Genomic DNA, 72089 nt, shown 5'->3' on the forward strand with positions numbered 1-72089 from the left:
ATTCGCTTAAAGCTCGTTATATGAGTTAAGGATGCATTGTGTTTCAAGTTATCAAAATAATAATAATAATAGTCCCAACCTAAGAAAGTTAACCTTAAACATTAGAATAAACTTTTGAATTCTTCCAAGAAAAGCCTCATGGCTATGTTTTGATATATTAAGCACAAAATGAAGGTTTATTAATATCTTGTTTAGGAAGTATGAAGCAAATATATAAATTTAATAAGAGTTTGTTTTATTGGATAGATTAATGGAAGTTGAATGATGAATGGCTTGCTTTGAAATGTCACAAATTGTTTTAATACTTTAACAACTAGGGATTAGTAATAAGCTGGTTGGGTGGTGTGATTAGTACTTAAAAGTGCATTCTCATTAAGGCTTTACATCATCATATTACACCTAAAGTATTATTAAATTCCCTAACTTAAGCATGTTTTATAGTAACAAGTCTTATAATATAAGATAACTTTAGTTTATGGTAAATGCTCATTTTAAATGCAGGTTTGTCCCACAACTCAAAGGATTGATTGATGTGATTAACTATTGAAAGTGAAGAGACAAAGAGAGGACTAAGCTTAGAGAAGAGATGCCAGTTCAATTCAAACTGGAATACCATTCGGTTATTGGATCATACCAGAGTTGTAGACCTTGGATTTAGGCTTGGTTTATCTTGATGGAAAGCTAAGACATAGGCCTAAGACATTCATGAAGAGTCCAAGATTCAAATATTTCATTTTTAAGTCCAACTCTTAGCATTAAAAGAGATGTCTGAATCTGTCCTACAGCCTAGATATTATTCAATGTTCAGCTCATACCTCAAGTTTTAGAAGTCCAAATGAGCTCTGGTTTTTTTGGTTGAAAAGCTGAAACAATTGCCCACAACTTTCATGAAGACTATGTGTTCAAATTCTTATGTTAACAATGACGTTTTGGCCAGCCAACAATGTCAATAACCAGCCACCAAGTCAATGGTTGGCCACTAACTAAATAGTTAGTCATCTAATCAATAGTTTCGAATTTTAGTCTATAAAAGGAGGCATTTGCCATGTATTTAGGAATCCTGTTTTTGTGATCAAGATCATTTTCTTGCTTTCTCTCTTTGTAATGTTTAAGTTTTCTTTCATGTTATATTAATATCTTGTTTATACCTTTTTATTTCCTTTCCTATACCTAGTTAACTTATATGATAATAATCTTCTTATCTTGCTTATTCATATTTCTTTTCTTCATAATGTTTAGCTAAGTTTATTATGTAAAGGTGAAAAGATTTCATTAATGGTGTTAGAATAAGTATAATATAAACTCAACATGGACTTCAATGCTTATATCCAAAAAAGTTTGCTATTAACATATCTATCATTTTTATCTTATTCACTCTTAATACCTTGCTTGTTAAATAGTTAATCTAGATTTATGTTGTTAACATAAGTTAGCATCATGAATACCTGACAATATTTACAAGTATGGTGTTACTTAAATAAGATAATAAATATGATCATGTTAATAATTCATAATGAACTATTAATGATAAATCATCCGATTGGAACCTCTTTTGTGTGTGGTTTTCAGTTGAGTAATAAAAAGAGTTTATATTATACTTGTTTGAAATACCATTAGTGGATTCTCTAACCTTGATAACTGTTTTATCATTGTTTAATCCTTGTATCAATATCACATCTCAAAGTTCTCTTCAACTCTTTGTTTTATTATATATATATATATATATATATATATATATATATTATTTGCAATTTCTATAATTAACCTCCCTATGGTTCGACCCTGGTTTTGTCGGGTTATTTATTACTTCGACATTTCTGCAATTGGGATAAGACATCAATTTTTTGATCGTGTCACGGGTGGAGCAAACGCTCGACCATTGTTCCCATCATTCAAGGGGTTCTTAAGCACTGTTCTTGCAGATTCCAGATGGCTTTGGATTTTTAGGGTTTATTTTGTAATTTTTTGAATTGTATTTGATTTATTTTGAATTTTGTTATTTTGGAACATGGTTGAATGTGTAAAATATAGTCAAAGTAAATGTGTGTGTTCGTATTTTTTCTTTGAATGTTTTTTTTCATAATAAAGCCACAAAGACAAAAGAAGAATTTAATATTTTGATTTACTCATGGCTAAGGATTATGAACTTAAATGTAAGTCATATTTTTAATATCTGATGAAAAGACAAAATTTTTAAAACTTTGTTAACACATCAAAACCACGAAGTAGCTTACCTCAGATATGGTGCGCTAGGGGTGCTAATACCTTCCCTAGTCACAACCAGTGTTTTACCTTTGAATCTCTAACAAAGACCAGTACACTCGGGTTTCCTAGTAATCCTAAATCGAATACTAGGTGGCGACTCCTAAAGAACCTTCAAACAACGAACGAAAATCACCTATAGACGTTGCACGGAAACGTGCGACACATTTAATTGAACAAATAAAAAATTAAGGATTGATTTGTAAAAAAGGACTTCTTAGGTGCCATTTTCATTTAAATGAAATGGCATGTGTTGTACAAAATGATGTCGTTTCATGCATTGTTATTCAAAAATAGAAAAAAAGCTAGCTTAAAATGATGTCGTTTTGGATGGCATTATACATCTTCTACTTTCCCTAGACGCGCTGTAGGCAAGGGAAGAAGGTTTCCCCCCCTTTTTTGTAGCGCTTATCTCTCTCTCTCTCTCTCCCTCCCACTTGCCTAAAAACCCTGACACAACCCACACCCTCTCATGGCCTACCGCCATGATGAATGGGGCAGAGGGGACATGCCTTGCGGACGACTTTAAGGTGGCGGTTGCAGAGTGGCCGCCACAACTACCCTACCCCTTCGCCATGACTGGACAGGGGTAAGGCAGCTCGCCCCCCCCCCCCTCGCCCCTTGTAAATACCACCCTTACCAGGAGGTTGGGGGTAAAAAAAGAAAGAAAGAAAACAAAAGGCTAAAGGAAAAAGGAACGAAGCAAAAGAGAAAAGGATAGAAAGAAAAACAAGGGAAAACAAAGGAAAAAAAGGGAAGAAAAAGAAAAACAAAGAAAAAAAAGGAAAGAAAAGGAAGGAACACTCTTTGGCCTTTATCTGGAGAAGAAAAGGAACCTCCTCTCCTCCTCTCTCTTGCTAGTTAGTAGTAGTAGCCACCATTCCTCCTAGTCCCCACCACAACAAAGTCACCTATCACGCTTCCCTCACTTAAAGTAATCTTCTTCCTCTATATGTTCCATCTTCTTACCTGCTTTCCTTCTCCATTTCATTTGCACCACCACAATTCACGTTCCACATAGTAACTAGTTAGTTACTTTGCTAAGCACAATAACCAGTTAATGGTTTTTTGGGCTGAGTCCAGCCTTATAAAAAAAAGTAAAGTAATATGTTGGGTCAACATCGACCAAACTCTTTTGGGCCGACCTTGACCCAATTTCTTTTGGTTTGTATTTTTACACTATAAAGATACAAATTTGTTATTAAAATATCTATTTTTTCTTCAAAATGTTTCAAAAACAATATATAGAAAAACAACAAAAAACATGTCTTGTTTTTAAGCATATGGCCAAGTCTCTAAAAAATATAAGAAATTTCATATCATATTTTCATACAAAATAAAATTAAAAAAAAAAAATATGTTAGCATGCATTTTAGGCTTTAATAACTAGTTTATTAAAGCAATGAGAACTAGGTCTATATTTCAAAAATACCAAATAAAGTTATATTGTTTTCTTTTAATATCTAGAATTACGAACTTATACGTAAGACGTATTCCAGATATTAAATAAAAAGGTAGTTCTTTATATATATATATATATATATATATATATATATGACATTAGAACAATTAGGTTGTTACCTGATAAGTTACACGACCAAAAGATTGATTTCTTCTCCTAAGTGCAGGAGTGTTGAAGTAAAAAATAACCCGACAAGACCGGAAGGTTAATTGCATAACCCAATTACCGAACAATGTTTTAGTTTGGACTGCACCAACAACTCTTTTCTAAGTTTGGCCCTCTCTTTGTCCTTTCAATTTCAATACTTAAACTCATCAATCAATCTTTTCATTTATGTGATAGGCCTGCATTTAAGATGAACATTTACCATAAATTAAAGGTATCTTATATTATTAGGTATGTTATTATAAAACATGTTTTAGTTAAGGAGTTATTGATACTTCAAGTGCAAAATGATGATATAAAACCTTGATAAAAATGCACTTTTAAGTACTAATCAATAAGATAAGGATTTTCTTACTAAGAAAGACTTTTCTTAAACCTTAGACAGACCAACAATTAGAAAATACAACAATACATTAGTTATATCAGACAATTAAATAATGCAGCTTACCTTAGGTAAGGCGTATTAGGAATGCTAATATCATCCATTTAAGCAATCATTTCTTGTGCCCGATCTCTAAGACCAATTAGGATTCCTAGTGACCAAAATACTAGGTGGCAACTCCCATTCTCTCTTTCCACTAATAAAGGACTAGAATTCCCTGTCTTTTTTTTTTTTTTTGGATCAAATGTAAGAAGTATATAGATCAAAAATGTTTTGCAAGACAAACTTGCGGTACAAGCTGAAAACCAGCAGAACAACTGGATATAAATCCAGGCAAATGGAACAGACTCCCTTGAACTGACCATAGCAAGACAAGCTTGCAGTACAGAAAGTAATACAACGCAAAGGAACAGACTCTCTCGTATAACAAACCAAAGGGAACAGACTCCCTTAAATACAGGAAAATATACATAAACATGGACAGCCCCATGTAGGCAAAGTTGAAATATCAAAGCTGCACAGGGCAGCTGCACAAGCGCTGCTGTTGCAGGCCATAACAGCCTGTATAGAGCAGAAGACTAGCAAACGCCAGCAGAAGCCAGCAGCTAAAGAACAGCACCAACCCATCATCCTCAAAGAAAGGAGGGATGATAATATCGAAGCCACTTAGAGCATCCAACAGTTCCATCAACCCTGCTAACCGCAGCAGTGCCAATCCATACCAACACAGCATGCAAGAGGGTCATATCTTTGGGGAGAGAACCTCATCCTAATGAATTCCTACCAAGCATGCACAAGGTAGCAGGGGGCAGCCGCTATAAGCTTTCACCTGTAGGATGATCTCCAGCCAAAGCTATTCCAGTCAAAACCGGGCTCATACATCAGCAAGCAAAGCCACATCCGCAGATAGTAGCTACCAAACGCCAGCTAATGGACGCCCACCAGACTGAAGCTTGCAGAAGCCACCACGTTCCAAGCCAGATCAGTAGGGCTGAGCAGAACCGAAGGTTGATGACAGCAAAGTGGCAGTACTTCACACAAGGAGCAAACGAAACACCATGAGGATGAGCCTCATGAGTAAGCAGAAGGGACAAAGCCCTAGCGAATATCAAAGCTGTACAATGCAGCTGCACAAGTTCTTCTGTTGCAGGTCAGAAGAACATCTTCAAGGCAACTCTACTCCAGCTGTGAAGATAGAGTAGTAATCCAACTGCAGCTGTAAGAAGCTCGACAAACAACCTGTATATAGCAGCAACAAGACTAGCAAACGCCAGCATAAGCCAACAGCTATATAGCAGCACCAAACCATCGACCTCAAATAAATGAGGGATCATAATAGCAAGGCTACAGAGAGCAGCAAACAGTACCATCAACCCTGCTAACCACAGCAATTCCAACCCATTCCGACACAGCATGCAAGAGGGTCATATCTTTGGGGAGAGAACCTCACTCTAATGAGTTCCTACCAAGCATGATGTTTGCCATGATGTCACACACATGCGAGAACCATCAGCAGCTCTCGCGAGACACCAAGAATCTCCATCATGTATAGCAACCAACCACATAACTCAGGAAGCTTTGACTGGTACTAGCAACTTCAAACCAACCACTTGCCCTCTCCCATGGTGACAGTAGCAAAAGTAGAAATTTCAACTCAGCCAATATTTTTTCTCTGTAGTCGTGAGCCTCACCGTTGGGGTCAGCAGTAAGAGGAAGGACTAATCTACCATGTGGAGGTCCTCATACGATCTCAGGTCTCGTTGGCATGACGCGCCAACAATGGCAGTCCTCTTCCAAGGTGTGCAATAGACACAACGCCACTGATCAACCTACTTCCAACAAACATCTCTAGCCATTCCCGAAGGTGAAATACTAATGATAAGAATGGAATTTGTTAATGTTGTTTGGTTGTATGAACATAATTTTGAGGTGATAAGAAAGTTGTTTGATTTGGAGTTTTGTTATAAATATAATATGATATAAGTATCATGTGAAAATAATAAATGAGCATTATTGATTTTGATTGTTTGATTAAAAAATAATTGACAAGTCTGAATTGTGATTTTGAAGATATGATAGACAACGTGTGCATTTTTTTTTTTTTTTTTTTATAAAAAGAAATGTTGATTTGAAATTGTTTGTTAATTGGTTATGTGTATATAAAAAATAAAAACATGCAAAATGTGTGAGATATTTGTTTTAGGAAGTTAGTTGGATGACTATTATAAGATGGTTGAATATGATGGAATGGTCTTATAGTAGGTTCTATATTTCGATATCGGTTATCGAGTAACAAGTTTAATTAATATTTGATCAATGAATTAATTATTTTTATTAATTACTAATTAACCTATGATGATATAATCTGATATTTGGGTTATGTTTTGCAGGTGTCAATAAGTGAATAATAGTACCAATTAATACATGATCTCTAGGATATTAACCAATAAATTTAAGTAGCTCAAGATGGAATGGTCTAGCAGGGTATCTTGTTTTTTTTTTTCAAAAGAAAAAAAAAGAGAGAAAGTGTCGCGATAAATGATAAGAAGATATTGGAACATTAATTTGAAAGAGATGTTAGAAACAAGAGTTTATTTTGGTCATGCTACTAGAAAATAGAAATAAAATGAATAATATGAATTTTTCAACCTGCAATAAGCCTCATGTATAGGTGTGTTCGTCATTTTCAAATAATTGAGGATAGAAAGGTCTAATAATATAATTGTTCTTTAAATGTTGTTTAATAGATAATAAAGTTTGACCAAATGAATTGGGTTACGTGTTGACCTTCTAAGTCACTCGGGTTTCACTGGATCATTGTCTATTTCTATTCAAAAGAAAATCAAAGCAAAACAAGGTTTTGGGTCAACAAATCACGAACGCATCTTGTTGGACTAGACCAAGTTTAATGACTATAACTTACATAACATCTCATAGAAACTTACATGACATCTCATAGAAATTGCACTTGGATCTATGTTTTTTTTTAGGTAAAAAAAATATTATAAAAATAACACAATTAATTAGTTGCATTGTTAGGAACGACTCAACTATATAAATTAAGTTGTTCTCAACAATACAATTCAATATATTACACTGTGAAGAATATCATAAACCTATCGAAGTATATATATTTTATTTTAATTTAGAATTTTAAATAATTTTTTTTCACCACAAATCGAAATAACTAATTTATTGATGTCATTTTATTCTCAATAATTATGATAATTATAAATGAAAATGATTGATTATAATCAAATTATATTTCAATAGAATTCCTTAACTTATTAATTAATAAATATGATAATTAATAATAAAAATGATCAGTTGTATTCAATTTAAATTTCAATAAGATTTCTTAATAGGTTAGTTATAGTCAAATTAAATTTCAATAGAATTCTTTAACTTTGTAGGTTAATTAATAATTATCAAAGAAAATAATTAGTTGCAGTCAATATCAAAGAAAAAACCCAAAGAAATATACAAATGCCCTTGGTTTGAATCACAAGTGACTAACTAGCAGGCTAGTAAACAGCCTATTAGAGGAATTGAATGAAAGCAATTGAATGCAGGAAGAGGGCCACACTAGTAAACAGCCAACAGTGGCAGTTCTCCTTCAGCACGTGTGAAACTGAGGAGCCGTGAGGAATGCACGCTCACCTGCAAATGACTAACTAGATTTCTCAATTAATGGGAAAGCAGAATACTAAACAAGCTTTAACATATGTTCTACAAAATACAATGTCAAACACACTCTAGATATCCCAATTAATGAGAAAGCAGACTAGTAAACAGCCTGTTAGAGGAATTGAATGAAAGCAATTGAATGCAGGAAGAGGGCCACACTAGTAAACAGCCAACAGTGGCAGTTCTCCTTCAGCACGTGTGAAACTGAGGAGCCGTGAGGAATGCGACACTCTTCAAAATTATCCCTGCTTCTAGAACGAATGTTTGATAATGTTGTGTTGATTGTGAGACATTATTTCAAAAACTGAAAAGGATAAAATTATCAAATAATTGTAATTTTATAAATTATTTTAAATAAAATAAAAAATAAAAAAAAAATAGAAATCAAATATGAAGGAATAACAAATAAAAAACGTGCTTTGAAATTTTGAAACGGCAAATATGAAAATCTAGGAGAGAAAAAAAAAAGAAAAAAGAAAAAAGAAAAAAAAAGATGTCGAGCATCCTTGCACGTGCGACCGTGATGAGTGCACAAATCCAATTGTCTAATGAACGTAACTCTGGAATTATTCCAAATCCACAAGTTTCATAATATTGTGTTGATTGTAAGACATTATTTCAAAATCCAAGGGAGATAAAATTGTTAAAATTTTATAAATTATTTTAAATAAAAAAAATAAAAACTAAATTTAAATAAATAACAAATTGAAGACGTATTTTGAAATTTTGAAGGCCATACACAAAAATTTTATTTTTTAAAAAAATCATCGATAACAAACCAAAAAGCTATTTGTCATACGCACCATCTCATCCACAACAATAATTGGTCTATTTGCCATACGCACAATTTCTACATCCGCCACATGAAGTGTGCGGGACCGTCCATGAACTAATTTGGACTCATCAGCTATTTTTTTTAATATTATTTATATTTATTAAATTATAAAATTGAAAATATACCACCCTATATAAAAAAAGACCCAATGAAAACATACAAATGCCCTTGGTTTGAACCACAAGTGACTAACTAGGTATCTCAATTAATGAGAAAGCAGGCTAGTAAACAGCCAATTACAGGAACGCCCTGCTTCTCACGCCAAATGAAAGCAGTTGAATGCAGGAAGAGGGCCGTACTCACAAGAAAATTGATTTACACACGACATAATATTTTGTAAGTGTAAAAGCTGTATTTCTGTGTCTATAAATATCAGGTAGATTTTTGTATAGAAATATCTTTTCAATAAATATCAAAATAATATTTTGACATAACAACGGAGCATATATCTAATTATTTTTAATAATTATTTTATTTGAATAAATTTGTATTTAACCAAATGATAATCTGTGCTAATAAAATAATGTCTACCTAATACAATTTTTTTTTAAATTTTTTATTTCAAAATATTATAAAATGAGCATCACTTGCTTATAATTAATTAAATGAAATGAAATGAAAAAAATCTATAAAAAAAGGAAATTAGAAAAAAGACAAAAAATAAAAATACTTGAGATATCCCGAGTTATTTTAAAAATAAGTGAAAAATCCTATATAAAAAAATATTAAAGGATGAAACTAAAATAAACATGAGCTTTAAAAAAAAAATAAAAAAAAACAAGCAAACTTGGACAAACCTCCTAAACCTCGGTTAATATCTAAAACTTGCAACTCATGAAATCTTAGATTCAAGCTTGATTAAGAAGCACAATTCTCAACTAATTTAATATTGAATAATAAAAATATGAAAAAAATCAATTTAAAAAAATTGTTAAAGTGAAAAATTATAGTAATCAAAAGAATGAGGATTAAATCTGATATGAAAAAAAAAACTTATAAAGGATGATATTGTAAAAAAAATCAAATAAAAAAATTATCTCAAATAAAAAAATAAAAATCAAAAGAATAGAGACAAAATTTGAAAGATAAAAAAAACTGAAAGGAAATGAAATTGTCAAAGAATTCCAATTTAATAAATTATTTGAAACAAAACAAACAATGATAAAAAAAAAAAAAGCATCACCAAATCCAAAGGAATAACAAATTGAAGGCATGCTTTCAAATTTTGAAGGGACACATATGAAAACTAAGGAGAGAGGAAAAAAAAAAAGAAAATATTGTCTACACCAAACAAAACAACCAATTCACTTGGTTTTACCAAACAATCGTTTGGATCAACTTAAAAACTAGATTTTGATAATTTGAATCTATTGAATCTAGAATTAATATTAATTTTATATACATGTAGAGTGAAGTGTTTGAGTTGATTTTAATTGTGCTGTTAAGCTAAGATATAAATATCTACATAATCAATGAAATGAATAATTAATTCTTAATGATTAATGAATGTAACTCCGGTCTCTTGTTTGAACCACAAGTGACTAACTAGATATCTCAAATGAGAAAGCAGACTACTAAACAGTCAACAATGGCAGTTCTCTCCAGCACCAGCAAGAGACAAGCCGTACGCGACGAATGCAACACTCTTTAAAATTATCACAATGCGATACTTTTTAAAATTGAAAGAAAAAAAAAAAAATTCACCGTCTAGTAATTAAAAAATAAAAATCCAAAAATAAACACTGCTTAAAGATTTAAATATTGAGTTAATTAAATCGAAGGGAGATAGATGTCATTCTTATTGCATCCTTTGAATGAAGGTTACCTCCACAATTCATTTTAAAAAACCATGCATGATATTAATTATCTAAATTTATTTCTAATTTTATTTGTGATTTATTTTATTAAAAATAAAAAGAAAAGACAATAAAAAAAAATCATATCATTTATTTTAATCTTTAAAACTAGAGATTTCATTCATCAATTTAGAAAACAAATTTGGCATTAATCTTTAATTTAAAAAATTGGACATTAGTCCCTAAAATAGATAATTTCATCAATTTTTTTAATATGATATTAATCTTAAAAATTTTCATTGATTTAGAAAAAAAACATTGGTGATTTCCTTGAAACTATGATTTCCTTGAAATATATATATAATACAGTAGAACAATGGATACCAATATAGATATACTCGAAATCCAATGAATAAAGTATGAATATCTGGATTTTTTATGAATATTGAGCAGGGTATAGATATAAAAAAAAATTATCCCGTAGATATATATCCATTATGATCCCTATACATAATTTCAATATATAAAATCAATGGATTAATACATTTATTTTTCTTTTACAATGATAAAATGATAATAAATGCAGAAATATAGATATGTTTTTTTCCTTTTACATTATGCTTTTAATGTGTTTTAAGTTTATTTGAGCTCATTGAAAGTAATTTAATGAATTTAGCATGCCTAATAGACTTGGTGAATTAATTGCTAAAAGATACAAAATTCTGCATTTGATGTTTTGAATCTTGGTTTTTGGATAGGTTTTTCATTAAGTTGGAGTTACAAAATGGGAACGTGGCTTAATAAAGGTTGAACTACACATATCCAGCTTTTCAAAAAGGTATTATGGGAAGAAATCCGATCTTATTTGAAACTCTAATAAGACCTGCAAAATCAAGAGGAAAGGAAAGAAGGGTCCCCTCTGCTGCTGATGTTGGCTTGCATTTTCTCCTGGTTGCTAGAGTTGTTGATGATGTTGCTGCTAATCTTGATTGCAACCAACATTGGGGATGGAGCTCACAGTTGGAGGCAACGCTATTGATGGCTAAGGATGGAGTCTTGTTGTTATCAACATGAACTAGCTTTGCTGCTGTATTTCTCATAAAAAGGAGCCAACCATGAGGGACATGGATGATGCTGTTGTTATGGCATAGAGAAGAATTTCCTGCTAGACTTGGGAGAAAGAGGAGACGAAGTCCTCTCTTGCAACACTGGACAAAAATCTATATGGTGGCTTTTGGAGGTTGAAGGGGGGTCCTCTATTCTATTGGGTCTGTGAGAAGAGGGAGATGAAATATAGTCTTTTCTTTTTGTGTTTTGCTCAGTTAGGGTTACAGAGATGAGCTAAGGGGGGCGGCTAGTTTAGGGTTCGTCGTCCCTCCTCTTTTTTTTTTTTTTTATGTTTCTTTCTTTTAGGGTTTCTGAATATGGCCTCCCTCTAGGGTTTCTTGTAATTGTCTCCCCCCTTTTTGCATACACTAAGATATGTATTTATAGTGCAAGAGTCTCATTGCGTGTGAGAAATAAAGTTTCAATCAAATTCATTCTCTTCTTTAAAGTTTAAATTTGATTAAGAATCAAATTTGAAAGCAGATAACTATTCTTATCTTGAAGATAAGGATAGAATGACAAAAGCACATTGTAGCCCCTAGTTTTCGTGCAAGCTGACAAATCATATTTTTCATCAAAATAAATCTCAGATCTTTTAATTTTACGTTTTAAACCCTCTAAAATTAAATCAAAAGCCAACAGGCCAAAATTGGATTATAACAGTTGCCTCCTTTTTACAATGCTTACGGTACAAAGGCATTGGAAAATTCATTTTCTTTTGATTTTGCATAATAAGTTTTGTAAAGAAAAATAAGCATGAAAACCCTTCCTCTTTTATTTTGATTGATTTTTTTTAATTTTAAAAAATAGTCTTATTGTTCCAGGTAACCTACCTGATGATAAAATGGTAGCAAACTTGCAGGCGACCTGCCCGTTGGAAAGAATAAAATGTGAAAAGGATTTACGAGTGGTCTAATTGTTACAGGTGGCCTGCCCGATAGGAAGAAAAAATACGAGAATTTTATGAGTGGTCTAATTCTTCCAGACGACCTGCCCGATGAAGAATAAAACATGAAAATGATTTCACAAGTGGTCTTATTGTTCCAAGTGACCTGCCTGATAGGAAGAATTGTAAAGGTTTTCCGTGAGTGGTCTAATTGTTCCAGGTGCCCTGCTTGATGAAGAATAAAACACGAAAAGGATTTCACAAGTGGTCTCATTGTTCTAGGTGACTTGCTCGATAAGAAGAATAAAACACAAAAAGGTTTTCACGAGTGATCTAATTGTTCCAAGCGACCTGCCTGATGAAGAATAAAATGCGAAAATGATTTCGCAAGTGGTCTTATTGTTCAAAGCAACCTGCCCGATAGAAAGAAGAAACACAAAGGTTTTCGCAAGTGGTCTCATTGTTCTAGATGACCTGCTCGATGAAGAAAAAAATACGAAAATGATTTCGTGAGTGGTCTCATTGTTCCAGGTAATATGCCCAATAGAAAGAGTAAAACACGAAAAGGATTTTGCTAGTGGTCTAATTGTTATAGGTGACCTACCCGATGAAGAATAAAATGTGGAAAGGATTTTGTGAGTGGTCTAATTGTTCCAAGCAACTTGCCCGATGAAGAAAAAAATGTGAAGGATTCCGTGAGTGACCTAATTGTTCTTCGTGACCTGTACAATGGGAAGAATAAAACACGAAAAGGAATTTGCGAGTGGTTTCATTGTTCTAGGTGACCTGCCCGATGATAAAATGCGAGGACACTTATAAGTGGTCTCATTGTTCTAGGAGACCTACCCAATGATAAAATGTGAGGAATCTTGCAAGTGGTCTCATTGTTACAAGCGACCTTCCCGATGATGAAAAATATAAAGAGAGATTTCTCCTTTTTTAAAAAAACAAAATATAATGATTTTTCATAGATGGTCTCATTATGATAGGTGACATACCCAAGTGAAAAAAATACAAAGAATTTTTTTTTAGAAGTGGTCTTGTTGTAACAGGTGACTTATCCAAGTGGAAAAATACAGAGAATTTTTTGGATTGGTCCTAATTCTCGTAGGCAGTCTGCCTAGGTCAAAATATTTCTCAAAAGTGAGCAATTTTCACAAGCATTTTTAGTTTTTGGCCATTTCAAGGTGGCCTTCCTTTTGAGGGATCTCATTAGGGATTTCTCCTGTGAAATTTGCATAACACATTCTTCAATATTTCAAAGTCTAGATGATATGTATGCACCTTTACTTGATTTGAAACATAGGTCCCCTTTCTTCTTAATATTCTTGTTACTTGATTGATGAGGACTTGTTATTTCTGACTTGGGTCATCTTTGTCATTTGGCTTCCAGCCCACTCGAGTTGGCCCATGTGAGTCTCTCCCCATATTTGTTATAACTCAGTCTTCATGGTGCCCATTGTGCCCCACTTGATTGTTAGAGATTTTTTGTCTTGTTGGATAATTTGAAAGGACCATTCATTACTCCTCGTCCCACTGCTAAAATCACTCGGTGTCACTTGTTGAAAAGATCAAGCTGTCTTTTTGGAAACCAAATTGCCCCCTTATCTTGTTATAAGAAATGTTCCTCTCTTTTCCTTTTTTTTTTTTTTTCTAGAAAGGATTGATTTTTCTTCTAAACACAATATTGCCCCTTTATACTAGCTATTGCTCTTAGGTGTGCTCTGTCAACAACTTAGACAAATAACGGTTTCAAGTCACCATTCTCTCATTTTATCCTTTTCTACTTGGTGAAGGAATATGTGTCTAGGATGAATCTTGAAAATTTGATCTTGCATTTTGAAAAAAAATATTATTTCGATTTGAGTTTTAAAACAATTTACTTTTGAAATCTAGCAACTCCTTGTTATTTTCTTTCTTGAGAAAGAGAGGATTTACTCTTATGTTTGATGATATTGTCATTAATGAAGGTATGTCATGAGGTGACCTTCTGTTTCTTATGGGTTTCTAAGCGAATGACTCGAGAAAAAGCTCGAGGTTGTGTTTGATAAAAAATTGTCTCTTTTTGAACACTTATTTTATCAGCATGATTAATAACGAGTAGCCTGTTCTCGATGTCATGACTTTAATGAAAAAGTAGTCTTTGAATTTTGAGAGCATTGTTTATTGTTCCAAATTGCTTTTTAACTTAATTAGAAAGTACTTCTATAGGCACATAACATAGGCAGTGGTTATTGTCTTTGAAAGAAAAGGATTCATAAGGCTCAAAGAGTGTTTCAGGGTTTTAAAGACTGAGGATCATTATCAGTAGTTTGACTCTTTATGACTTTCATCTTTTTTTTTTTTTGCCACTCTTCTTTGATTTGCCATTTTTCTTTTTTCATTGCTTTGCTAGGGCGTAATCACTTTATCTTGGTTATCACTCTTTCTTGTGATTTGGGCATGCCCCCTAACATTTGAGTTGTTTGGGCTCTTTTGCCTCTTTGGCTTTTTCACAACTTTTTCTACCTTTTTGATCATTGAAATTTTCACTTGCCCCTAGTGTGGGGTGTGATCTTAATCGAGATTTTCATGAAAGAAAATTTATTCAAGCTCAAAATGGGACTAGCAAGGGATATATATATATATATATATATATATATATATATATATATATATATTAGAATGTGAACGGAATAACAAAGATGACCTTTCCTCACTCTAAGCACAATAGTTAAAATCAATAAACTTTGACCTCGTTTAGTATGATAGTTTAGACTTTTGCAAAGAAATACATTTCATGAGTCTATGAGCAACGAGTTCACTACATATCATTATGCATATATTTAAAATACCTAGTTCAAGAGTCATGGTGTGAAGGTGACGGTTCATTTCCTATTCATGCTTTGGTTTAGAGTTTAGTCATCTCAATGAAGGAGTTGCTTCATTCATATGTCATTCTACAAGTAGAATGTCAAAAATATCATTTTAAATAAACATAAAATCATTTTTTGAAATCAAAATGCAAGTTCAATTTTTCAAAATTCCACTAGAGGAAAAGATTTTGGTAAAAGAAATGAATCACTATAAGATCACGTGAGGCTTAAAAAGTGTATTTTTAAGCTCTTTAAAATTGGGTAGATGCGTAGAATGAAAACCAGAGCTGGTCTTTCACATACAGTCACAACTAGTTCGTCTAGCAACGAGAATGATATTTTCCTTAGGTGCCTCTCAAGAAGAGGCACCTACACCACCTGTATTGTCAACCTATGTTGCCTCTTTCCAGGGCTTGTTCACAGCGCAGAGGCGGCGGGCCTTCGCAACGGAATTAATTTACCTGCAAGTACGAGGCACAGTGGAAGGATGACCTTTCAATGTAAGTTTGTTATGTTTTTTTTTTTTAAATTATAACATAATTTATGAAGTAATCACTATTTCATTAATTTCATTTATTTTCAGGCTTCACAAACATTGAGGCCGCCCAAGTAATATCATCGACGTTTAAATCATCGATGGAGATTCCATTGTTTCAATGGAGTCAGATATCCAGACATTCTGAATGGATGCCTCAAATCAATGCATGGTTTGACAAATTTGAGGTTGGTGTTAATTTATAATTTTCAGCTTATTTTTAATAAATTATTAATATAATTGTAAATAAATTATTATTTTTATTTAAAATTAATTATTTATACACAAGACAAATTTTGCTGGGACATTGAGTATGACATTGTTGTGAGGAGGGTGTGGGAAAATCACGCGGCAACTATGTAACATCGAAAACAATGCAAGAATTTTTTTAGACAATAATTTATGTTTTGAAATGTAATTTTTGGTTGTGTGAAGTAGGTTGCGTGATTTTTGGTATGAAGCACAAAAAAGGACAAAAAAAACAGTAAGGGATAGGGGGTTCCAAGTCTGGAACAATGTTGCGGTTTGGAGGGATTTCAAACAGATATACTTCTTGAAAGATTTATGGCCGCACTATCTTGAGCACGTGACGCTTGAGCAGTTCACACGACGCTTACAATCCGGTGTTGGCAATCGGAATTGGCCAATTCATGGCTCTGGTGACAACACACACCAGCAGCTCCATTTCATTTGCTGCACATGCGAAACAGATGGTAAGATTAATTTAAATGAAATATATCATTCAATTAATTTGTTGTTAATAAATTTTTTTCATTATAGGCTACGTCTCTTGGACGTGAGCCGAGCCCGATGGAGCTGTTTGTGGAGACGTACATGTGAAGTCAAGATCGCCAAAAGGGGGTGCAACAGTTCGTTGACAACCGTGCTCAACATTTCATGGTATGTTTGTTCAACCATTTTATTTTCTAAGTTATTATGTTTATTGAATTGAATATGATGATTACTTTTTATTTTTTATTTTCAGGAGACCTATAATAATCAGTTGAGGGAGAGATACGGGGACGATCCTTTGACCCATCCGAAATTTGATCCGAATTTATGGATGGAGGCTGGATCATTAGGTGGACCCGATAAAAATTGGGTTTACAGGCTCTCTAACACTATGGCTGACAACTTGTAGTCGGCCTATAGTGCTTCAACCATTGGGAGCTCCTAATCAATATCGAGCTCCTAATCTAAGGAGTTCGTGGCCTTGCAGCAACACATGACTCAGCTCACCAAAAATACGACCATCTATCATCGGAGTACGCACAACTCAAAGCGTCTCATGCACAACAAAGAGCGGAGTCTGCACAACAAAAAGCGGCTTATGAACAACTTCGTGAAATGGTCATGAACATGGCATCACAGAGTGAAACATGTGCGCCTGATCCTTTTTGGCCGTATGAACCACAAGCCTCCTCCTCCTCCTCCTCCAGCTTCACCTTTATATTAATTTGTAATAAACGTTATTTACCTTTAAAATTTCATTTAATATTTTTTTGAAACACATTCATTTTGTAATGAATATTATTTAACTTTGATTTTTTGTTTTTGATGTTTAATATAAATTTTATTTGTATAATTGGTTTTTATTATCATTAATTTATATCATTTTATATTATGTATTATAAATAATTTTTTAAATTTTTTTATATAAAAAATCAATTACAAAGGGTTTTACCGACGGAATGAATCCGTCGATATTTGACAGTAGTTGCCACAATCACTGATGAATTTACAGACGGCTACATTCGGTCGGTATTTCATATAGTCAGAGTAGGGGTTAACATTTATTAAAGGTGTTGCCCTCCAACTCTTTCCGTAAAAAGAAAGAGTTGTGAACCACCACATTTGATCATGGACAAAAGGTAATCAAATAGTTGCCTCCACTAGGACAAGTGAACGTGCTCGATTTATCATCATAAGCATAACTATAAGCTTGAGGACACTGCTTCTTGAAGATCATCGAATATTGGCTAGGATGACATTTGTCAGGTGTACTGTACTCTCCTGTGCAGCAGAACTGCGGCTGGTTAAATGCCAAACACGCGCTCTTGCAGGCAATCACAGTCCCATCTGGCCCCCTCACTGCTAAACTAGGATCACAAACAACATTCACGTTAGCTGCACAGCTTGTAGAACTGCAGCCAGGAGAACCTCCTTGCGGGGTTACCGAAATCGGGATGTTAAAGCCATCAACAAGGCTGATATCATAAAAATCTAGCCCACCACTACCATTTAGAGTGAATTCTGCCAGGGATGCTGGTGGGATCGCACCGGCTCCGTTGCATTCTATGACACCAGAGGCACAGTCAGCTGTAGCACAAACAAACTTTCCCGAGGCATCTGTAGAGCATGGCGTTCTGGCCCACAAGCGGCCAGACCAATTGACAGGGACACTCAGCGAAGATGAAGCACCCGTCGCCAATGTGAAGCCAGTTGAAGATAAAGGCGGACGGCCAGCTGCCGTTAGAGTTCCTGGCCAGACTGTGTATGGACAGTTGTTTTTGAAGACGAAAGTCACAGATTGAGCTCCTGCATGCGTGCAAGATTTATTTTTGTTCATATCAATACCTAAATCTTAGTCGATTCAAAGAAAATTTTAAACAGTCATGGTTCACGAGGAAACTGATTCGAAAATATTTTTATGATCAAATAAAAACACAAACAAGGTTTAAATACATCAAACTCTAATTTTTTTATGTGAATCTATTTTTATTTTTCATATAAAAAGAATAGGACTTGAATCTAAGACTTGTCCTTCGTTTTCTCTTCGGACTAAAGTGCGTACATAATTCAATATTTAAAATCTTGCATTAATTCACTTAATTTTCTTTTAAAAAGATAACATAACCCAGGTTTTTTTAATATTTTGTTTTTGTTTTTTATCTGGAAACTCCCTCCTGGATAAGGTTATTGGATTCACGAAATCCATTGAATAATGAAAAGTAATTAAGTGAATAATATGCATAGTTAATAGAGCAAGAATCTAATATATGTAATATTGTAAAAGTACTTGCCACAGAGGAAGATGACGAGGGTGAAGGTAATTATAGCAAAGGGCATACGACTCTCCATTGTTGCGATGCTTCGATGGGCTGAATTAAGATCTTTTCAATTTTTTTCAAGAGATTTGAGGTAAGCAAGAAACACCCTATATTTTGAAAAGATTGTGTGTGCCAGTTAATATATATATTGTTAAATTTGCATACTTGGCAGTGGAAACTTTTGGAGCAACCAAACTCTTGGGTCCGCACAATTAATTAGTTGCATTGTTAGGAACAGCACAGCCATATAAATTACGTTGTTCTACACAATGCATTTCAATAGGTTACACTGTTAAGAACATCGTAAATCTATTGAAATATATTTTTTTTATTTCTTATTTTAATTTAAAACTTTAAATACTATTTGTCCTATGCAAATCAAAATAACTAATTTATTGATGTCATTTTATTCTCAATAATTATCATAATTATTGATGAAAATGATTAGTTGTAATCCAATAGGATTCCTTAATTCCTTAATTAATAATTATGATATTTGTCAATGAAAATGAAAGGTTACATTTACAATATGTTTTTTTTTTTAATTTATTCCATGTATGCTATTAATTATCTAAATTTATTTATAATCTTATTCATGATTTTTTTAATAACAAATTAACGTCGGTTCTTATGAATAAAAAACTCGTCAATAAAGAAAAATCTTGATGTTAATCCCCAAAAAATAGGTGATGTTATCAATTAAAAAAAAAAAATAATGTTAATCTCAAAAAATAGGAGATAAAAATAGGATATTTCATTTGTTTAGGAAGATTTTGACGTTAATCTCTAAAAATATGTGATTTCATTAATTCAAGAAAAATTGGACATTAATCACTATAATATATAATTTCATCAATTTTGGGAAAATCTTATGTTAATCCTTAAAAATAATAGATTTCATCAATTTAGGAAAAGTTGGATGTTAATCTCTAAAAATAGGAGATTTCTTTGATTTAGGAAAAAAATCGATATTAATCCCTAAAAATATGTGATTTTATTGATTTAGAAAAAAAGGATGTTAATCCCTAAAAATAAGGGATTTCATAGATTTAGAAAAAAACATTAACATTAATCCCTAGAAATAGGTGATTTATTTGATTTAAGAAAAAAAGGATGTTAATCCCTAAAAATAAGGGATTTCATCGATTTAGGAAAAAGCATTAACATTAAACCCTAGAAATAGGTGATTTATTTGATTTAAGAAAAAAAGGTTGTTAATCCCTAAAAATAAAGAATTTCATCGATTTAGGAAAAAAAATTATATTACTCCTTAAAAATAGACTATTTTCTGTCTTTAGGTGAAAAAATGGCATTAATCCTTAAAAATAGGTTATCTCATCAATTTAGAAAGAAAAAAAATGGACATTAATAACTAAAAATTGGTGATTTCATTGATTTTTAATAAATATTAATATTAATCCCTAGAATATAAATTTTTATTGAAAAACCTATTTACAAAAATGGGCGTCTGAATATGTCTAGAATGACCCGAAGGTGCCAACTATACTCATTAGGTCTATGTGAGGCCAAGTTAACCTAGCACGGATCCACTTGCAATGAAAGAGATAATATGTTATAAAACATAGATAATATATATAAAAAAAACATAATTACAAATAAAGATGATAAAAAAAAATATGATGGTTTTTTTTCCAATCATAATGGTGTCCCTTTGAGAGTGACCCCGCCAATAGAATAACAATTTGCTTCATAATAAAAAGGCAAATCAAGAGGTTATTGTAAGAGGCACCCTTCAAATATCGATCCTATTCAAGTTTAACAAAACAATTTCTTTTAAAAAACATAAAACTGTAATTCAATTGTAATAGCATACAATCATTATTTTTCTATATATTTTTGTTTTTTTATATGAAAATACCCCTACTGTATTTTTTTTAAAATGCATCCACATTAAAAACCTATCATAATGAAAAATTAAAAACAAATAAAAAAAACCAAATGTACACATACAAATTTCACAACTAGGGGCATCTTACCCTAGAGGTTGCCACACCATGGTGTAAATCCCAACATTTTAAGTGTCACAAATTATAACAGCCTCATTTGTTAAATTAGTTTATTCGTATAACTTCCACGTAATAAATAAATGAAGTAAATGTTTTTTTTTAATTCACAATAACTTCCTAAAATTTCTAATAAAAGTTTAGCAAAGTCTCCCCTATACCAGGAGATTCCAAGTTATCGAGAAATTTACCCTGCATACATTTCTATTCACATCCCAACCATGAGCACATCTACAAATGATCCAACTCAACTATTCAATTCATTCAAGATTATGATCATGATAAATTGTTTTATTCCATTTCCATCTCATAACACACATATAAATTATAAATTAAGATGAACATCCAAATATTGAAATTTCATATACAAACACAACATAGTTTAACATTCTAAACATAACCAATACATTATAATATTTCAAGCGCAAATTAATACATCTCGATGTTCCAAACACAAAATAGTACATGGAGTATATTATTATATTCATGTTACATGATTATTGCATAACAAAATACATAAATAAGCCCCAAGTCCCTAGCTTATACAAAAGGGGTTAATAACCTAATTTCTACTCCTAACATGCATGGGAGGGACTTGCAAATCATGATTTCAATATAAATAAATAAATAAAATAGAATACAATCAATTGCAAGGAAGAAAATATACAACACATTTACCTACTTAAGTCATATGCAATTCTACATACAAGAACTAGCGCTTTCAAGGATTTGCTAATTTGTTTCCCATAACTATTTCCCTTTTTTTTTTTTTTATATATATATATAGGTATTCCAAGTTATGATCAAGGGTATCCACCCCACCACTTCTACCCAAAATGGGGAGGTTATTGCCGATGTTGATGACCCTTATTAGCACCTTTAGTTGCCTATCCTGGGATCAACTAATCAAGTTCATAGAAATGCCGACACTAAAATAACCATTGGTGTCATTAACTATTTCATAGCCGAAATAGTTAATTAATGTTCCATGTTACCTTAGGAGGTCCCCGAGCATGTCGATGTCAAGAATCATTGAGATTATTAGCTTTCACCTCAAAAAGCAAATCAAGTTCCATGAGTTACGCTGATATCGACGTCACCCGCTGATATTATTAACTATTTCGAACTCGAATAGCTAATCAAGTTTCATATTCCACCACTCCTATACCAGCTGTGTCGATGTTAGCCAACTTGGCTAACATCATTAGCCTTCCATATTTAGGATGGTTAATCAAATTCGAGGAATGGCCGTCCATATGGATCATTGTTATTTTCCATTTCCTCCGTAAGAACCCATTATTAAATCTAGATTTCCATTTCCATTTTCTTCCCGTTCACCCTTTCCTTTTTCTCTTCTCTTCTCTTCTTTTTTTTTCCCCTCATCATTAAGCACCAAAACTTATGACTCAACCAATGATTAAAATAATTATGAACAAGAGAGGATATAGGTACCGAATACCTATGTGCCATCATTGCTCGATTTACACTCCCTTGTTGTTGTTGTTGTACTCCCCCGTGATTCCTCCTAAATTCACAAGTATAACACATTAGTTCATGTTTGGTTTTCATTTCGCAAGTAGCAAGGCAACAACAATATTAACTCTTTACATTTCATTGTTTTAAATCATCACGCAAATAATCAACTTCATTTTTAAATGTGGTTTATCCTCTCCCGGTGTCAAGATTCGATGCTACAAAAATTGTTGTGGGAAGGAAACTGGTTTTTTACCCCTATCATGACTAAATCCCCTATTTTAATAATTCTTGTTGAATCTACCAATTGGATGGCAGTTTGGCCTTTTTTCATATATTTATCTATATATGGAGCTCTAGAGCTCCAAATTAAGCGAGGTCAGATTCATTGGAAAGCTAACATCTCTAGCTACAATTTCTATGGGAGATGTTTCCAAAATTTTATCGTTTTAAGGCCCGAATGTCCCCTAGAATGTGTGTGATGAATCTACCTATAATTCATCGGCGATTCCTATGTGAGTTTTCTGCCAACCTCACTTCTCTTTTCTTCTACGATATTTATTTTCTATGGTTTCCTACATCTTATGACTCTTCCTATGCTGAAATTATGAGCTACCCCCCTTTTTTTGTGTAGATGATTTTTTTCTTACCACATTCACTCATTATCCACATTCTACATATACCATAAGTGTTCACCAACCCTAAATTTCAGAGTTCCTTTCCTCCCCCCATTCCATCCTCACATGGCTGACCACATTAAGTTTTTGAGTCAAAGAATTTTCTTTCATAATTGTGTGTGTTTTTCGTGTTCAGAACATCCTATGTAAACTAACTAACCTCATTCTAACAATCCATGCATGTCCCCTAAATTTCCTTCAAGAACCCTAATTTATAAAATCTAAAATTGGTGCATAATTCCTACTTAATTGTTAATTTGTTTTACACAATTAAGTCTAGGGTCCATATCTCTTGAGATTTTTGACACGACCAAAAGATTGATGTCTTCTCCTAAGTGCAAGAGTGTCGAAGTAATAAATAACCCGGCAAGACCGGGGTCGAACCATAGGGAGGTTAATTGTATAAATTATAGACAACAATAATATAACAACAACAACAACAATAACAACAATAATAAAGAAGAAGAAGTTGATGAGAACTTTGAGATGAAAGATTAATGTAAGGATTAAACAATAATAAAACAAATGTCAAGATTAGAGGATCCATTAATGGTATTTCAAACAAGTTTAGTATAAACTCTTATTATTCAACTGGAAACCACACACAAAGAAGGTTTCAATTAGATGATTTGTCATTAATAGTTCATTATAAATTGTTAACATGATCATATTATTTATCTTATTTAAGTAACACCAAACTTTTAAATATTATCAGGAATTCATGATGCTAACTTATGTTAATAACAAATCAAGTTCCTTTCATAGAATAGGTGTAGGTAAATACCATACAGTTGGGCTATGAGAGTGCCAAGCATTTGTTGTACCAAGTGTTATACAACACAAATCTAGATTAACCATTTAACAAGCAAGCTATTAAGAATTAGTAAGATAAAAAAGATAAGACATGTTAATATTAAACACTAAGGTTCATGTTAAGTTTACTCCAAACTTATTCTTACACCATTAATGTAACCTTTTCACCTTGACATAATAAACTTAGCTAAATATAATGAAGAAGAGAAACATAAATAAACAAAATAAGAACATAGATAAGATACAAGTTAACTAAGTAAAGGAAAGGAAATGAAATGCATAAACAAGATATTAATGAAAGCAAAACTTAAGAATTACAAAAACAAATATAAAGAGAGAGAGCAAGAACAAGTTCTTCATCTGAACATCCAAGCCCCCAAATGCATGGCAAATGCCTCCTTTTATAGGCCAAAATTTGAAACTATTGATTTGATGACTAATTGTTGAGTGGGTGGCCAACTCTTGACTTGATGAAAATCCTTATCTTCTGATCTAAATAAAATGTAATTGCTAGCATCAGAACTGGAACCACCTGTACCATGAAAGTTATAGGAAATTATCTTAGCTTTCTAGGAAAAAAAATTGAAGTCATTTGGACTTCTAGAACTTGAGATATGGCATGAACACTGAACAGTGTCTGGGCTGCAGAACAGATTCGGACTTCTCCTTTGTTGCTATAATTTGGACTTGAAAACAGCCTTTTTAAATCTTGGACTCCACTTGAAAGTTGTAGGCCTATGTCTTACCGAATTTGTCCAAACATTTGAGGTCATTTGAACATCTAGAACTCGAGATATGACCCAATTACTGAACAGTGTTCCAGTTTGGACTGCACCAACATCTCTTTTCTAAGTTTGTCCCTCTCTTTGTCCTTTCAATTTCAATACTTTTAACTCATCAATCAATCATTTTTTTTTATGTGATAGGCTTGCATTTAAGATGAACATTTATCATAAATTAAAGGTATCTTATATTATTAGGTATGTTATTATAAAACATGCTTTAGTTGAGGAGTTATTGATACTTCAAGTGCAAAATGATGATATAAAGCCTTGATAAAAATGCACTTTTACTAATCAATTTCAGAATTTATGCTCAAGTTAGTTAAAGATTTGGCCCCTCTTCTCGAGCTTGCAGTCGACCTTTGTCCCCCCTTTTCCTTCAATTTTTTTGCAGTTGTTTTCCTTGTTAGAACCCTTGCTATTGGTTGTTCTCTTTACTTAGGGGTCCTAGGTTTGTATAGTTTTAGGTGTTTTGGTGTTTTTCCCTCTATTTTTGAAGAAGGAAATCCGCACTCCCCCCTTTTTTCTTTAAGCTTCTAGACGGTCATGAAAGAGAAATGAATGGGGTATTTATAGTCCCCATTCTTTCTAATTATATATTGGCCCTTAATCTTCCTTTTATTTATAAATTGAGTCATATTCCTTATGCTCCTGATACTCTCTTATTTAATTTCTGAATTATTACTTTTATTTATTATGTTTCCCCTTCGTTTTTTTTCCTTCTTTTTTTTTCCAGGATTTTACAAATTTATTCTCAGGTTTCACATTCTCCTCTCCTAACAAAATTTCATCCATGGAATTTAAACTACACACATGTCTCAAGAAATAGGTGGGGGTATTTTTTCTTAATCTTCGATTCTCTCTCCCATGTTTCTTCCTCTATTTGTGAGTTCCTCCACAACACTCTGACTAATGGTATTCTCTTATTTCTCAATGCTTTTTAACCCCAATCCATGATCTTGACTGGCGAGGTCTCAAGTGTCAAATCTTCCCTTAGTTTAATAGGAATTAGAGGTAACACTCGGGAAGGATCCACTTCCGCCTTTCATAATAGTGATACATGGAACACATTGTGAATCTTCTTTAGGTGTGTCGGTAGCTTCAAGCGGTAAGCAACTGACCATATCCTAGCTATTATCTCAAATGGGCCAATGTACCTCTTAGCAAGCTTTTCTTTCATTCAAAACCAAATGATGCCCTTCCACGGTACCACCTTTAAAAATGCTTTATAATATGTAATTTCATAATTCTCGTTTATTTTAACAAGAATGAGAGCAATTTATAAGTTTCCAAAAAAAAACTAGTCGTTTTTAATCATTGTAGCTCCATTAACGGCTAAAACGATCAATCAATTCAAATTGGTCAAGTCAATCGGTTGATCGTTTCCTATAGATTCTCAAATGTTCTTTACAGATGAACAAGTGGTAGACTAGTTCACTTGGTATTACCAAGCAGTCGACTGGTTCAACTTAAATACCAGATTTTAACAGTTTGAACCTCCTAAATCTTGAACCTATACTAATCTTATATGTATGTGTGTGTGTGTGTGTATAGACACACACACACACACACAAAGTTAAGTGTTTGAGTTCATTTTCATTGTGTTATTAAGCTAAAATATAAATATTTACATAATTACTAAAATGATCAATTAATTCCTAGATTCTCAAATGTTCTTCACTTGTTTTGGTGGCTAGGTTTCAGAGAAGAACAAGACTATTTTTTTTTCCTTACACTTTCACTTCATTTTTTTTCTTTTCTCTAACTTAAGTTTTTCTTCAAGGGTTCCTAGGGTTTCTTACCCACTCTGTTTTTCTCTCTCTCTCTAATTTTTATTTGGAGGCTAGAGTTTTTTTTTACACCTCCTCCTTTTCCTTACATTGCCTTTCTATTTATAAGCAATAGGGGTAGGTTCTAGAATTTTTATAGGTGAAACAATCATATCCTTTGATTTCTTTTGGTCAATTTTGACCCTTCATCATTGTCGCACGTGTAAATATATTTTTTTATTTTTTGAAAATGTTTTGAATTTTTTTAAGATGAAATATTTTGGAGAAAACCGGGTATTTTAATACTGGATTTGTATTTTACAGTGTAAATATACAACCCAATATTATGCAAAATGGATAGAGAAATATTTGAGAAAATTAAAATTTTTTTTAAATGATTTTATAAATTTTTTTTTCAAAAAAAAAAAATGAGGGCCGAGCTAGATCCAGCCCAGCCATTTGGGCGGGGCCAAAATTGGCCCGGCCTGAGGCCGAAGTTAATTAATTAGTCGCTGCATGCACAAATCAATTCTGCATGCAATGTGATTAGTACTTAAAAGTGCATGTTTATCAAGGTTTTATATCATCATTTTGCACTTGAAGTATCAATAACTTCTTAACTAAAACATGTTTTATAATAACAAGTCTGATACTATAAAATGCCTTAATATATGGTAAATGTTAATCTTAAATGCAGGCCTATCACATAAATCAAAGAATTGATTGATGAATTAAACAACTGAAATTTTGAAGATAAAGAAAGGTGAAACTTAGAAAAGAGATGTTGGTATAGTCCAAATTAGAACACTGTTCGATAATTGGGTCATATCTCAAGTTCTAGATGTCCAAATGATCTCAAATGTTTAAACATATTTGGTAAGACATAGGCCTACAACTTTCATGTGGACACCAAGATCTAAGAAGGCCATTTTCAAGTCCAAATTATAGCAACAACGGAGAAGTCCGAATTTGTCCTACACCCCAGACACTGTTTAGTGTTCAGCCCATATCTTGTGTTCTAGAAGTCCAAATGACCTCAACATTTTTTTCCTGAAAAGCTAAGAGAATTTCCTTAAACTTTCATGAGTACATATAGTTTCAGTTCTGATGTTAGCAATGACGTTTTATTCAAACAAGAAGATAAGGATTTTCACCAAGTCAAGATGTGGCCACCCACTCAACAATTATTCATCAAATCAATAGTTCCAAAATTTGGCCTATAAAAGAAGGCATTTGCCATGCATTTAGGCATCTTGGTGTTCAGATCAAGATCATGCTCTTGCTCTCTTTCTTTGTATTTTGTAATGTTTAAGTTTTATTTGATGTTATATTAATCTCTTGTTTATGCTTTTCATTTCCTTTCCTTTATTTGTATAATTATGTTCTTATCTTGTTTATTTATGTTTCTTTCTTTCATTATGTTTAGCTAAATATGTTATGTCAAGGTGAAAAGGTTACACTAATAGTGTAAGAATAAGTATAATATAAACTCAATATGGACTTTAATGCTTGATATTAACATGTTTTATATTTATTATCTTACTCACTTTTAATACCTTGCTTGTTGAATGGTTAATCTAGATTTGTGTTGAACAACCCTTGGTACAACAAATGCTTGGCACTTTCATAGCCCAACCGTATGGTATAACCTACACCTGTGCTATGAAAGAAACTTGATTTGTTGTTAACATAAGTTATTACCATGAATACCTGATAATGTTTACAAGTATTGGCATTACTTGAACAAGATAATTAATGTAATCATGTTAACAATTATAATCTCATTGGAACCTCCTTTGTGTGTGGTTTCCAGTTGAGTAATAAGAGTTTATACTATACTTGTTTGAAATACCATTAGTGGATCCTCTAACCTTGACATTTGTTTTTATCATTGTTTAATCCTTACAATAATCTTCCATCTCAAAGTTCTCATTAATTTCTTCATCTTTTTTTTTTTACTACTACTACTACTACTATTATTTACATTCTTGTTAGATTTTATGTACGTTAAGTATGCTCTGTGTTTGATCAAGGATCTTGTCATTGTTGGTCTTGCCTTGTTCATTCGTATCAGAAATCTATTTATATTATATAATATATCTCTTTGATCTTTTCATAAACTCAGTATATAGGCTGGAAACCTGTGACTCGATCTTTTAGATCATTCTCAGGTATAACAACGCCACATACTGAGTATTATTATTATTATTATTATTATTATTATTACTATTACTATTTCTATTATTGTTATTATTGTTGTTGAATTGTTATTTATAATTTATACAATTAACCTCTTTGTGGTTTGACCCTGATCTTGCCGGGTTATTTATTACTTTGATACTCCTGTACTTGGGGGAAGACATCAATCTTTTGGTCGTGTCAAGCATCGCGGTGATCGTCCACCCTAAAAAAATGATATTTGTAGTCTATCTAGCAAAATATGAAGAGACAATGAATTCTTGTCTCTTATCGAGAAAATATAAACTGGGAGTCGCCACCTAGTATTTTGGTCAATAGAAACCCTAACTAGTCTCAGAGATCGGGTATGGAGACTAATTGTGTAAAGAGAAGGTATTAGCACCCCAACTACATCCTATCTAAGGTAAGCCGCATTGTTTTATTTGTCTGATCAAAATCTAAGGTTTTGTTGTGTTTTCTAGTTGTTTGTCTTGTCTGTCTACGATTTAAGAAAAGCCCTCATCTGTAAGAAAGTTCTTATCTTAATGGGATAAAACCTAATTCTTCTATGTTGTCTAAAAATTCTTTTTTAATATTGGGAATACATTTTATGTATAAATTCATAATCCTTAATACTAAAAAAAAAAAAAAAACAGAATATTTTTTTTTGTTTTTTTAATTTTGGCCAATGTTCTCTTGACTTTAATAAACTGGTTATTAAAGCCAAAATGCATACTAAGACATTATTTTTTGGTGTATGAAAAAAACACTATGATTTTTTTTTGCTTTGAGACACTTGGCCGTATGCACAAAAATATTTTTTCTTTTTATAATGTTTTTTTGTATTTTTGAAAGTTTTGATGAAAACCAAGTATTTTAATAACAGATTCGTATTTTTACAACGTAAAATACAGATCGATATTAACTAAAATGGATAAAATAAAAACTACAGAAAATAACTAATGTTTTTTTGTTCAAATGGGCCAGCACCAGCCCAAAAATATATAATTAGCTAGTTATTGTGCACAACACAGTTATTTTCATTTGCTACAGAATGTGAATTGTTCATGTGCTACATGCAAATGAAAGCAAAGGGAGAGGGAGCAAAGAAGGGGAAGAAGGAAGAAGAGAGAGGCGGGGAAACTGACTTATAGTGGCTGTTGTGGAGGCTCACGGTGGTGCTCATTAGTGGTGGTGGTTCCAAGCGGCACTGCTATCGGTGGCAGTGGACGGTTTCTTCCACTTGTCTTCCCCTGTTTTCTCTCTATTTTTTCTTTTTTATTCTTCTCCTGTTCTTCCTTTCTTTCTTCCTCTTCTAGTCTTTTTTTTTTTTTTTTTCTTTCAGTGCTTTTCACCTCTCTTTTCTCTTCTTTCCCTTCTCTTCTTTGCCCTCTCTCTTCTATTCTCACTGCTTTTTTTTTTTGCTCCCCCCTATTTTTATAGGCAAAAAATAGGGGGGAGAGACCGGGGCGATGCAACATGTTGCCACCCCTCCACTACCCTCCCAACATATGGAAAGTTTTTGGGCAAGTGGGGGTCTTATGTTGCCGTCTTTTTTATGCTTTTTAGAGGGAGAAGTCGGTGAAAATAGGGGGAAGAACAAATCTTCTTCTTCCCCTACTTCGCACGTCTAGGGGAAGAAAAAAACTCACAGTGCCATTCAAAATGACACCGTTTCGGTCCCTTTTTTTCCTTTTTATTAATGAATAGTGCATGAAACAGCGGTGCACCATTTCATTTAGATGTAAAAGGCAGCAAAAACGTGTCAGAGTTCACATTGGTCCTTAATTTGTTATTTGTTCAATCAAGTCCTCAATTTCAATTTTGAATTTTAAAATCAATGCAATTGCATCCCTGCCGAAAATCAAACAGCAGCCATGAAGTTGGCCGTCGTTTTCACTTTGGTCCTTGGTCTTGAATTTATGTAATTTGACCCCTTTGATCTAGTTTTAATTGCAACCCCTCTATTTATGTTTGTTTTCGGTCCTTGATTTCGGATTTCTTCAATTAAGTCCTTAATTGGTCATCAAACTTCAATATTTATGTAATTAAACCCTTGATTTGACCAAATTAACTCTCAAAAATTATAATTTGACCCTATAACTTTAATTTCTTCCAATTAAAGCCCAAATTATCTCCAAAATAAATTTTTATTGCAATCAAAACCTCCATAAATTAAATTAAACCTTCAATAAAATTTAATTGAGTTCATAAACCTTTGATTTTGGACTTTTCTTCCTTAAATTGATTTTTCTTTGCCTATAGGGCTATCACTAGTAAACAAAATATTGTCAAATTTTAAATTTTGTATTTTTAAACCTCCTTAACCAATTTTGACCCTTTTATGAGCATTTTGATATCCTTTTTTTCACTGCTATATTTTTTGATAATATTTTTTTCATTTTATTATTTTTTTTAAGAGAGAAAAAAATATGAATTGGGGAATAACTCAAAAACGTGTTATGTCAATCATTATTGTATATTTGGTACAACATGGTTGTGTTTTATAAAGCTCACACCAAATCTTAATCATAAAGAGTGGGAAGAAAATAGGGTTGAAAAACTTCACTGCCATTTTTCAAAATTAGACGACTTGTTTCCTTTCAAACGGTAGCCAAAAAGTTCCCATACACACTCTTTAGTGCGCTTCTTCTTTACAAAAAAAAAACTAAAAATATTTGTTAGCATGCATTTTGGGCTTTAATAACCAGTTTATTAAAACAATGAGAACTACGCCTATATTTCAAAAAATACAAAAAAAAAATATTTTCTTTTCTTTTAGTATGTAGGATTACGAACTTATACATAAGATGTATTCCTCATATTAAATAAAAAGGTAGTTCTTTTTTTTTTTTTAATATTGACATTAAAATGATTAGGTTTTGACCTGATAAGATAAGGATCTCCTGGCTGAGAAAGACTTTTCTTAAACCTTTGAATTACTAAAAATTAGAAAACACAACAATATGTTAGTTATATCAGACAATGAAACAATGCAGATTACCTTAGGTAAGGTGTATTAGGGTTGCTAATACCTTCTTTTTACGCAACCAGTCCCCATGCCTGATCTTTGAGGCTAGATAGGGTTCTGAATGATCAAAATACTAGGTGGCGACTCTCATTCCCTCTTTCCACTAATAAAGGATAAGAATTCCTTGTCTTTCCCATTTCCCAATCCGAGAGGATGTTAGTCGTGATGTCATACATGTGCGGCAACCATCAACAACTCTTATAAGCCATCAGGAAACTCTATTGTGTATAACAACCAACCACATAACTCAAGAAGCTCCGACTAGTAGTAGCAACTTTAAAACAACCACTTACCCTCTCCCATGGTGACGGTAGCTCCTATAACTAGTAGAGAGAAGAACTAAAGAGGAAGAGGAATTACAATAGAAATAGAACAAAGTAGAAATTTGAACTCAGCCGAGCTTCTTTCTCTCGTAGCCGTGAGCCTCACTGTTGGGGTTAGCAGGAAGAGGTAGGACTTATCTACCATGTCAAGGTCCTCACGTGATCTCAGGTCTCATCGACATGACACGCCAACAATGATAGTTCTCTTCAGGGCGTGCAGCAGACACAACCTACTTGCAATAGATTCCAAACATCTCCAGCCATTCCTGAAGATGAAATATTCATGTTAGGATTGAAATTTGTTAATGTTGTTTAGTTGTATGAACATAATTTTGAGGTGATGAGAAAGTTGTTTGATTTGGAGTTTTGTTATAAATATAATATGACATAAGTATAATATGAAAATAATAAATGAGCATTATTGATTTTAATTGTTTGATTATAAAATAATTAACAAGTCTGAATTGTGATTTTGAAGATATGATAGACAATGTTGTACATTTTTTTATAAAAAGAAATGTTGATTAGAAATTGTTTGTTAATTGGTTATGTGCATATAAGAAATAAAAACATGCAAAATGTTTGAGATATTTGTTTTTGGAAGTTAGTTGGATGAATATTATAAGATGGTTGAATATAACCATCTTATAATATTACTCAAAAAAAAAAAAAAAGTTCCAAAAAATTTCAAAAAACTTTTCAAAACATTTGTGACTTTCTCGCATTTTTTTTTATCAATTTTGATTAATATTGGTTTGTATTTTTATATTATAAAAATACAAATCTAGTATTAAAATACAGTTTTCTTTGAAATGTTGTATATATATATATATATTTGGAAAACAATTTTTTTTTTTTGTTTTCATGCATATGACCAAGTCTCTCAAAATATAAAAAAAATATTTCATATTGTATTTTCATGCAAAAAAAAAAAAAAAAAATATATGTGTTAGTATACATTTTGAGTTTTAATAACCAGTTTATTAAAACCATGAGTACTAGGTCTATATTTCAAAAATACCATAAAAAATATTTTGTTTTCTTTTAGTATTTGAGATTACAACTTTTTATATATAAACATTACAACGGTTAGGTTTTCATCGATATTAAAAATATAGTTCTTTTATTTATTGATATTAGGACGGTTAGGTTTTTACTCGATAAGATTAGGGTCCCTTTACTAAGGTGATCTTTTCTTAAACCTTAGACAGACCGACAATTAGAAAACACAACAATACTCTAGTTATGTCAAACAATCAAACAATGCATCTTACCTTAGGTAAGGAGTATTATGGGTGTTAATACCTTTCATTTATGCAACCAGTCTTCATGCCCAATCTCTAAGACTAGTTAGGGTTTCTAGTAACCAAAATACTAGATAGCGACTCTCATTCTCTCTTTCCATTAATAAAGGATAAGAATTCCTTATCCTGTCAATTTCGCCACACTAGATGCCAATATGGAATTTCAAGAGGACGCTCATCGCGATGTTGCATCATGCACAACAATTGAGAAAGGGGATGGTTTGATTTTGGTCTCGACTTGAGTTGTTTTTGTTGTGATATTCAGGATTGATGTTGTTGATCATTATTAGTGTCGCATAAGCCTTGCACGACGTCAACTTGAGTGTGGTGGTCTTTGTCAGCGATTCACGGGTAAGGGACTGGTTGTGGTTCGGGAAAGTATTAACACCCCTAGCGCTCCCTATTTGAGATAAGCTACTTCATGGTTTTGTAACAACATCAAAAAAATTTAATCAATATATTTGTTTGACTCCCACATAAAGAGTAAATGGAGTAATTATTTTTTTTTGTTAAGTTCACCGAAATTTCTAAAGAAATTTTGGCAGAGTCTCCTCTATACCGGAAGATCCCAAGTTATCGATAATTTACCTTGCAGACAATTATAATCACATCCCACCCATAATAACATCCATAATTGGTACATTCAACCATTTAATTCATTCGAGAATATACTCAGGACAAATCTTCATTCTCAATCTCCATCTAATATCACATGCGTAAGTTAGTAATTAAGATAACCATCCAAGCACTGAAATTTCATATATAAGCACACCACAATTTAGCATTTTGAACATAAGCTATTACGCTATAATTTTTCCAAGTATAGATTAATACATTAATATTCCAAAAACAAAATAATATAAGGAGTATACTATTCTATTCAAGTTACTTGTTTACTGTATAACAAAATTACATGAAAAATCCCTAAGTTCCTAACTTATACAAAAGGGATAAGGAACCTAAATTCTACTCCTAACGTGAATGGGAGGGACCTGCAAAACATAAATTTTCCATACCATTAAAAATAACTAAAATACAAACAATTCAGGAAAGGAAATTTATACAGCACATCTACCTACTTAAGTCATATGCAATTTCAATACACCACCACCAACCCCTTTTAAGGATTATCCAATTTATTTCCTTTAACTACTTCTCCCCATGTTAGGAAGACTACTATCGACACTATTGACCTCCATTAGTGTCTTTAGTTGCCCATCCTGGGGTCAACTAATCAGATTCATGAAAATGCCAATACCAACACGTCCATTGGTGTCATTAATTTTTTTTGGACCGAAATAGTTAATCAATGTTCTAAGCTACCTTGGGAGGTCCTCGAGTATGCCGATGTCAAGGATTCTTGACATCATTAGCTTTCACCTCGGAAAGCTAATCAAGTCTATAAGTTTTGCCAATATCGACGTCACCCGCCAATATCATTAACTATTCTAACCCCGAATAGTTAATCAAGTTTATAAATTTTGCCAATATTGACGTCACCCGCTAATATCATTAATTATTCTAAACCAGAACAGTTAATCAAGTTTTATATTTCTCCTCCCACGTACAGGTAATACCGATGTTACCCAGCTTGGCTAACATCATTAGCCTCCCATATCAGGGATAGGCTAATCAAATTCGAGAAACATTCATTACCAAAATTCATTGTTATTGTTCATTTCCTCCAAAAGAACACATAATTTAAATTTAGTCCTCCTTTTCTATTTTCCCATCATTTAACCTTTCCTTTCCCCCTTTTCTCTTCCTCATCAATAAGCACCAGATTTTTATAGTTCAATAGTTAGTTAAAATAATTATTAACTAGAGGAGATATAGGTATCGAGTACCTAACTATTGTATACGCTCGACTTGCGTTCCCCTGTTGTTGTTATACTCCTCCTGCGGTTCCTCCTGAAACCACAAACACCCATCATTATTCCATATTAGTCCACATATCACAACACAACAGCAACAATGGCAACAATAATCATTTCTATTTTATCAATCTTTTCTTTCTCACTTACATTCCTCATTATTATCCTTTAACATTTTCAGCTCATTAGTAGTCCAAGTGGACATCATGAATTCAATTTTGATCACAGTTTATTCTTCTTCTTTTTTAAGATCAAGACACACTTTACGAAGGGCGAGAAAACAAATTCTACCCTTAATACAGTTAAATTTCATTGTTTTATCGACTTGGCCGAAATAGCCAACAGGGGTGGCAGCTTGACCTCTCCTCAGATTTTTATTTGTATATGGAGTTACAAGACTCCAAATTAGGAGGCCTCAGACTCGATGGAAAGCTAACACTCCCAAGTACAGCTTCTATGAATGGACCCTCCCTAGATTCTATCATCTTCAGGTCCAAATTCCCTTAGGAACCAGGGCACCGAACCTGCCCTGTTTTGTCAATGGAGAAGGTATCTATAATTTTTATCTCCAATCCTACTTCCCCATCAAATATAGCCATGTTTTCACCTAATGCATTGTAACCTGGAATGTAGGTTCCTATTCCTTACAAGTTACAATTTGTAACTACACTACATCAACACATCTAATTAATTAACAGGGGAGTCATACGTTCTCCTCTGTTTGTTCTTCCCCTCTAGCGGCCGATCCTTAAATATGTTCCTTCTCTCTTTTACACACACACACACACACACACTCAATCACCACATTTCCTTATTGTTCACCTCCTGAAAACTATTTCAATTTTGCAATAAGGAAAACAACGCAAAAAATCAAAATTTCCCTTCTTTCTTTACAACCCTATGGCCGACCACTATTTCCCCTTAGTCTTTGATTTTGTTGAAATCTTCTTGCATAATTTCATCCTTTTTAGGCTACCTATGCTGCTCAACTCATTTAGTTCCAATCAATTCCACATTTCCCCAAATTTACTCAAGGACCCTAATCTTTCAAACTTCAAATTAATGCACAATTCTTGTATGAATTTAATTTGGCTTTCCCTTGGTTTAGAATTTCATACCTGGAGGAAATTTAGGTTTGATTTCTAGTTTGATTAAAGTTTCCTAACCTGTTTCTCCTCTACAAGCAGTCGACCTCCATGTAGTAATTGTAAGGTTTGTGCAGGTATAGAAATTTAGGTGTTTTCTCTTAGGCTTGGTGAAGGAAAATCTGAAAATTTGCCCTCCCTTTTCTTTTATTACCTCCTCGGTCATGGATGAGAGAAGGAATGGGTATTTATAGTCCCATCTCTTCTTAATTCCATTTCAGCCCCATCTTTTTCCCTTTTTCTTATTTTAATCCCCTTTTTTGTATTATAATTTTTTTTTTGAATTATTATAAACTCCCCCCTTTTTTGTGTACTTTATTCTCAGGCTTCATAGGTTTGATGTAATTTAAAGGTTTTGAAAGTTGTCTTGTCAATGACTTCTTAGAAAGAGAAGAAAATTTTTTTCTCAGTAAGGAGATCCTTATTTTATCATGTAAAGAAAACCTAATTGCTCTAGCATCAATAAAAACAAAACAAACTTTTCTATTCAATATCAATAATATGTCTTACGTATAAGATCGTAATCCTGGATACCAAAAGAAAACAAAATATTTTTTTGGTTTTTTTTTTTAAAATATAAACCAAATTCTCAAAGCTTTAATAAACCAATTATTAAATGCCAAAATACATGCAAAAATATACTTTTAATTTTTCATATGAAATACGATATGATTTTCTTTGTATTTTTAAAACACTTGTCCATATGAAAATCAAAACATTTAATTCTCTTTTTTTTTCTTTTTTAATTTGTTTTAGTTTCATCTGAAAAAAAACATGCATAAAAAAATTTAACAAACACACCCACTCAAACACTCTTTTTTACCATGTTTAAGCAGTCACTGATTACATGTTTACAAATCAATCAAAATTCAAAATAACTCAAACAACACAACCCCCTAAAATTCAGGAACAGTGTCAGAAAGCCCTCTGGAATTGCAGAAACAGTAGTGGTGTGTTGCTCTACGCACCCCTGCCACCAGCAGCGTATAGGTTCATGCGCTGTTGCCAGTGAAGGGTGAATCAAGAATGTCTTCTTCTCTGTCTTCCTATGCTGGCAATGACTTGTAAAACACCCTAAAACATAACAAGAAATAGAGTAAAATTTTCTTTCTTTTTCAGATATGTTTCATCACATATCTTATTTTTAATTCACATCTTCTTCTCCTTTGCTTTTGGTAGCTGGAAGCAAGGAGGAGGAACGGCCAAGAGAAGGGCATCAATGTTGGAGAAAGGGACAACAATGGATATATGGGCATACAAAGGTTGGTGTCAGTTGGGAGGCTTCGATGAAGGCTAGTCTATGCTGATGAGGGAAGTTCTATTATGGTTGGCGGTGAGGGAAGATACGGGGATCTATGGACTACTGGATCTCTGGTGAGGACAACACTGCTACGGCTAATGAGGGAGACCGTGGGTCTGTGGCCACTAAAGCTACGTTGGAGATATGAGTGGTTATTTGGTTGATTTCGGGTTGGTTAGGAGAGAATGGGGAAGATGGAGATGAGATGCAGACAATGGGAAAAAATGGCTAAGAGAGAGATCTCGTGAGGGGTTATCTTGGCTATGAGGGAAGGCTCCTTCGGGTGTAAGGGAAGAAGGCCAAAAATCCAAAGGGAAGGGGGCGGCAACTCCTCTTGGTTGTGAGAGAAAATTTAGGTTTAGGGTTTTATTTTTATGGTTGCCTAATTTTTTAAGTGGGCGGCAGCTCCTCTTGGTTGTGAGAGAAAATTTGGATTTAGGGTTTTATTTTTATGGTTGTCTAAATTTTTTTGTTTCAAAATTGCCTCCCTGCTTTTGTGTGTGTTAGAGACTCCTATTTATAGGCAAAAATATTGTTAGGTCCCCAAACTTGGTCCTTCAACTTCTTTTTTTTTTTTTGTAAATTTGATTTTTCTTATTTTTTTGAAAATGAAGAATATCAACATCGACTCAACGAGAAGAATCAATGATTTGAAAAAAAGACACATTAAAAGTCGAATGTATTCAAAAGACCTTTAATAATTTAAATTTGTTTTTAGACAACATTGAAAATGCTAAAAACGATGCAAATATATCAAGAACTTATATTTTTTGGGTTTTTGTTGTTTTTGTTGTTTTTTGATTTTTTAAATAACTTATCAAAAAGATGGGTTGAAAATTGTGTAGTAACAATTAGTATATGTCATTTGCAGTTGTTGTTCTAGGATTCAAGCAACAATACACCTAATAGGAAGGTGAATTAAGTGTTCCACTAATAATAACAAATATTAAAATTAATTTAATTAAATACAATTAACCAACAATATAATTAAATTGCATAAGTAAAAAGTAAAGGGATAGGAATTGTAAACCTGGTTTTTAACATGGCTTGGAATGTCTATATCCACACCTTAAGCACCCAATTGGTCTTGTGTATTTTGTTCTCTTACTAGTCTAAGTTGAAGATTACAATTGTTACTTGATGAATCCACACCAAGATTTTACACCACTTGAAGATATTCTTTTTTTGACAGTTTGAACCTACTGAATCTTGAACCGATACTAATCCTATATATATATTTGTATATGCTTCCCTCAGCTGAAGTCATTTGGCTTCAATACTTGTTAACAGATTTGCAGGTTCCCTCAGTCTCTGCTCCTACCATTTGGTGTGATAATCTTGGTGCTACCTATCTCTCAGCAAATCCTATCTTCCATGTTCGTACTAAGCATGTTGAAGTGGATTATCACTTTGTCCGTGACCGTGTTGCCAAGAAAGAAATTCAAATTCGTTTTGTTCCCTCTCAAGATCAACTTGCCGATATCTTCACTAACCACTTCCTGTTGCATCCTTTACTGCTTTTCAGTTCAAGCTTCGGGTTGATCCCCCACTCTCAGCTTGAGGGGGCATATTATAGAATGTATATCATATATCTATCAGAATAGGAAATTAATATAGGATGTTGTAATCATTACAGTTACTCATGTATCTATTAGAATAGGAAATTAATATAGGATGTTGCAATCATTATAGTTACTGCAGTGTTCTGCTGCCTTTATATAAATAGGAAGGTTGACTAAGGCACAACCCAAAACATTTCATTATTCTCAACTCCGCACTACACCAAAGTACTGATTTTCAAAAGATGATCACAATAATGCTACAACCGTGCTACATTCAACATTGTACTTTCCATGAGTTATCCTTTCTATTTTTCAATTCCTTTGCTCCAAATAATGTGTTACCCTTTTAATATTCTTCTAAGTCAACATGCACTTCTACTAATTGATCTAACTTCGAATGTGGTGGGCTCTAAATGAGCATACAAGATTAAACGTATGGCTATATAAAGCATGTTTAGTGGCTATAGGCTATTATCAACAAAAAAGGGATTTATTTTCAAGAGATATTTATTTAGTGGCTATAGGCTATAGGCTATAGGCTAAATTTATTTATAATTAAAATGAGCATCGCACGCTTACCATTAAAACCAGTCAAAAATCCCCTAAAACGGTTAGCACCTGATGACAATGTTTTGAAATTGAATTCGACACTGCATCTACCTAGTACATATAAGTTGAAGGATTGGTACCTTGACCAATGAACCGAAAATATCGTTAATTGATAATGAATGGCATACAGTTTTACCATATCAACAGCATGAAAATTGATAATCGATTCTTTTGGGATATGTCAATCCCAAATCTATTATTCCATTTCTTTATTAATTATCATAAAAACATTTATTAAATGTGTTGTCCTCCAACTCTTTCCATAAAAAGAAAGAGTTGTGAACCACCACATTTGATCATGGACAAAAGGTAATCAAATAGTTGCCTCCACTAGGACAAGTAAACGTGCTCGATTTATCATCGTAAGCATAACTGTAAGCTTGAGGACACTGCTGCTTGAAAGTCATCGAATATTGGTTAGGTTTACATTTTTCAGGTGAATTATAGTCTCCTGTGCAGCAGTACTGCGGCTGGTTAAATGCCAAACACGCGCTCTTGCAGGCAATCACAGTTCCATCTGCCCCCTTCACTGCTAAACTAGGATCACAAGCAGCATTCACGTTAGCTGCACAGCTTGTAGAAGGGCAGCCAGTAGAACCTCCTTGGGGGGTTACCGAAACTGGGATGTTAAAGCCATCAACAAGGCTTATATCGTAAAAATCTTTCCCACCATCACCACTTAGAGTAAATTCTACCAAGGATGCTGGTGGGATCGCACCGGCTCCGTTGCATTCTATGACGCCAGAGGCGCAGTCAGCTGTAGCACAAACAAACTTTCCCGAGGCATCTGTAGAGCATTGCGTTCTGGCCCACAAGCGGCCAGACCAATTGACAGGGACACTCAGCGAAGATGAAGCACCCGTTGCCAATGTGAAGCCAGTTGAAGATAAAGACGGACCGCTAGCAGCCGTTAGAGTTCCTGGCCAGACTGTGTATGGACAGTTGTTTTTGAAGTCGAAAGTCACAGATTGAGCTCCAGCATGCGTGCAAGCTGCGCAAGATTTTTTTTTTTTTATATATCAATAATTAAATCTTGGTCAATTCAAATAAAAACACAAACAAGTTTTAAATACATCAAACTCTTGTTTCATGCTAATTTATGTGAATCTATTTTATTTTTTTTTCATATAAAAAGAATAGGACTTGAATCTAAGACTTGGGCTTCGTTTTCTCTATGGGACTAGACGTCCGTACTTAATTCAATATTTAAAATCTTGCATTAATTCAGTTATATATTATATGAAAAGTAATTTCTATTGCATACGCAAACAGAAAATATATATATATAAGAGCGAGCAGAATAATCAAAGTGAATAATATGCATAATAGAGTTTTCCATGCAAGATGCTAATATATGTAATATTGTAAAACTACTTGCCATAGAGGAAGATGACGAGGGTGAAGGTAATTATAGCAATGGGCATACGACTCTCCATTGCCGAGATGCGTCGAATTAACACTTTTTCAGTATCTTTTAAGAGAATTGAGGTAAGCAAGAAACACTCTATATTTTAAAAAGATTGTGTTTGCCACTTAATAAATAGTGTTAAATTTGCAGACTAGTAAACAGCCAAACAGTGAAAATCAAGAAGAGAGAAAGAAAAAGAAAAAGAAAAGTTTGTAATAACAACCATCTTCAACACGCACCTTCTCATTCACGATGACATTTGACAATGACAAATTATAAAATTATAATTTATTTATATTTATAAAAAAAATAAATTATAAAAATTGGGTTTGTCATCTGAAGTGCGCGGAGACCGTACATGCACTGACCTGCACTTATCAATTATTTTTTAATATTATTTATATTTATTAAATTAGAAAATTAAAAATAAACCACCCCGATTAAAAAAAAAAAAAATACCCAATGAAATATACAAATGCCCTTGGTTTGAACCACAAGTGACTATCTAGATATCTCAATTGCTAGTAAACAGCCAACAGTGGCAGTTCTCCTCCAGCATTACACCGTGATGAGTGCGAGACTCTTCAAAATTGATAAGGAAGCAGACTGGTCCATGCTTCTGGAATGAATGGAACTCTGGAATTATTTCAAATCTAATTGTCTAATGAATGTAACTCTGGAATTATTCCAAATCCACAAGTTTCATAATGGTGTGTTGATTGTGAGACATTATTGAAAGGGGATAAAATCATCAAAGAATTCTAATTTTATAAATTATTTTAAATAAAAAATAATAATAAAAAAAATAGGAATTAAATCCAAAGAAATAAGAAATTAAAGACATGCTTTGAAATTTTAAAGGGCCACGCATGAAAATTAAGGAGAGGAAATAAAATATAAAAGGTTGTCCACATTAAACTGAAAAGCTATCTGCCACACATGCCACCTCATCCAAGGCGCCAATTGGTCAACGAGCATCCCTACATGTGCCACCTGAAATGTGTAGGGACTTCTCACACACTAACCTGTACTTATTAACTATATTTTTTTAATATTATTTTATATTTATTAAATTATAAAATTAGAAATAAACCACCATGATAGAAAAAAATAATAACCCAATGAAATATACAAATGCCCTTGGTTTGAACCACAAGTGACTATCTAGATATCTCAATTGCTAGTAAACAACCAACAGTGGCAGTTCTCCTCCAGCATTACACCGTGATGAGTGCGAGACTCTTCAAAATTGATAAGGAAGCAGACTGGTCCATGCTTCTGGAATGAATGGAACTCTGGAATTATTTCAAATCTAATTGTCTAATGAATGTAACTCTGGAATTATTCCAAATCCACAAGTTTCATAATGGTGTGTTGATTGTGAGACATTATTTAAAAAACTGAAAGGGGATAAAATCATCAAAGAATTCTAATTTTATAAATTATTTTAAATAAAAAAATAATAATCAAAAGAATAGGAATTAAATCCAAAGAAATAAGAAATTAAAGGCATGCTTTGAAATTTTAAAGGGTCACGCATGAAAATTAAGGAGAGGAAATAAAATATAAAAGGTTGTCGACATTAAACTGAAAAGCTATCTGCCACACATGCCGCCTCATCCACGGCGTCAATCGGTCAACGAGCATCCCTGCATGTGCCACTTGAAATGTGTAGGGACTGCTCACGCACTAACCTGTACTTATTAACTATTTTTTTTTAATATTATTTTATATTTATTAAATTATAAAATTGGAAATAAACTACCCTGATAAAAAAAAAAATATACCCAATAAAAATATACAAATACCCTTGGTCTGAACCACAAGTGACTAACTAGATATCTCAATTAATGAGAAATCAGACTAGTAAACAGCCAATTAGAGGAATGCCCTGCTTCTCACGTCTAATGAAAGCAACTGAATGCAGGAATAGGGCCATATTCACAAGAAAATTAATTTACACCCGAGATACTACTTTGTAAGTGTAGAAGCTATATATATTTCTGTGTCTATAAATATCAGGTAGATTTTTTTACGGAAATATCTTGTAAATAAATATCAAAATATTTGATATTACAGCACTGAGTATATATCTAATTATGTTTAATAATATTTTTATTTGAATAAATTTGTATTTAACCAAATAATTATCCATGCCAATAAAATGATGTCTACCTGATAAATTTATTTATTTATTTTGTATTTCAAAATATTATGAAATGAGTATCACTTGCCTATATTTATGTAATTAATTAAATTAAATTAAATGAAAAAATGTCTATAAAAAAGAGAAATTAAAAAAATAACAAATAAAAATATTCGAGACATCCCAAGTCATTTTCAAAAGAAATGAAAAATCTTATAGAAAGAAAAAAAAAAAAAATCAATGGAGCCCAATATCTAATTAAATAAGTATTAAAGGATGAAACTGAAATAAACATGAGCTTAAAGAAAGGGAAAAAACCATGCAAACTCGGGTGAACCTCCTAAACTTGGGTTAATCTCTATAACTCGCAACTTATGGAATCTTAAACTTGAACTTGATTAAGAAGCACAATTCTCAACTAATTTAATGTTGAATAATAAAAACAGGAAAAAAATCAATTTAAAAAAAAATGTCAAAGTAAAAAAAAATAGCAATCAAAAGAATGAGGGATCAATTATGATAGGAAAAAAAAACTTATGGAGGATGATATTGTAAAAACAAATCAAAATAAAAAATTATCTCAAATAAAAAATTAGTAATCAAAAGAATAGGAACAAAATTTGAAAGATAAAAAAATTGAAGGGGGTGAATTGTTAAAGAATTCTAATTTAATAAATTATTCCAAACAAAACAAACAATGATCAAAAGAACATGCACCATATCTGAAGGAATAACAAATTGAAGGCATGCTTTCAAATTTTGAAGGGGCACAAACTAGAATCAAGGAGAGAGGAAAGAAAAAGAGAAAGAAAAGGTTGTCGGCACCAAACCGAACAACTAGTTCACTTGGTATTACCAAACGGTCGATCGGACCAACTTAAGTACCAGATTTTGACAATTTAAAGCTACTAAATCTTGAACTAATACTAATCCTATATACATGTAGAATGAAGTGTTTGAGTTCATTTTAATTGTGCTATTAAGATAAAATATAAAGATTTACATAATTACTGAAATGAACAATTAATTCTTAGGCTTCACTTGTTTTGCATCTTGGACATCTTCATTGATTTTTTCATGACATCCTTCATGCTTGTTGATGTCAAAACTCATTTTTGGGTTATTCCCCACCACTTTTTACCTTATTCCTTTTCAAAATAAAAATAAAATAATAATCGCATTTGAATTTGGCAGAGATGCAATTGAATTAATTTTTAAAATCTAAATCTAAATTGACTGTAGACAAGGGAAAAAGGTTTTTCCCCCTCCTTTGCAGCACCTTTCTCTCCTAGTCGCCACCACAACAATGCCACTGTCAACGTCAGCAACCACGCTACCCTCACTCCAAGTAATCTTCTTCCCCTCTATTTAACATCTTCTTACCTACTTTCCTTCTCCATTTCATTTGCATGTCGATCATGAGCAATTCATGTTTTGCATAGTAAATAGTTACTGTACTAAGCAAAGTAACCATTTAATGCTATTTTGGGCTGGGTCTAGCCTTATAGAAAAAAAAAGAAAAAGAATAAGTTGGGTTGACATCGGCCCAACTCTTTTGGGTTGACCTCGACCTAATTTCTTTTGGTTAGTATTTTTACACTGTAAAGATACAAATTTGTTTTTAAAATACCTGTTTTTTCTCCAAAATGTTGCAAAACAAATATATATAAAAGCAACAAAAAAAATATCTTGTTTTCATGCATATGGCCAAGTCTCTTAAAAATATAAGAAATTTCATATTGTATTTCATACAAAATAAAATTCAAAAAAATATGTGTTATCATGCATTCTAGGCTTTAATAACCAGTTTATTAAAGCAATGAGAACTACGCCTATATTTCAAAAATACTAAAAAAAAAAAATTGTTTTCTTTTAGTATCTAGGATTATAAACTTATATATAATATGTATTCCTAATATTAAATAAAAGATAGTTCTTTTTATATATATTGACATCAGAATTGTTAGGTTTTTACCTGATAAGATAAGGATCTCCTTACTAAGAAAGACTTTTCTTAAACCATAGACTCACCAACAATTAGAAAACAAAACAATAAGTTAGTTATATCAAACAATTAAATAATGCATATTACCTTAGGTAAAGCATGTTAAAGGTGCTAATACCTTATGTTAAACCTCAAAAATTTATAATTTAGATATGTAGATGACTCGATGGAAACTCTATAAAACCCCAACAAAAGACTTCACCATGATGAATTGAATAATGAGAAATAAAATAGAAATGGTGGTAAATTGTAAACCCCTGATCAAATTTCATGATATTAATAAAATTATTAATAATTCAGAACCAAAAATGGAATGAGCTAGTTAAAAAAATAAAATGGAATAGTATTGAATTATTAGAAAAGAAATTTTAGGGAGAGATTTTTTTTGCATGGTATTTTAAAAGCAAACCGAGAAAAGGCATTTGGTTGAACGAAAAGATACCTAAACTTGATATAACAATGTTTTAGTAAATATAGATAGATTTGCTATATAAATAGCAAAATTGTGTAGAAATTAACGAGGAGGGCAAAATGAAAGGAAAAAAAAGGGGGCGAGAGAGTACCTTGAGAGCAGACATGCAAACGGCCATATCTTTGAATTGCACTGTTGCATTGTCTTGGTTTTGGGATATATTATGCTTCTCACCACCCTCTAACATCTAACTGTTGGGATCCAAATGTTCTAGTTTGATGCGAGAGATATAGCCCTCGCAACATTTCAAGGAAAATCTGCTTGTAGGTCATTCATGGTCTCTAGAAGTTTCCACCGTTGGATCCTGCTCAAGTTTTGATATGTGGATCATATTGATGAGCTTTTCATTATGAACGATGGAGATCGGGATTATAGACTCCAATAAGAAGTTAGTCATCGAAGAGCAGTATATTATCAATTTTCAGATCCGTTTTGGTTTTTTCTTGATCTAGGAAGATCTAACCATTAAAATACTATGTTGTTTTGGTATGTGTTTCATGTTATAATGGTGGTTAACTTCACCATTTGGATTGTATTCATTCGGATTGAGTTGTGAGAAACATGAACCTTAATGAAACATTTGTTTAAATTAGGTTAGCAGAAATGAAATGACTGGAAAATGTGGTGGCTTGATATGTGTTTAACCATCAAAAAGATGCTAATTATGATTTAAATTAAAGAAAATCCTTAGTGTCTTTCCTTAGGCATGTTCAGCCATATTATTTGTTCTAACCCAATTTAGGACCATTGACTTCTTAATTTAATTTTACAGGGTTTAAAATGTAAAAGTAAAATATTAGAGATTTAGTTCGATGAAAAGTGTGATTTGCTAACTTGCGTGAAAATTAGGGACGACAATGTACTTTTTTCATTCTATCCTTATCTTCAAGATAATAATAGTTATCCGCTTTTAAATTTGATTCTTAATCAAATTCAAACTCCAAAAAAAAAAAAAGAATGAGTTTGATTGAAACTTTGTTTTTCACACGTGAAGGGACTCTGGCGCTATAAATATAGACCTCAGTGTGTGCAAAAGGAAAAAAGGAGGATTAGGCCGAAAACCTCAGGAGAAGGCCATTACCCGAAACCCTAAAAAAAATTAAAAAAAAAAGGACATTTACAAAATAAAGGGGGGCGCGGCTGAATCGCCGCTACCCTCTCCCCAGCTTTTTTCCTCTTCTTCCCTGGTCTCAGAACCAACCATAAAACGCCCCCTCCCCTCATTGGCCTTTAGCTAGCTTCCTTTATTCTTCCCCTGTTTGCAAGAACAGAAAATAGGGGAAGAAGCTCCATCTTCACTTTTTTCTTTTCTGGACGGGGACCAAACCACCCCATCAGCAGCTTTTTTTCTCCATAAACAAAGCCTAGACAACACCACCCTCACTCTTTGAAGAAGGAAGAGAACATAACCTTCAAAGAAGGGAAGAGTATTAATTATTGCATCAACAACTGGAAGTTTCCTCCTTCGGCACCAGCGACGACCACACCAGTAGATCAGTAGTACAACTCCTTCTTCTTCAGCACATCATCATCCCTTATGAAATAATATGAGCCGTCCAGCATGCACTCCTCCAATAACAGTAGATTTTTAAATCATGAACCGCAGCTTTGTCTTTAATCGTAGGGGTATTTCAATTCAAAACCGTGATCATCAGCAAGAGTACTCCTAAGTTCCAGCATTCTTGATTTTCCACTTTTTTTTCATTGAAGCAGCGACGACGGGTGCTCCTCAGCCACACCTTCCCTCAGCTGCAGTGGTAGAACCAGCAGCAACCTCCTCTTCCCAGCAGCAGCAGTGCTCTTTTCAGCAACTTGACTTTCAATCACACCATCAGCAACCAACGACAGCAGCTCCTCTCAACAGGCTACCACTGCGACCAGCATACATCCTCTTCTCAGCAAGCTGCCATCGTGAGTAGTAGAAGCAGTGTCCAACATCCTAGCTTCAACCGAGAGCAGCGCCCAGCAGAGGTTCCCATTGCCAACAGAAGGTAAACACAGGGAGGGAATGAACAACATGAGGTAAAACAAACAAAACATGGAACCAGAGAAAGAATGGAGAGGAACTAGCATCGATCAGTTCTTCTCCAGCGATCCAAAAATCAGAGAAAGAACGGAGGAAAAGAAGTAGCATTGGTCAGCCGGTACCCCATCATCCAGCTTCTTCACCAGCGTACCAGGTAAGCCTTCTCTTCCTAGCCTTTGCAAATATAATTCACTTTTCTCACTGTGTGCAAATTTAATTACCCTGTCAATGTTGCAAGCATGCATGCGTGAATTGTTCACGCATGCGCACAACAATGACCAGCGGGGTTGCTAGCGTACGGCTGGGCTAGATAAAAAAAAGGGGTTTCTGTTTTGTTTAATTCAGAATTTTATGGATTTATTCACTGGTGTTAAAGTCAAGAATACTGCACTTTTTGGGATGTGTAATATTTATCAATGCCAGAGTTGAAAATATTTGTAGTTGATTATTTAATGACACTAGAGTCAAAAATATCCTAGGTGGACCATAAAAAGCATAATACAACAAACTCTTGGTAGTTTTAGACAAAACCAGCAATGCAGACTGCTTCAAGTAGGACGTTTAAGGGGTGATTGTATCTTTCTTTTCGCGTAACCAGTCACGTACCATAGAATCTCTGTATAGGGTTCCTAGTGACCATAATACTAGGTGGCGACTCCTTAAACAAGATATTTTCCCCTAATAGAAAACGATACCAAATATCTATTCTTTTTCCATATCGAGATTAATTTTCAATCGGTCACTACGATATGTTTGGATGTGACTTTATTCATAGTAGAAAAAGGGAGATATTGGTTGTCCAATCTATGTATTGGGACTTAACAGTTTTATCACCCACCTTTCAGCTGTGGTTAGGGAGCCAAAATGATAAAATTCCAGATTGGGTTCTTCACAAAGGTTGTAGGTATGGATGTTATCTTTTAAACAAAACTAGCCTCACATAATTTGGAGTTATAGAACTCTAGATATGGATTGAAAATGAAAGAAGGGTCGAATTGTCTTGTACTTGACAGATTTTGTTGAGTATTATAACTGATAATTTCAGGGGTGTTAGGGGCAGAATTAGTCTTCTAATCCTTCAGTAGAGTTGTGGACTCGTGTTTACCTTTCCAAGGAGCCAAACCACACTTAAAATTGAATTTTATAACTTTACTTACAAATTAATGAGGTAGTTGAAGGAAATAATTGGAAAATGAAATTAAAACATGGTGATGAATTCATGTGACTGAGATTGCAATAGTATGAGAACACACATTGTGATAAAATTAGAAGAGGGTACTAATTGTATCTCTTGATTCTCAAACAGAAGAGATGCCAGGAGCAGGGTCGTCAGAAGTTGATGGGACTCGATCGGTTGGGAAAACATGCAGGTGCATCACACATTGTCTTTTCATTTTGTGTAAACTCATTGATAAATTTCAGAATTTATTGTTTTATTGCTTCGATAAATATTGGAATGAATATGAGGACCTTGTATATATTAATGTGTATCAACTAGTTATGCTATAATTGGAATGGATACAAGTACCTTACATACATTGATATGTATCAAAGTTGTGATTATATTATTGGAATGAATAAGAGTACCTTGTGTACAACGGTATAGATCAATTAGTTAGGATAATATTTGAATGAATATGTGTACCTTGCATACAATGGTATCGATTAAGATAGCTAGGATAATGTTTGAACGAACATGAGTACCTTGTGTGCATTGTTATGTATCAAATTAATTATATTATTACTATAATGAATATGATTACCTTGCATACATTGATAGGTATCGAATTAGCCATGATAACTTTGGAATAAACGTTATTATCTTACATACTTCGGTAAGGAATATGTATACATAATGACTAGGAGATTGGAGGAGAAATAATAGATAATTGGTCACTGTAGTATCGGTGGCTAAGGATACGTTATGATGATACTTAGCACCATGATGAGGGTGGCTAAGGGCATAAATTGATACTTGGCACTGTGATGAGGGTGTCCAAGGTTATGTGAATGATGCTTAGTGACTGTAGTGTTTGTTACAATGTATATGATGTTCAAAAGAAGAATAAAAGGGAATCGATACAAATGGAAGGTTGAGAAGACATTGATTAGCTATCCAGGATAGCTAATGGTATTAATGAGGTTCCATTAGTACCAGCATTTCAGATGAAATTGATTAGCTATCCACGTTTGGATAGTTAATGGTATCAATGCGGTTCCATTGGTACCGGAATTTCAGATGACATTGTTTAGCTATCTAGGTTTGGATATCTAATGATATTGATGGGGTTCTATTGGTGCCGGCATTCCTTAAATTGATTAATTGATCCCGAGTAATTGGGTGACTAATAATGCTAGTAAAGATTTCTAACATCAGCATGGTTACTCCTGGTTAAGGGAAAAAGATAAGTTGATTAACTATTCTAGGTCGTGAATAGTTAATGATATCAATGGGTCCTATTGGTATCGGCAACCATTTCTTGTGTGATTAGCTACTCCAGGTAAGGAGGCTAATGATGGCAAGGGTTCTTGACATTGGCAACTTTGATGGTAAACCAGATGTGAATAAGAATTAATTAACTATTTTGGGGTAGAAATAGTTAATGATATCAATTGGTTCTATTGATATTGACACTTAAATGGAATTGATTAGTCTAACTCGATAGTAGAAGACTAATGATACTAATGAGATTCAAAACTATCGGCAATTACCTTCCGAAAAATGAAAGATAAAATATTGATTAGTTATTTTGAAAGAATGAGATAAGCTAATGATACCAAGAGAGAAATATCTTGGTATCAAGTGAGAATTGATTCATAAGGAGATTTTCTCAACAGCTCTCGTGAGCCACCAAGAATCTTCGTTGTGTATAGCAACCAACCACATAACTTAAGAAGCCCATGGTGACTAGTCACCTATAAGCAATAAAGAGAAGAACTAGAGAGAAAGAGGAATTACAATAGAAATAGAACAAAGTAGAAATTTCAACTCCATCGATCTTCTTTCTCTGGTAGTCGGGAGCCTTACCAATGATGGTCACACTATATTCTCTTCCCTTCCACATTGGTGGTGCAGTCCACCACTCTTTGATGAGAGAGATCGATTCACTTGAACATTTAATTTCTCTGTCTTGTTTTCCTTCTTTCACCACCACTGCTTCCACTGTTGCTGCTTGTGCTACTACTGGTTAAGAAGCTATTATGATGATGTTGGAAAGAGATTACAACATTGATAGTGGTGTTTTGTTTTGATAAGTGAGATTGATGTTGTTATCTATTTTTAGGTCCCTACACAAAAAAGAGAAAAAAGAAACAAATCAACAAAAAAATTGTTGGAAGAAAACCAAAAAAAAAATATAGTGGTGAGAAGAAGACACAAGGACGCCTAGAAAATGGCCAAAGATTGGTTAAGTTTAAAAATACAAAGATTAAAATTTGACAGTATATTTTTTTATTAATGAAGGCCCCATTGAGAAAGAAAATTGATTTTAAGGAAGAAAAGTTTAAAATCAGATGTTTAAGTTAAGGACTCAATTAGATTTTGTTGAAAGGTTAATTCAATTTACGAAGATGATTGCAAGAAAAAATGTTTTTTAAGTTAATTTTGGCTTTAATTGGAAGAAGTTAAAGTTTGAGGGTCGAATTACAATTTCTAGGAGTTAATTTGGTCAAACCAAGGGTTCAATTGCATAAACATTGAAGTTTGATGGGCAATTAGAGACTGGATTGAAGAAATCCAAAATTAAGGACCAAACTAGAAAATTTGCGTGAATATTAGGGCTGAAATTAACCAAATCAGGGGCTAAATTGAAAAAATTGAAAGTTTGTTAATCAATTGAGGGTCAAAATGCACAAATTCAATAGCAAGGACTGAAGAGAAAAAGACGGCCAACATCAAAGGTGACATTTGAATTTGGCAAGGATGCAATTGAATTAATTCTTAAAATCAAAATTACAATTGAGGACTTGATGAATAAAAAAAAAACTAAGGACTGATTTGGAAATTGATATGTTTTGGCACCATTTTCATTGAAATGAAATGGCACGTTTTGTACAAAATAACATCATTTTATTCACTGTTCATATATATATATATATATATATATATATGAAGCTTGTTTTGAACTGCAATGTGTCTTCTTCTTCCCTTGATGCGCAAAGGCAAGAGAAGAAGCATTTTCTTCCCTTTCTTTGCAACGTCCCTCCCTCCCTCTTGCCCAAAAACCCTAATGACCTACCACTATGATGAAAGGGGTAGGGGAGATAAGCCTTGTAGGCGGCTCTGGAGCGCCTGTGCAAAGGCCGCCCCAGCCACCCTACCCCATCACCATGACTAGATAGGGGCATGATAGCTCTCTCCCCTGCCCCTTATAAAGACCCCCTCACCACGTGGTAAGGAGGGAGAAAAAAAAAGGGATGACAAGAACAAAAGGAGAAGGACAAAAAAAAAATTAGAAAGTAGGAGAGGGAAGGAAAAAAAAGAAATAATAAAAAAAAAAGAGTAGAGCCTGTTAGGCCGAAATCGGACCAACCCGCCCGATATTGGCCCAAGTCTATTGGGCCAACCTCGGCCAGTTTGTTTGGGCCAAATCTCGACCCAACTCGGGTGGATTCAGCCCACATAATTGGGCTGGGCCCAACCAAATATATTTTTATAATATAATATGAATATTATATATTATTAAAAAAGAAAAGCTCCAAAAATTTTAAAAAAAAACTTTTTAAAACATGTTTTATAATAACAAGTCTAATACTATAAGCTAGCTTAATTTATGGTAAATGTTCATCTTAAATCCAAGCCTATCACATAAATCTAAGGATTGATTGATAAGTTTAACTACTGAAATTGAAAAAACAAAGAGAGAGCCAAATTTAGAAAAGAGATGCTGGTTCAATCCAAATTATAACACTGTTCGGTCATTGGGTCATATCTGGAGTTGTAGATCTTGGATTTAGGTATGCTCTATATGGATGGAAAGCTAAGACATAGGCCTAAGACTTTCATGGAATTCCAAGATTTAAAAAGGCCATTTTCAATTCCAAATTGTAGCAACAACGAAAAAGTCCGAATATATCTTGCATCCCAAATATTGTTCAGTGTTCAGCCTATATCTCGAGTTCTAGAAGTTCAAATGCACTGATTCTTTTTTCATTGGAAAGTTAAGACAATTTTCTATAACTTTCATGATCAAGTCTGTTCGAATTCTGACATTAGCAATGATGTTTTGTTCAGATATGAAGATAAGGATTGTAACCAAGTCAAGATGTGGCCACCAATTCAAAAATTAGTCATCAAATTAATAGTTCCAAATTTTAGCCTATAAAAAGAGGCATTTGCCATACATTTAGGCAACTTGGTTGTTCAGATCAAGAACTTTCTCTTGCTCTCTTTATTTGTATTTTGTAATGTTCAAGTTTTATTTTATGTTATATTAATCTCTTGTTTATGCTTTTCATTTCTTTACTATACTTATATAATTATGTTCTTATCTTGTTTATTTATGTTTCTATCTTTCATTATGTTTAGCTAAATTTATTATGTTAAGGTGAAAAGGTTATATTGTTACCCAATTTTTGACCCATATTTTTCATAAATTTTAGAAAAATCAAAAATATCAAAAAATTAATGAAAAACCCAAGAAAATGTATTTTTGATATATTTGCATCGTTTTTAGCATTTTCAACGCCATCTCAAAAGAATTTAAATTTTCGAAGGTATTTTGAACGCGTTAAACTTTTAACGCATAAATTTTATGATGATTGATTTTTCTTGTTGAGTCGACGTTGATATTGCTTGCTAAAAAAAAAATCAAAATTTACAAAAAAAGAAAGAGCAAAAAAAAAGATAAGTTGAGGGACCAGTTTGAAAACCTAGCAAAACTTCTCCTATAAAAACTAAGCTACAGTGAAATTTACAGGGGGGCCGAAAAATTGACCCGGGGATAAAAAAAAGATGGGACCTGGGGAAAATAGGATTTTAGGGAAAACAAGAGAAAAAAATTAAACCTAAAAATTCTCTTCTCAGCCGCCGCCCACCAGAGATTTTTCTTCTCGGAGCACAACCCCGTCCACCATTTTTTCTCCAGCTCACCACCAAGAGCCCGACCATTTTTCAAATGCCCTTCTCCTTCAAAAAAAAAATCGGCCCCCTCCATTTTGGTTTTCTTCGTCTGGGAGCCACCGAACACAAACTCTCAGTCCCCACTGTCATCTCCCCTGGCCAAAGAAAGGAGAGCCCTATCTTCTCCCCATTTCCTAGAGACAACCGGCCGGCCCCTCTCCCTTTGAAACAAAAAAACCAGCCGCCGATCTTCTCATCTTTCCCTGTTGAAAGCCGCCGCCTCGACCCCCTTTGGCTTTGATTTTCTTCTTTTCCCAAACCAGGCCAGCCACAAAGGTCACCCAAGACCAAGGAGAAGCCGCTGTCCCTCTTTGTCCTTTGAGGCCAGAAACCGGAGCCCCTCTCGGCCACCCACTTTCAGCCACATAGACCACCCGAACCAGTCTTCGTCGTCGGAGATTCAGTAGCCAATCCCTTCTCCAGCTGAAACCAGAGAAGCCAAGGCAACCCCTCCCATCTTCACAGCAGCTCCACCAGACGCACGTGACCTGCGCGGCGATTCTGGCGATTTTTCTCTTGTTTTCCCCAAAATCCTCTTTTCCCCGGGTCCCTCTTTTTTTTCTCCCTGGGTCAATTTTTCGGCCCCCCCTATAAATTTCACTGTAGCTTAGTTTTTATAGGAGAAGTTTTGCTAGGTTTTCAAACTGGTCCCTCAACTTATCTTTTTTTTTTTCTGCTCTTTCTTTTTTTGTAAATTTTGATTTTTTTTTTGTAATTTTTTAAAAAGCAAGCAATATCAACGTCGACTCAACAAGGAAAATCAGTCATCATCAAATTTACGCGTTAAAAGTTGAACGCATTCAAAATACCTTTGAAAATTTAAATTCTTTTGAGATGGCACTGAAAATGCTAAAAATGATGCAAATACATCAAAAATACATTTTTTTGGGTTTTTTTTTTAATTTTTTGCTATTTTTTATTTTTCTAAAATTTATAAAAAATATAGGTAAAAAATTGGGTAGCAACAGATGCCCCCTCTTTACAATACTTACGAAGCAAAAATTCATCAATGTTTTGCATAGTAAGCTTGTAAAGAAAACAAAAGGTCTTCCTAGCTTACTGAGTGGTCCAGTCAGCCAAGGACTTCGCTTTTCAAAAGAAAACGGTCTCATTATCTTGGGTGACCTGCCCATCTTGAAGAAAATTGGTCTATTTTCAAGAGCGACTTGCCTATACACTCACACTAGTCTATGTTCACGGGCGACCACCCCACACAAACTCACACTGGTCTTTTTTCATGGGCGACCTGCCCACACATACTCATTCTAGTCTATTTTCAAGGGCGACCTGCCCACACACTCACGCTGGTCTATTTTCACCGGAGACATGCCCACAGATACTCATTGTGGTCTATTTCCAGGGGCGACCTACCCACACATACTCATGCTAGTCTACCCACACATACTCACGCTGGTCTATTTTCATGGGCGACCTACCCACACATACTCATTGTGGTCTATTTTCACGGGCGACCTCCACATACTCACGCTGGTCTATTTTCATGGGCAACTTGCCTTTTTGATTAGGTTAACCTGAGATCCCATCTGGCGATCTCCTTTAACCAAAACTAAAATCGATGTGTAGCTTGATCAACCTGAAATCCCATCTAGCGATTCCCTTTAACCAAAGCAAAATTTTGTGTGTGGTTGGGTGAACCTGAGATCCCATCTGGCGATCTCCTTTAACTAGAACCAATACAAAGATGTGTGTGCGGTCTCATTGTAATGGGTGACCTGCCCAAAAAAAAATGATGGTCTCATTGTGATGGGTGACCTACCCAAATGGAAGATAATGTTCGCATTATGATGGGTGACCTACCTAAATGGAAATTGATAAAAATGTGAAATAGTCTCGTTGTTATGGATGACCTACCCAAATGGAAGATGGTGGTCTCATTATGATGGGTGACCTACCTAAATGAAAGATAATGGTCTCATTATGATGGGTGACCTACCCAAATGGAAATTGATAAAAATGTGAAATGGTCTCATTGTTATGGGTGACCTACCTAAATGGAAGATGATGGTCTCATTATGACTGGTGATCTCCTAGATGCAAACTGATAAAAATGTGAAACGGTCTCATTGTTATGGGTGACCTACCCACATGGAAAGATGGTCTCATTATTATGATGGGTGACCTACCCAAATGCAAGATGATGGTCTCATTATGACGGGTGACCTACCTAAATGAAAATTAATGGTCTCATTATGATAGGTGACCTACCCAGAGGAAAATGATGAAAATATGAAATGGTCTCATTGTTATGGTGACCTACCCCAAATGAAAAATGAAAGGTGGTCTCTTTATAATGGGCGACCTACCCAAATACAACTTTTATAAAAATGTGAAATGGTCTTATTGTTATGGGTGACCTACCCAAATGAAAGACAGTCTCATTATGATGGGTGACCTACCTAAATGAAAAATGAAAAACAATCTCATTATAATAGGTGACCTACCTAAATGAAAGATAATGGCCTCATTATGATGGGTGACCTACCCAAATGAAAGACAAAAAGCGGTCTCATTATAATGAGTGACCTACCTAAAAAACATGATGGTCTCATTGTGATGGGTGACCTACCCAGATGAAAAAATAATGGTCTCATTATGATGGGTGACCTACCCAAATGCAAGATGATGGTCTCATTATGACGGGTGACCTACCCAGATGCAAATTGATAAAAAAAGTGAAATGGTCTTATTGGTATGGGTGACCTACCCAGATGGAAGAATATGACTTACCTGGCAAAAAGACTTGGCAGGTGAATTCCTGACAGGATAAGGCTAACAAACGACGCTTCCTAATTGCAGGGTTGACTTGAAGACTTTTCTTGATGATAGGGTTGATTTCCTCATTTCTTTGAGATTTTCCTACCGGCAGGGTTCATCTCATTGTTTTCTCATTCCAGGATCTAAACCGATTCTTTGTTATTATTGACTTAATGATTCTTTATGTCCACAATCTTGTTGGACTTCATTGAGGATTTTCCTGTAACAAATCACAAGTATGTGAAATTCTTTGAGGTTAGATGACATGTGTGCATCCTTACCTGATTTGAAATATAGATCTTCCCCCCCCTCTTTGATGATCCATCGTCATAGGGTGCCTTTGTTTGCATTCCAAAGCTTTCTTTTTTCTTTCGATGCATTGGCTCATTCATGTGCTAGCCATTACTCAACTGTAAATGTAATGCTTGTCTTAGGCTATCTTTGACGATTACTTCTGTTGTTGTTCTTCAAGCTTGACAATGCCCCCAAGTGTGGTGTTGCTTGATTCATCATAAAGGATTTTCTCTCCTAGATTCTTCTGAGAATTATCCTCTGATTGGTTGTGTGCATCATGTCAACACCCATCAAGATTGTCAACCAGTTATGAACTTGCCTCCAGTTGAAACAATACTTTTCAAGTATATATTATCATCAACCTTCTTGGAAACTATTAAGTCATCTAGGCATGCATCCCATAGTTTGCCGTAAAAGGCTCTTTGTTGCATTCCCAATGCTCTCCTCAATGAGTTATTCTCAGCTTGTCAAATCAGCTTATGCAAAGAAATGATTTGGCATTATCAATGATGTTCATCACCCATATTCATGCAATGAAGTGCGCCTTTGGGCTTTAAAACAAATGGTCCCACAGTCAGTTTTGGTGGCGTGCATCATTTTGATGTTCATTCAAAGGCACTATCATGATAACATATGTCAGAAGTCATAGCCATGTTTCAAGGGTAACCCAAGTTGACAATAATAAAATGCTCTTCAAGCGCAGCGTTACTCATCAATTGCTGTTGAAGTGCACTAAATCACAGACTGTCTTTGAACAACATTGCCCCCTAACACGACCAAAAGCTTGATGTCTTCTCCCAATTGCAGGAGTGTGTGGCCAAAATTTGGAACTATTGATTTGATGAATAATTGTTGAGTGGGTGGCCACATCTTGACTTGGTGAAATTCCTTATCTTCTTGTCTGAATAAAACGTCATTGCTAACATCATAATTTGCACAGAATCCTCAGCAAAGTTCTAGGAAATTGTCTTAGCTTTCCAACAAAAAAAATATGAGGTCATTTGGACTTCTAGAACTCAAGATATGGGCTGAACACTGAATAGTGTCTGGGCTACAGGACATCTTTGGACTTCTTCGTTGTTGCTATAATTTGGACTTGAAAATGGCCTTCTTAGATCTTGGTGTCCAAATGAAAGTTGTAGGCCTATGTCTTACCAAATCTGTATAAAAAATTGAGATCATTTGGACATCTAGAACTCAAGATATGACCCAATTACCGAATAGTGTTCCAGTTTGGACTGCACCAACATCTCTTTTCTAAGCTTCACCCTCTATTTATCTTCACAAATTTCAATAGTATTAAGGTATCTTATAGTATTAGACTTGTTATTATAAAACATGCTTTGGTTAAAGAGTTATTAATACTTCAAGTGCAAAATGATGATATAAAACCTTGATAAACATGCACTTTTAAGTACTAATCACCCCCAATCGATTTGAATGCTCGTTCATATGTCTATACTCAAAAGGTTTTTTTCTTTGTCATTGCCAGATGCTAAACATAACTTTGGTGGACTTTGATGACATCATGTGATTCTTTCTTTGCCACCAGCTGATCTGAATGATGTTTGTTTTTCTTCTAAGGGTCCACTGTATTGCCCCAGGTGGTCAATGTTCCAAAGAGTGTCGAGAAATGTTGATGTCATTTTTGTCAAGGATTCTGCAAACTCAATCATTGTTTTTGTTTGACAGCATTTCTTGCTTTGGAATCAAATCTCATATTTTGAAGGTCATGTCTATTCAAGTCTAAATTTCAAAATGAAATTAGAGACATGTTTGTTTTTGAAAGTATTTTTTTGAAATTCAAGCTTCTTTGGTCAAAGACCCAACACACTATTCAATGCAGTCCTTTGATTGTCTTGTATTTTGAAAACATAAATGACCCGTTGTAAGATTAAAATGACTTTTTCATGGTTCTTTGTGTCAGTTTTAATCTTTGATCTTGGGTATATCCTTTGATGGTCTATGATGAGGTGACCTTCTGTGAATTTCAAAAAAGTAAAAGGTTCAAGTAAAAACTTGAGGATTCATCAAGAAAAAATGTTTTCTTTTCTAGCACCAATTTTATCAGCATGGATAATAACAAGTATCTTAATCCATGAAGCCACGACTCTTATGGAAAGCTCTTCGAGTTTTGAGATCGCCATTTATCGGTTCAGATTGCTTACCTGATCAAAAAGGGCTTTTAAAAGCACGTAATGCAGGTTATGGTTCATGGCTATGAAAGAAAGGAATTTCACAGGCTCAAAAGGTGTTTGAGGGTTTCAACGATCTAGGACCAACATTAACTATTCATCAACTCTCTTTCTCTTGTTGTCATTGTAGAGAAAGTGACATATAACCTTGTTAATCTTAAATATCAGAATTCTCTTAACATAACTTATAATGCAAATCCAACTTTTTCTTTGATGAATATTCAATCTAATCTTTTTGAAAACACTAAAGGCTTTATCATAGACACACCAAAAGACATGAAGCTTGATTATTTTATTTTTTTTTTACTTTTGGCATCTGTTGTGTCTTTCTTCAATTGAAACCTCTTTCGCCCTTCTTAGAATTGATAGGCCTTGTCCTTCCATTCCACTTTTCTTTTTTCTTTTTTCCCTTTTTTGCTTTTATATAGCCTTCCTCAAAGATTTCTTGGATTGCCCTCAATCTATGGCTTTTCTTGGCTTTTCTTCTTCTAGCCTTTTCTCAATCATTGGACTTTTTTTTCTAAGCCTTTCTTTTATCCATCAATCCTATCAGTGTCTTAAAAATATCTCTCATTTTCCCCCAATGTAGGGTTTCTTTTTTGAAATATCCTAGTGATACGATCCAAGCAAGGTCAAATTCGGATTTTGACATAAAATGCGCAACTATCCAGTTTTACGGAAATAGTCATAATTCTCAATCCTACCGTTGGATCGGGCTAAAATTTTACGTGGAGGCTCCTGACATGTTTTCATACCTTGGTTTAAAATATCATATCAATTGGAGTTCGGCAAGGCATCCAAACACGGGTCAATATAGGCTGTATGGGTTTCGTTATTTACTTCCTTTTGACTTGTGGACTTCCTATTTGGCTAGGATTCTTTTCCTAAACGGATGTGGCAGCTTATTTTGGGAATCTCCTAATTCTACAAAGACCTTGAATGGGCTGCAACATAGTTTCCAAGTGTGGTAAGGATTCATAAATGTTTCAAAATCCTTTTCTTACAAGGATTCCTTATTCATCCTAGCTACAAAAAGAAAAGAGGGAATTGGTGTCTTTGCGTGTGGGTTGCGTGACCACGTGATCACGAGGTTCGCATCACCTAGTCAGGGTTTCTTTTTTGAAAGAAAATATTTTACCAGGCTCAAAATGGGACTGCAAGGGATAATATTTCAAGAAATGTGAAAGGATAACAAAGATGGTCTTTTCTCATTTCAAGCAAGGTCGGTTATAACTGATAAATTTTGACCTCATCCCGTGTAATGATTGGGACTTGTAAGAGTCAATGATTCACGAGTCTATAGCTACCGAATCCACTACATGTCATTATGCATACTGCTAAAACTTAGCTATATGAAGTGTGGTCCAGTCTCAGGAGGTATGAGTTCAAAATTGTTTGGTCACCTCATGTCATTTCAAGCATCGAGTCATTTTTGTAATCAAAGCACTTTTGATATTTAAGGATTGACTAGCCTTAATTTTGCATGTTAGAGTTCGATCAAAATTTTTGTTTTTATCAAAATACACATTGAAATAAACATCACATGCTTTCATGAAAAGACATGTTTCATTAAAGGATGAGATGTGATCCCAAAATAAAATACAACATGACAAAATCCATAACAAAAATGATTAACAGATCAACACTTTTCTTAGATCAGCTACTCTGGCGATATCTGTGTTTCGCCGAGTCAATTTCGATCAATTGTCATTCTAAGGATGTTCTGGTGACAAAATGATTGATGACATCATCTTTCGCAAACTGAGCTCGATTCTTGAAACTCTTGCATCTGTTCAACTAAAATAGTCGAGGACCCTACCATGACAACACATCTCTTGTCTAGATTAAACCACCTAGAAAACGGTAGTTGCATTGGATTTGTTGGATTCAGGAAAAATTCTAGAATCTGGCAGATGCTGGTCGACAAACTCGAGGGGCATATGAATGTCAATCTTGGCAAGGACATTTGAGCAGATGATGTTATGGCAAGACCTGACTTGGCAAACTAACTGAGGTTTCTCAATTAAAAGTCATCTCCTGATTCAACTCTTTTACAGTTTTGGAATTCACGGCAAAACCTTCAATCTTTCCCCTATACATTACTTGTTCAATGCTTTCAGCAAATCCTCACAACATCATGTCAATCTTCAAATGTTGTTGTGGTTGGCTGAGGGTTGTTGGAAAAACCTTCCAACAACTTGGTAATCTTGGTAGGCCCCAAAAACCTGCAGCATCACCACTGCCGACGAATGGAATCATGCATTTGTCTTTATTAGAGGAGAAATTGATGAATCTAAAATTCCTCTATTTCTTCTTTGATTCCTCACCGACGGTGTAGCAAACAGACACTTGTAGAGGAAGCTTTGCTCTGTTGAAGTTATAATTTTCTTCTTGTTTTTTCAATCCAAGTCTGTCTCTTCTCCTACTTTTGCGTTTTCAAGCTAACAATGATGGGAGAAAATTATAGATGGTCTAAAACTACTGCATCCCTTTTGGATTCCCTACCTGCAGAGCCATGAACAGATTTCTATGGAGAGAGTTCTGCTACGTTGAAGTTCTATGTTTGCTCCTGTTTTTTTTAGATCAGCATCCACTTCTGCTGGATCGAAATGGTGTTCACAATAGAGATGGTTGGAAAGAAAGAAATTGCACTAGGCATAGAAAGCTAGCAGCTATTGGGTGCTCTTGAAAGATATGAAGGTTTTCAACGACTATTAACAGTGTAGCTGAACCAGAAAGGAGATCATCTTTAATTGATGACTGAGGGTGTTGATGCTACTATTCATGACTAAAGAGAAGGAAAGGCAGAGCATCGATGCTGTGGCCACTACTGGTGGAATGCAAACAATAAAAACCAATCATTTTTTCTTGTGTCTTGTAGACTAACGATGTTCCCACAGAAGGTTGTGCATGCATTCCCTTTCTTCTTTCTTACAGCTCAGCGCTTGCTTAAGCAGATGTAAGCCTAGCTACTTCACCTTTTTTCCTTTTGACAATGAGCCTCGCTCTAACCCCTTTCTTTATTATCCGTCTTTTCCAGTCCAGTGTGGTAGACCTCCGATGGGGGAACCTTTCATCCTGGTACATGCATGATAAATGTATGACATGTAATATAAATGACGAACTCACCCTTTGAGGGAAGACATGTGGTCATAACTCTTGCATGATGAAACAAGACTTTTTATTCTTCATCAAACTCTACAATAGAAATTTCTTGAGGGATGACCATTATATCCCCCGTAAGTCCTGAATTCAAGATACTTCAAGAAGGGCTTGCTTAGATGCAAAACAATATGTATGGAGCATACATCCTAAAGTCAGGTTCTAATCTTTTTACATGAGACAAAGGGTAGGTTTACTACTTGGTCTCTAAAAAGAGTCTCTTGTTGTCCTAGTGATTACCCTCGTAAAGGCAATATAGGGGCCTAGTAGGTAACGGTCGGCACGTGTGCCAATATTTACCAGTCTAAGCACTCAACGAAGAGTTGGAGTTTACACAAACTTAAACCTTGACTCAAGTCATAAGGTAAGTTATTAGTCCCCCACGAAACGTAAAGTTTGTGTGTGCTTTCAAAGATTAAAACATGTGATGTATGAGAGAATTCTATACAATGCATGAATAAAACAATAATAAAAATAAAATAAAACACAAAAAAATCTTTAACACTTCAAAACGCAAAGCTTAGTCCGATAATGTTGAAAACAATACATGTCCCCAGTTGAGTCGCTATTCTGTCGCACGTGACCTGTGCGGCGATTCTGGTGATTTTTCATCTCGTTTTTTTTGCTTTGCTTGATTTGGGTCTTAAGAGTCGCCACCTAGTATTTATTAAGGGTTACTAGGAAACCCGGATTTACTGGTCGTGGTCAGAGATTCATGGGTAAGGAAGTGATTGTGGTTAGGGAAGGTATTAGCACCCCTAACACACCTTACCTAAGGTAAGCTGCTTTGCGGTTTGATGCAATTTGAAAATTTGAAATATTAATCAAATTCTTAAGGCTTTAATAAATCAGTTATTAAATCCCAAAATAAATGTAGAAACATGTTCTTACATTTTCACGGGAAATACAACATGATTTTATTTATCCTCAAAATATTTAACTATATTCAAATTAAACACTTAATTCTTTTTGTCCTTTTTTATTTTTATAATTCAATAACATAAATAAAAATACAAACACACACACACACATCTCTTTTCTTATTATTATTTTTCTTATACATCCCTTTTTTACATGTAAAACAAATAACAAAAATTCAAAATAAATCAAATACAATTCCAAAATTACAAAATAAAAACCCAAAAATCTACAGTAATTACAGGGAAGGCTCGGAACAGTGCTGGAAGGGATTCTAGGCGCGGGAACAGTAGCGGCGCGTGGATCTCACGCACCAACGCCACTGGCGGAGCATGGGTTCACGCGCTACCACGAGGAAGAAATTGGAAACGGTGGGATTTGGGTCAGCCTCCTCTCCCCTTCCTTTCCTCGCCGGCGGTGACCTGCAAGAACAACCAAAAACGCAACAAAGCAGGTAATTTTAGTTTTCTTTTCTCCTTCTCAGATCTGGTTCATTCGGGTCTTTTCCCAGTCTGTCATTCTTTCCTTCTTCTTCCGATGCAGATCTGCTATGGAGTGTGGAGTGAGCTGTCGGTCTGTTGGCGCTGCTGGGTTGGTCTTCACCCTTGTTGGTTGTAGCGGCGGACGACCTTGATGCTAGTGTCTGCGTCTGGTGGCTGAAAGTGGGTGGCCGAGAGGGGCTCCAGTTTTTGGCCTCAAAGGACAAAGAGGGACGACAGCTTCTCCTTGGTCTTAGGTGACCTCTGTGGCTGGCCTAGTTTGGGAGAAGAAGAAAATCAAAGACAAAGGGGGTCGAGGTGGCGGCTTTCAATAGGGAAAGATGAGAAGATCGGCGGCTGGTTTTTTTGTTTCAAAGGGAAAGGGGCCGGCCGGTTGTCTCTAAGAAATGGGGAGAAGATAGGGCTCTCCTTTCTTTGGCCAGGGGAGATGACAGCGGGGACTGAGAGTTTGTGTTCGGCGCTCCCAGAAGAAGAAAATCAAAATGGAGGGGGCCAGTTTTTTTTTTGAAGGAGAAAGGCATCTGAAAAATGGTCAGGCTCCTGGTGGTGAGCTGGAGAAAAAATGGTGGACGGGGTTGTGAGCTGAGAAGAAAAATATCTGGTGGGCGGCGGCTGAGAAGAGAATTTTTAGGTTTAGGTTTTTTCTCTTGTTTTCCCCAAAATCCTCTTTTCCCCGGGTCCCATCTTTTTTTTCTCCCAGGGTCAATTTTTCGGCCCCCTTGTAAATTTCACTGTAGCTTAGTTTTTATAGGAGAAGTTTTGCTAGGTTTTCAAACTGGTCCCTCAACTTATCTTTTTTTTCTGCTCTTTCTTTTTTTGTAAATTTTGATTTTTTTTTTGTCGACTAAACAATATCAACGTCGACTCAACAAGGAAAATTAGTCATCATAAAATTTACGCGTTAAAAGTTGAACGTGTTCAAAATACCTTTGAAAATTTAAATTCTTTTAAGATGGCGTTGAAAATGCTAAAAACGATGCAAATATATCAAAAATACATTTTTTTGGGTTTTTCGTTAATTTTTTGCTATTTTTGATTTTTCTGAAATTTATCAAAAATATGGGTCAAAAATTAGGTAGCAACAGGTTACACTAATGGTGTAAGAATAAGTATAGTATAAACTCAACATGGACTTTAATGCTTGATACTAACATGTTTTGTATTTGTTATCTTGTTCACTTTTAATACTTTGCTTGTTAAATGGTTAATCTAGATTTATGTTGTATAATCCTTGATACAAAAAATACTTGGCACTTTCATAGCCCAACCATATGGTATAACCGACACCTGTGCTATGAAAGGAACTTGATTTATTTTTAACATAAGTTATAATCATGAATACTTGACAACATTTACAAGTATTAACATTATTCGAATAAGATAACTAATGTAATCATATTAACAATTTATAATCAGATTGGAACCTCCTTTGTATGTGGTTTCCAGTTTAGTAGTAAGAGTTTATACTATACTTGTTTTAAATACCATTAGTGGATCCTCTAACCTTGACAATTGTTTTTATCATTATTTAATCATTATATTAATATCACATCTCAAAGCTCTCTTCAACTTATTATTATTATTATTATTATTATTATTATTATTATTCTTGTTGTTGTTGTTGTTACTATTGTCGCACCCTCGCGGCGGAGCGCGGCGTCGCGGCGGAGCGCGGCAACTTTCGATTTATTTCAGGGTCTTTTGTTTTATTGTGAATATGGGAGTCGCCACCTAGTATTTTGGTTACTAGGAACCCTAACTGGTCTTTCAGAGATTCTAAGGGAAGGGACTGGTTGCGTAAAGGGAAGGTATTAGCACCCCTATTACGCCCTACCTAAGGTAAGCTGCTTGGTGTTTGGTTTGCGCTATAATTGCTAGAGTGTTGGTGTTTTCTAATCCCATCCATTTTTCTAGATTTGATTCAAACTAAATTTGTTAGGATAGAAATCCAAGGAGATTCCATGTGCTTTGAAAGCTCATTTTTCCCTTAGTATTTCAAAAGTTTGCGACTCGTAAATCGCAAGGAGGAGGGACAAAAATCTTAGAAATCTAGGGCGCTAAAAAAAAAAAAAACCTATATATAGATATATTTTTTAATGTTTTATACTCTCACGGCTCGTAAACCTTGGAGTAAAAAAATTGGAATGTCCTCGATTATAATCGAGGCTTCTTTCAAGGATGTGTGCGGATTTATTACTCCCACTAATATTTTGGATATTCGTCCTTTAAGGATTTTTTTATCCAAACATTAATGGTGAATAATAGATAAATTCCCCCAAAAATAAGATTTTTATAGTTTTTGGAATATTGGCCAACACCCTTTGGAGTTTTACAAACATGTTGTAAAATCCAAAAATGCAAGAAAATAATTTTTATGTTTAAGAAATCCATGTGAAAACACATTTTTCAAAACTTCCAATATTTTTTTTATATAAAAAAAGGGTTCAAAACATGTTAGGGTATTGACCGTATGCAACACAAAAAAAAAAAACATTTTTTATATATTTTTGTATATTTGCATTAAAAAAAACCGGTATTCTAAATGCGAGATTGATATAATGTTTTTATTATAAAAAAAAATACAGACCTTAAAATCATCAATCTCTCTCTCTGTTTTTTTTTTTTTGAAAAAAAATAAAATAAAACCAGTACATCCGGGCGGGTTACTTGCCTAAGCAAGTGACCCGGCTGCACAAAAAAACTCAGCTACTGTTCAAGTGAATTATAATTCACTTGAACAGTAAACACAAAAGGCATGCACAGTAGGTAAGTAAATAAAATGCAAAGTGAAGAGAATGCATGGAAACTTACCTGGCGCTGAAACGGGCGAAGATGATGCTGCTGCTGTTTCTTGCGCACAACCGATCATCACTGATTCTGAGGATAATGACGAACGCTGGTAACTGGTGTTGGTCTCTGTCTTTCTCTTCTTGCTGACGCTTTCTCTGGATACGGCGAAGACGATGAAGGTGTGATGTGCTCGTGAAATGGATGTTCTTCCCTCTGTGCTTTCTTGCTCCTTCTCTGTTTTCTTGTGAGCTGCTGCTTCGGCTATTAAATGTGAAAGAAAACGTTGCACCGCTGGAGGAGAAAAAAACTGGAGACGGAAACGAAGGCGATGGCGAGGGCGTGCTGGTTGGTCCCTCTGTTTTTCGTCTGTTTATCTTATTTCCTTCTGCTCGTCCTTCATCTCATTTCGCGTCTGTCTTGTCTCTACTGAGAAGAAATGGTTGCTGCTGCTGTGGGGCTCGGTGGAGGCTGGTCTGAGGCTACGTTGACAGAGAGGGCTGCTTCAGGTGCAGGGGAAGAAATGGCCGAGAGAGGGGAATGCCAGGAGGGGGACTGGTTTTGGGTGCTCTCTCTCTCTCTCGTTCTTGTCCGAAGGAAATGGAAATGAGTGGGCTGTCGGGAAGAGTGAGATGAGGAAATCGGGGAAGGTGGTTGGCTATGGGTAAAAATGAAAAAAAAGGATTCTGTAGGGGAAGAAGAAGTGAGGGAGGAGATCTGGTTTTGGCCGACTGAGAGAGGAGAGTACTGCTAATCAATGGCCGGCTAAAGAGGGAAACCGAGAATTCTCAAAGGCCAAAGCAACGTTTTCTCTAGTTTGGCTAAAGAGAGGAGAGCTCGTGAGGGAGAGTCGGCCAGATGGAGAGGGGCTGGTATCCGTGTAAGGGAGGGGATTGGCCGGAGGCTTGGGAAGGAAAAAAAAAATATCAAAAGTGAGGGGGCGCCGGATTGTTGGCTTGTTTTTTTTGTCCGGGACGGGGGGCAGCCACTGTAGCCTTTTTAATAAAGAGAATAGGGTTAGGTTTTTTGTTTTCCTTCTATTTTTATCTCTAAAATTGCCTCTCTTTTTTTTCATTTTTTTCTCCTCCTCATTTATATAGAAACTTTCTACACGTGCTATTCAAGGAAATATTGCAATAACTATTGCAGAGATTTTTTATAATCAGCACTAACAAATCCCATATATATGGTATTTATATTGCATTGATTATTTTCCATAACCAGCACGAATCAAATCATATTTATGATATTTTATATTGTAGTAATTATATATGATTCGGTAATTATCTCCTTGACAAATTGCTTCCATATTAGCCATGATGCTCTAGGTTATCGCCACATGTAAACCTTTATTATTATTTTTTATTATTTATTATTTATTTTTATTTTTATTATTTTTTTACTTGAAAATTTATCAAAATATGGGTCAAAAATTGGGTAGCAACAACTATTACTATTATTATTTATAATTTATATAGTTAACCTCCATATGGTTCGACCCCGGTCTTGCCAGGTTATTTATTACTTCGACACTCCTACACTTGGAAGAAGACATCAATCTTTTGGTCGTGTCACTTACAGTTCTTCCTTTGCCTTACATGGTTTTATAGATGGAAATTGGGCAAACAATGTTGATGATAGAAAAACCATAGGTGGTTATCTTGTGTTCTTTGGTCAGACGTTGACTTTGTGGAAATCAGGTAAGCAATGTATAGTTGCTCGCTCTTCTTCTGAAGCTGAGTACAAAGCCTTAGCCGATGACACTGCTGAGGTTATCTGGTTTCGGTATTTATTAACAGATCTCCAGATTTTGTTTACTTCTGCTCCTTTCATCTGGTGTGACAACCTTGGTGCAACTTATTTGTCTGTGAATCCTATTTTTCATGCTCGCACAGTTGAGAATAATGGAATGTGTTGGGTTGTGCCTTTATATAGAGGCAGCAGAACACTGCAGTAACTGTAATGATTACAACATCCTATATTAGAATCCTATTCTGATAGATACATGTGTAACTGTAATGATTACAACATCCTATATTAGAATCCTATTCTATAATATGCCCCCTCAAGCTAAGGGTGAGGGATCAACCCGAAGCTTGAATCGAAAAGTAGTAAAGGATGCAATAGGAAGCGGTTTAGTGAAGACATCGGCAAGTTGATCCCAAGAGGGAACAAAATGAATTTGAATTTCTTTCTTGGCAACACGGCCACGGACAAAGTGATAATCCACTTCAACATGCTTAGTACGAGCATGGAAGATAGGATTTACTGAGAGATTGGTAGCATAAAGATTATCACACCAAATGGTAGGGGCAGAGACTGAGGGAACGTGCAAATCTGTTAAAAAGTATTGAAGCCAAATGACTTCAGCGGTACCATCAGCAAGGGCTTTATACTCAGCCTCAGTAGAGGAGCGAGCAACAGTGCATTGCTTGCCGGATTTCCAAGAAATCGGTGTCTAACCAAAAAAGACAAGATAGCCGCCTGTAGACTTGCAATCATCAATACTACCAGCCCAATCTGCATCTGTAAAGCCATGTAGAGCAAAAGAGGAGCCTCGAGTGATATGGAAACCATAAGATGTCGTACCTTTAAGATAGCGTAAAATATGTTTGACAGCGGCCCAATGAGAATCTGTAGGAGCATGCATAAACTGACAGACTCTGTTAACAGCAAAGCATATATTTGGATGGGTGAAGGTAAGATATTGAAGAGCACCCACGATTTGACAAAATCATGTAGGATCAGAGAATGAATGATCCGGTAATAAAATGACTTTCGAAGGGGATACTAGAGTATCAACTGGTTTGCGGGAAGTCATACCAGCTCGGGTGAGGATGTCAAGAATATATTTATGTTGACGCAGCATTAAACCCATACCGGTAGACTGAACTTCAATACCCAGAAAGTAGTGACCAACACCTAAGTCACGAAGCTTGAACTTAGAGCTGAGTAACTCTATAAGGTGATGGAGCATAGTAGAGTTGCTACTCGTGAGCAGAATATCATCAACACACACTAGGAGATAAAAGATATTAGTACCATCAGATAAGATAAACAGGGTGTCAACCTTGGAAGCTCGGAAACCGATGGAGAGCAAAACTGAGGTGGCAGTAGGTTGTTGGCCATAACCTCGCTGCTGCAATTGAGGGCAATGGGGGAGCTGTATGGCCGAAATTCTAACACAATTGGCAGCGTGGATTCTGCCCCCTATTGCGCTGCTAAGAGCCCTGCCTATTGTCACCGAAGGAGTTTTGGAAGTTGCGGTGATCAGGTCTGGAGCCAGCAAATCGGTTGCCTTGTTGTTGGACTGGTTGGGATGCCAGCCACCGTTGAAGCGGCCCCTGCTGGAGATAAGGCATCAACAAAACCAAAAACTCCTTGGCCTAGGAGATAAGGCAGCATCTACATACGCCAATATAAATAATTGGTGTTTGTTAATTTGAGGGAGATGACTTGATGAGTGTGAGAAAGGGAGATAATGCTTGCAGCAGTAGAGGCAGCAGACGTGGGTTGCAAGAGGAGGTGTTGACCAGCCATGGCAAAGGAGAATCCAGGCGGTGACGCAGCAAAGGAAAGTAGAGGAGGCGCTGCAAGAGAAAAGGGCTGCATTGCCAGAGAAGAAGAAAGTTGGACTGCTGGTGCTGCAGAATTTGAAGATGTATATGGCGGTTGTTCCATTGAAGAAGGGAGGCTGGGAGGCTGTGAGAAAAGTAGGTTTAATTTATTTTAGGGTTTTGTGGCTCTGATACTAAGTTGAGAATAATGGACTGTGTTGGGTTGTGCCTTAGTCAACCTTCCTATTTATATAGAGGCAGCAGAACACTGCAGTAACTGTAATGATTACAACATCCTATATTAGAATCCTATTCTATAATACGCATAAAATATGTTAAGGTTGATTATCATTTTGTTTGAGATAGAGTTGCGAAGAAGAAGATTCAGATTCGTTTTATTTCCTCTCGGGATCAACTTGCAGATGTTTTCACTAAGCCACTTCCTTCAGCTTCATTTACTGCTTTTCAGTTCAAGCTTTGAGTTAATCCTCCATCCTCAGCTTGAGGGGGTATATTATAGAATGTACCTATATAGGAAATATTGCATATAGAAAATATTGTAGTCATACTCTTGTGTGGTAACCTCCACCATTACTATTGTATATTGCCATACACATATATATAGAGAAAGTTGGTTAACCAATAGGTTAAACCTCCTAATTATTCTAACTTTCACTACATCTACTTAGTACATATAAGTTGAAGGATTGGTACCTTGATCAATGAACCGAAAATATCATTAATTGATAATGAATGGCATACAGTTTTACCATATCAACAGCATGAAAATTGATAATCGATCCTTTTGGGATATGTCAATCCCAAATATATTATTCCATTTCTTTATTAATTATCATAAAAACATTTATTAAATGTGTTGTCCTCCAACTCTTTCCATAAAAAGAAAGAGTTGTGAACCACCACGGTGAGGGAAGTCCTATTATGGTTGGCGGTGAGGGAAGATACGGGGATTTGTGGACAACTAGATCTCTGGTGAGGACAACACTGCTACGACTAATGAGGGAGACCGTGGGTCTGTGGCCACTAAAGCTACAATGGAGATAGGAGTGGTTGTTTGGTTGATTTCGGGTTGGTTAGGAAAAGAATGGGGAAGATGGAGATGAGATGCAGACAATGGGAAAAAATGGCTAAAAGAGAGATCTCGTGAGGGGTTATCTTGGCTATGAGGGAAGGCTCCTTCGGGTGTAAGGGAAGAAGGACAAAAATCCAAAGGGAAGGGGGCAGCAGCTCCTCTTGGTTGTGAGAGAAAATTTAGGTTTCAGGTTATTTTTATGGTTGCCTAATTTTTTAAGGGGGCGGCAGCTCCTCTTTGTTGTGAGAGAAAATTTGGATTTAGGGTTTTATTTTTATGGTTGCCTAAATTTTTTTGTTTCAAAATTGCCTCCCTGCTTTTGTGTGTGTTAGAGACTCCTATTTATAGGCAAAAATATTGTTAGGTCCCCAAACTTGGTCCTTCAACTTCTTTTTTTTTTTTTTTGTAAATTTGATTTTTCTTATTTTTTTGAAAACGAAGAATATCAACATCGACTCAACGAGAAAAATAAATGATTTTAAAAAAAGACATATTAAAAGTCGAATGTATTCAAAAGACCTTTAATAATTTAAATTCGTTTTTAGACAACATTAAAAATGCTAAAAAAGATGCATATATATCAAGAACATATATTTTTTGGGTTTTTGTTGCTTTTGTTGTTTTTTTTTATTTTCTAAATAACTTATCAAAAAGATGAGTTGAAAATTGGGTAGTAACAATTAGTATATGTCATTGGCAGTTGTTGTTCTAGGATTCAAGCAACAATACACCTAATAGGAAGGT

General features: G+C 34.5%; 1 protein-coding gene across 4 annotated transcripts; it reads right to left on the reverse strand.

Moving 5' to 3' along the window:
- Positions 1–17830: 17830 nt before the first annotated feature.
- On the reverse strand, positions 17831–41460 carry LOC118046994 (thaumatin-like protein 1). Of its 4 annotated transcripts, XM_035056130.1 has the most exons (3): positions 21390–21410; positions 20072–20097; positions 17831–18518 (listed from the first exon to the last, which is right to left on the reverse strand). In XM_035056130.1, the coding sequence occupies exons 1-3, from the start codon at positions 21408–21410 to the stop codon at positions 17831–17833; spliced, it is 735 nt and encodes a 244-aa protein (XP_034912021.1). The 4 variants fall into 4 exon arrangements, with proteins under 4 accessions (XP_034912021.1, XP_073267293.1, XP_034912020.1 ...); XM_073411192.1 differs by lacking the exons at positions 20072–20097; positions 21390–21410 and adding an exon at positions 41265–41460 and having other exon boundaries at positions 17831–18525; XM_035056129.1 differs by lacking the exons at positions 20072–20097; positions 21390–21410 and adding an exon at positions 18996–19053 and having other exon boundaries at positions 17831–18510.
- Positions 41461–72089: the final 30629 nt, after the last annotated feature.

This window comes from Populus alba, chromosome 1 (assembly GCF_005239225.2).
Source record: "Populus alba chromosome 1, ASM523922v2, whole genome shotgun sequence".
Classification (NCBI taxonomy): domain Eukaryota; kingdom Viridiplantae; phylum Streptophyta; class Magnoliopsida; order Malpighiales; family Salicaceae; genus Populus; species Populus alba.

Coding starts and splice junctions, on each gene's coding strand:
- LOC118046994 (XM_073411192.1), bottom strand. CDS start 41,322: ATGGAGAGTCGTATGCCCATTGCTATAATTACCTTCACCCTCGTCATC. Junction 18,526..41,264: donor CCTCGTCATCTTCCTCTATG/GCAAGTAGTTTT, acceptor ACAAAAATAAAT/CTTGCACGCATGCAGGAGCT.